This window comes from Lepidochelys kempii, chromosome 8 (assembly GCF_965140265.1).
Source record: "Lepidochelys kempii isolate rLepKem1 chromosome 8, rLepKem1.hap2, whole genome shotgun sequence".
Classification (NCBI taxonomy): Eukaryota; Metazoa; Chordata; order Testudines; family Cheloniidae; genus Lepidochelys; species Lepidochelys kempii.
Window position 1 is genome coordinate 54,463,662 of NC_133263.1, and position 72,089 is coordinate 54,535,750.

At 45.5% G+C, this 72,089-nt stretch overlaps 1 protein-coding gene across 4 annotated transcripts; it reads right to left on the minus strand.

Moving 5' to 3' along the window:
- Positions 1–15,530: 15,530 nt before the first annotated feature.
- RGS8 (regulator of G protein signaling 8) lies at positions 15,531–51,408 on the minus strand. 4 transcript variants are annotated; one of them, XM_073356605.1, is made up of 7 exons: positions 51,090–51,179; positions 44,059–44,160; positions 42,783–42,841; positions 38,395–38,496; positions 37,573–37,637; positions 25,476–25,642; positions 15,531–23,171 (listed from the first exon to the last, which is right to left on the minus strand). In XM_073356605.1, exons 2-7 carry the CDS (start codon positions 44,134–44,136, stop codon positions 22,989–22,991), a joined length of 654 nt encoding a protein of 217 aa, XP_073212706.1. In that variant the 5' UTR covers positions 44,137–44,160; positions 51,090–51,179; the 3' UTR covers positions 15,531–22,988. The 4 variants fall into 4 exon arrangements, with proteins under 4 accessions (XP_073212706.1, XP_073212705.1, XP_073212704.1 ...); XM_073356604.1 differs by lacking the exon at positions 44,059–44,160 and having other exon boundaries at positions 37,573–37,634; positions 51,090–51,408; XM_073356603.1 differs by lacking the exon at positions 44,059–44,160 and having other exon boundaries at positions 51,090–51,406.
- Between the last annotated feature and the right edge of the window lie 20,681 nt (positions 51,409–72,089).

Sequence of the window (72,089 nt, forward strand, 5' to 3'; positions counted from 1 at the left end):
TCACAAAGTCAATTTTTCTACATATGAATTGTCCATAGACAGACTGATTTTTAGAAGTTTGTTCACTATTCACAATTGTTTGAGAAGCAGATTGGGCAAACACATTTCAGACTGTTAGTTACAAGTATCCTGTGACTGTTCCTTGCTCATTCTCTGAGCTGAGTGATTGGTCACCGAAATTACATAGGGCCTGATTTTCATAACTTGTGAACACACATATCTCCCTTTGGGTTCAACAGAATTTTAAGTGCTAAGCCTTCCTAAAAATGAGGCCCGTAGCATTTTTCATCTCCCCGATTGGATGCCTATAACTTTTATATTTTCCAGTATGAATACATGAACATTTGCTGAACAAAACCTTGCTCAATTTAGTGTTCACAGATAGCAAATAAGAAGGGCTTGCAAATACTGTTGAATCAAACTCACCAGTTTTATGTACACAAAAGTTTGTGGATACTTGTACAGTATGTTTCCAGCTTCAGCTGTATGTGTGTGTGCATATAGAATCCGAGGAGACTAGGTTTGTGTGTTGCTTTTGTAAGAGTATCAGTTACTGTATTTTAGTGGATCAGTACGTGTGTGTGTGTGAGAGAGAGAGCAAGCAGGTGTGTCCATATGGGTGGATCCTTATATCCCTGTGTGTTATGAAAAGAACCTGTTTGTCTGTTGCTTAAGGTTTTTCTGTGTTTGTGTGAATTGTGCCTCTCTGTGTATCTCAGTGGCTTTGCGTATTAACTGTAGACACTGCCCTGCATAACTGCAGAGACCCTTGAGGAGCTCATATCATAGAATCATAGAAGATTAGGGTTGGAAGAGACCTCAGGAGGTCATCTAGTCCAGTCCCCTGTTCAAAGCAGGACCAACACCAACTAAATCATCCCAGCCAGGGCTTTGTCAAGCCAGGCCTTAAAAACCTCTAAGGATGGAGATTCCACCACCTTCCTAGGTAACCCATTCCAGTGCTTCACCACTCTCCTAGTGAAATAGCATTTCCTAATAGCCAACCTAGACCTCCCACACTGCAACTTGAGACCATTGCTTCTTGTTCTGTCATCTGCCACCACTGAGAACATCCTAGCTCCATCCTCTTTGGAGCCCCCCTTCAGGTAGTTGAAGGCTGCTATCAAATCCCCCCTCACTCTTCTCTTCTGTAGACTAAATAACCCCAGTTCCCTCAGCCTCTCCTTGTAAGTCTTGTGCCCCAGCCCCCTAGTCATTTTTGTTGCCCTCTGCTGGACTCTCTCCAATTTGTCCGCATCCCTTCTGGAGTGGGGGGACCAAAACTGGACACAATACTCCAGGTATGGACTCACCAGTCCTGAATAGAGGGGAATAATCACGTCCCTCGATCTGCTGGCAATGCTCCTACTAATACAGCTCAATATGCCGTTGGCCTTCTCGGCAACAAGGGCACACTGCTAACTCATATCCAGCTTCTCATCCACTGAACTCCCCAGGTCCTTTCCTGCAGAACTGCTGCTTAGCCAGTCGGTCCCCAGCCTGTAGCGGTGCATGGGATTCTTCCTTCCTAAGTGCAGGACTCTGCACTTGTCCTTGTTGAACCTCATCAGATTTCTTTTGGCCCAATCCTCCAATTTGTCTAGGTCAGTCTGGATCCTATCCCTATCCTCCAGCATATCTACCTCTCCCCTCAGCTTAGAGTCATCTGCAAACTTGCTGAGGGTGCAATTCATCCCATCATCCAGATCATTAATAAAGATGTTGAACAAAACCGGCCCCAGGACTGACCTCTGGGGCACTCCGCTTGATACCAGCTGCCAACTAGACATTGAACCATTGATCACTACCCATTGAGCCCGACAATCATATTTAGAATGCTTTCCCCAATTTTAAACTGGAAGGATGTAAACTTATGTGAGTTTAGCCAGGTATGGTGTGTGTGAGATCGCGTGATTGGGAGTGGAGGAGTGGCTGGGCGGAAGGCAGGGGAGGGGAACAACCATGCCTGTGTTCCTATCTACAGGTTTGTTGCATGCTCATTTAATACCCTCTGCAAACTGTCCTTTATGTTTTAAGAAGTCCTTAAGAGGTTTCAGTATTCCAACTAAACCACCTGAGCCTGGGAGGCTGAGTATTTATCACCGCTATACAGAGCTAAGGTGTGAGGTCACACATGGCTTTTCTGCTGCAGTCAGTAGTCCATTATGACAGTTAATGTGCTCCTTTTCTTTTTGCAAATACAGACTAACATGGCTGCTACTCTGAAACCTGTCATTTATGTGCTAGGAGCCCCAGAGGCTGCTATTGAAACAACCACTTCAATACAACTGCACTAAACCGATATAATATTGTACTTATGTAACGGGAGAGGGAAGGAGAGGTGTGTTTCTCTACTCCCCACTGCACCCTGCTTGTCTCTGTTTGTATTCTGCAATCTCCTTGGCAGAGGAAGGGGGGGGTGTCTCTCCATTAATATTAATTGTAGGGGTGGGGTGGGTGGCTTGCCTTGTTAGCAATGACACCAAGTAGCGATCTCCAGAAATCAATGTCACCTCCTCCCCCACAGGCTCTTTCTGTTTGTGCTGAGTGTTTATTATCTCTCAAAAAGAAAAGGAGGACTTGTGGCACCTTAGAGACTAGCCAATTTATTTGAGCGTAAGCTTTCATGAGCTACAGCTCACTTCATCGGATGCATTCAGTGGAAAATACAGTGGGGAGATTTATATACATAGAGAACATGAAACAATGGGTGTTACCATACACACTGTAACAAGAGTGATCACTTAAGGTGAGCTATTAATTGTATCCAGTTTGCAAATTAATTCCAATTCAGCTGAATTGGAATTAATTTGCAAACTGGATACAATTAATTTAGGCTTGAATAGAGACTGGGAGTGGATGGGTCATTACATAAAGTAAAACTATTTCCCCATGTTTATTCCCCCCTTCCACCCCCCACTGTTCCTCAGATGTTCTTGTCAACTGCTGGAAATGGCCCACCTTGATTATCACGACAAAAGGTTTCTGCCTACCCCCCCACCCCTTGCTCTCCTGCTGGTAATAGCTCACCTTAAGTGATCACTCTCGTTACAGTGTGTATGGTAACACCCATTGTTTCATGTTCTCTATGTATATAAATCTCCCCGCTGTATTTTCCACTGAATGCATCCGATGAAGTGAGCTGTAGCTCACGAAAGCTTATGCTCAAATACATTTGTTAGTCTCTAAGGTGCCACAAGTACTCCTTTTCTTTTTGCAGATATAGACTAACACAGCTGCTACTCTGAAACCTGTTATCTCTCAGACAGGAGACAAGGAAATTTCCAAAACTACACTGTGTCATTGAGTGCAGCAGCCAGCCCTGCCCCTGGTGCAAGGGTTGTGGACAGTGAATGAGGGAAGGGGTCAGTGGTGAGCAGTACCAGATGGGAATTTCCACAAAAAGTTGTCACTCTGGCTCACGGAAAGCCGCATGACAGAGACAATCCGTCCCCCACATCTTTCCAAGGGTTTAATACACAAAGACTGGAATGGGAGTGGTGTCTCCCCAAGTTTTGTCACAGGTCCTCTGCCATCTGTACCTACAAACACAGATTAAGCTCATGAGAGAAAAACAATTGACAGGGAAGTGTAAACCATGCTGGATTTGTGGATGTGTGCTACCATTTCATTTAGCCTTGTCAACTATGTCCCACTCCACCACTCAGTTGTGGGTCTGCCCTTTAACGTTAGGAACTCCCCCCCAACACAACCCTTCTCAGAACACAAATTTTAGGGTTGTGGCAGGGGCAAATCAGAACTGCCCATTATGCCCTTAATTCACCCCATCCTCCTACTTCCATCAAGGAGAGCATCTTCCTGAGAAGGCCCTGCTTTGCCAACATACTGAGATCCATGCCTATTGCATGCTGTAAACAGAGCTACCCACTTTATACCTGCAGGAAAGCTAGCCTGCTGTACGTGAATTAGTGTTCATGAATTCTAATAATATAAGGGTTAATTGTCTGCATAAATTATGGAAACACTACTCTGTGAACTTTTCCAGAAACAGACAGGAGTGGAGGAGCTTCATCATTGCCCTAACCTCCAGAGGCATAATAGGAACATTATGATGATGACTCTGTGAAATTGCAAAGGCACAAATGGGGAAGGTCTATGTAGCGTTGCAAATCTGCCCTTAAGTTGAAGAGCACTGATCAGTCCTAGGACAGGGTAGAGAGGGCCAGTTCCTGCCCTCTGCTATGCTGATTTGCTGATGTGGAAAGAGGGGATAGGGAGCCTTCCTGATCCTAAACCCCTGCCAAGTAGGAGATAAGTACGATTCCATTCTAGTGTTCAAGGCTCACATGCATTTCAATACACATGCTGCAGGTTGTGGTATGTTTGCTGATATTACACAGTGAATGCAGGTTAAGGCATGTTTGCAGAGAGATGTCCTGACTCTCCACCGTATTGGCCTATTTGTAGACAGTTGCCCCTCTGTGAAGTTAGTGCCAAGTGGGCATTAAACCTGGTGCCTGGATAAAGTTTGTGTGAGTTGCAAATCTTGCTCCTGTGGGAATTCTGCATCACACAGAATTCATGGCCCTCGCAGATTTCTTTGCTTACCCACAGAAAAGTGACTTCTGACTGGGAAGCAAAGGGAAGCCACAAGAGCAGTCATGCACCCACTCCCCGGCAGTGCAGACAAGTCAGTTTGGACACTCAAAGCAGCTGGTAGAGACATAAATAACTTCCTGGGGGTGGGGCCTGGGTAGTCATGTGTATGAGAGAGAGCGAGAGAGAGAGAGACCCTGTCCCTCTCGCTCACTATTGCAGCATGCTCGGTGTGGAGGGGCAGGGCTTTGGGGTATTTCTGAAGAGGTAGGCGTGGGGCAGGTTCTGTTCCCTCAGGCAGAGGAGAATGTAGCAGCCTTCCTGCTTAGTGAATTGTTCCCATTGTTCTTAGTGAATTTCCTCCAGCATATAAAACAGGTGTAAAAATTTTAAGGCTCCTTTACATTGTCAGAGTGGTTTAAGGGAGCCTTATTGTAAAGGACAGTATGGCCTTATAAATGCTTATGATGTTTTAGTGATTAGATCTGGTCTAAATTTTTGGACTGAAAAAATTTCCTATCAATATGTGCTCCATGAACTGTTTGATACTGACCTTTTTGGAGATGCTCAGTAGCCAGCGTAAATTGTGAGTTTGAGTCCCCAGCCCTCACTAGCTCTTCAGTTGCCTATGATGTAACAGTGAGCATATGGCTACATATATTTGTTGACTAATAATTAGAAGTAAAGGGTGACTGGGCAACAAAATGGCAGATGAAGTTTAATGTTGATAAATGCAAAGTACTGCACATTGGAAAGCATAATCCCAACTATATATATAAAATGATGGGGTCTAAATTAGCTGTTACCACTCAAGAAAGAGATCTTGGAGTCATTGTGGATAATTCTCTGAAAACATCCACTCAATGTGCAGCGGCAGTCAAAAAAGCAAACAGAATGCTGGGAATAATTAAGAAAGGGAGAGATAATAGGACAGAAGATATCATGTTGCCTTTATAAAAATCCATGGTACACCCACATCTTGAATATTGATGTATCTCAAAAAAGATATATTGGAATTGGAAAAGGTTCAGAAAAGGGCAACAAAAATGATTAGGGGTATCTAATGGCTTCCGTATGAGGAGAGATTAATAAGACTGGGACTTTTCAGCTTGGAAAAGAGACAGCTAAGGGGAGATATGATAGAGGTCTATAAAATCATGACTGGTGTAGAGAAAGTAGATAAGGAAGTGTTGTTTACTACTTCTCATAACACAAGAACTAGGGGTCTTCAAATGAAATTAATAGGCAGCAAGTTTAAAACAAATAAAAGGAAGTATTTCTTCACACAACGCATAGTCAATCTGTGGAAGGATGTTGTGAACGCCAAGACCATAACAGGGTTACAAAAAGAACTAGATAAATTCATGGAGGATAGGTCCATCAATGGCTATTGGCCAGAATGAGCAGGAACGGTGTCCCTAGCCTCTGTTTGTCAGGAGCTGGGAATGAGCTATGGGGATGGATCACTTGATCATTACCTGTTCTGTTCATTCCCTCAAGGGCACCTGGCACTGGCCACTGTTGGAAGACAGGATACTGGGCTAGATGGACCTTTGGTCTGACCTAGTAGGGCCATTCTTATGTTCTTATGTCAAAACTAGCTACATTACTATTAGACAGAGGGGGTTCGGTGATTTCCTCCAGTGCTCCCCACTCCCATTCTCCATCCATGGTATTGTAATTTAAATAAATTACCAAAATAATTGAAACTAGCTAGATTATATTGCATTTTTTTGACAAATAATATGCAGAATTTTGCAGAATTCTAAAATATTGTGCTCAGAATTTTTAATTTTTGGCACAGAATTCCCCTAGGAGTAAAAGCTATTATAGAGGAATCCTATCCAGTCATATCTATGAGAGCCATGCTCCATGTCTGCCCCTCTGCTGATGTCCCCTTGTGAGACACATCTCTTTTCTTGCTACTTTCTCTGTACTGCCTTTTTTGTACAAGATGATTGCCTGGCATGTAGCTAATGGAAATTGCAATCTCTCAGCAGTAGCTGTGGGTTGGATTAATCAATGTATTCCCCAGTAGATTAGGAAACAATGAATGGGACCCAGATTTTTGTAGAACACCTTTTCCACCAAAACAGTTTCTACAAGCTGTCTGACCCATGTTCATCTTAGCGTTGTTAGTTTCATTTTCCAGCTCAGAATTATTTGTCTTCTAACTGCTGTAGGATCGGTGTTTCTATCTATCAAGTGCAAAGTCTTGGATGTGCAAAAGAAAGAGGGCTGAGTTTTGAAATGTGGGCATGAATAGAAGGTAGAAATCCCAAGTTCGGGCTTTTAAATCAGCACTTGGCAATATAAATTTTTATTTAACACATCTACCATAAGTGCCAATCTGAGCATCAAAATATGGAATCTGGGTATTCTATCAAAGTGTCTAGACAACGCAAACACTTAACCTGTATTACAGTAGATATATGTTTAGCAACCCACTGCCCAAAATTTAGCTAATAAAAGGCATCTCTAATGCTTCCTTACTTATAGAGCCTGTAAATCTGCAGATATCTGCTTTATATCCATGGACCATGTTTGCGGGTCACAGATCGGATGCAGATACAGATTTTGTATCCACGCAGGGCTCTACTTACTTGTACCTTACATCTGACAATAAGCAGAAACTTCGCTTAAAGCATGCAACCCTGTGCAGTGTGAGATATTTTAGGTGCAGCGATCTATGATACAAAGCCATTTGTTTAGCATTGTGTGACAATCTTTTAGTTGTATTACATATGTGTACACACACTTTTTTGCCAATTTAAATCTAATTTAGGGACAGGTTTATTGTTTAATTTAGCTAGCAGGTCTATCACAGCTCTATTCTTAAATGCACACGTTATCAATAGTGGATTTGGAACACAAAGTTTATTCTGCATTGTAATTTCTCCGGATAAATTCCTTTCTTGTAACTCTGCCTTGCCTTTGTTAGTGTAAAACTCATCACTCAGCTGCAGGCACTGGAATAACTCCACATTGTGTATCCCAAAGAGGATGTTTAATCCTGAACTCTTTTAATGTTTCATTTCCACACTTTCTCTGTTTTTGAGCTGTGGCTGAAAACAGAACTACAGAGAGGCGTTGTTCTTATGATATTTCCTGACCATCTGGAAGTGGGAGGTATGGAAAATTTTATGAGCATGCACCTTTTATTCTTCACAATTGAGCCGGAAGAAGTTTGGATTATTCAGATACAGGTTAAATAAGTATCTTCTGTAGTTTAAGAACCACATCCTCAGTTTATGTAGATCAGCATAGCTCCATTAACTTCACACTAGCTAAGGATCTGGCCCTATGTGCTAGAACTAAAAAGCTGAACTAAACACACAATGTATATATGAGGAGAAACTGACGACAGGATGTATGTGTGTGCGTGATTTAAAAAAAATCAGCAGAGTGATCAAGTGGGGAAGCATACGGTAGAGTTTATTAGTGTCATGATTTTTTGTTTAGAATCTTTTTTTGAAAGATCTTTCATGTCTGTGATGCTGCATTGTGGGGAAGACTAGGGTTTATGGAGTTGATTTTCAAAACTACCTAAGTGATGTAGGAGCACAAGTCCCATTGACTTTCAGTAGGACATATGCTCCTAAATCCCTCAGGTGCTTGTGGTAATTCCCCCCCTAGGACTTTTTGCAGAAGTGTCTTTTCAGGAGGACTTAAAGGAAGGAGTTGAGTCATGGTGAAGTGGGACAGGGAATGGGCCCCAGGCATAGGGGACTGCATGGAAGAAAGCTCAGGGATGAGAGTGGGAGACGGATGCAAAAGGGATGTGTAGCGGGGTGGACACCCACTCGGGCCCAGAAGGGTTTAAGATAGCCCTGGGAGAGGGCTGGGGCAGGAGAAGAGTTGGGCTGATTGGCAGAGCAGCTGCAGCTGGGGGCCATGCCCCAAACAGACCCGGTAGGCCTTATAAAAGCCAGGGAAGCCAGGAGCAGAAGAGTACTCTCTCTCTCGTTCTGAGAGGGAGGGACGTAAGCAGAGTATCCAGATTGGTACAGGGCTGGGGAGCTCCAGCCAGAAAAGCCCTAGGCTGCAGCGTAACATTAGGCCCAACAGGTACTGGGGTTGCAGGGGACAGCCCAAGGTTAGACAGAGGCAGCAGGTCCCAAGCCAACCTTGCCTGTGATGAGTGGCTCATACTGCAGTCTGCCCCAGGGTGTGGGGGCTAGCTGGTGACTGGCAGGAGCCTATGACTGAGGCAAGGTAGGGATAGTGGGTGGAGGGCTCCCCTGGGAGAGACCCAGAACTGTGGGGTACTGCCAGGGAGCAGCACCCAGTGAAAGGGGCACTGGGGTCCTGGGAGGGACATAGGAGCAAGCAGCAAGGTGAGACGCTGGCCTGAAGAGGGCGCTCCAGAGGCTGGAAAGCTAATTCCCCGAGATGACCAGCAGGAGGCGCCGCCTGTGAGTCTGCACCCCGTGACAGGATGGTTGATCATGCAGTGCGGGTGGAATGCAGGAGCTGAGAGGGAAATGGAAATAGATGAGAATGGAAAGGCAAGTAAGAGCCAAGTTGTGAGGACAAGGAGCTTAAATGTATTGTGAATGGTGAGGGGAAACCCCTTAGATGCACCCACTGCCGTTTATAACAGTTTTCACTCTGCAATGAACAGGCAGATTCATTCATGGGGAAGCCAAACACTCACTTCTGAAGCCATGAGCTCTGCTGATTTCCATTGATTATCAATAATAAGCATGAATGTAATGTCCTGTCTTTGTATGGCGCTTTACAGAGATTAAAACAGGCATGGCTCTGTCCCAAAGAGCTGTCAGTATAAAATCGGAGAAACACTGAAATCAAAGATAACAGACAGTGGATGGCAGAAGGGAAGGAAGAGAGTTGAAAGAAATCATTTTCATGTGTGTTATAATATAAACGACTTACAATTTTTGGTCACTTTTAAATGCAGATTGAGGTAAGACAAATGGTAGGTATAGATCACTCAGGAAAGGGAGCCAACCTTGGAAAGCCTGGTGAAAGCAGAGGGTTTGAGGAGGGATTTGAAACAGCAGCGAGTGAGGATGTTTGGCACCTAGAGCTGCACTGGGATCCCGGGTACAGGAATATCGTGAGGGAAGATATGAAGGTGAGAGAGGGAGGAGGTGGTAAGGGAGGAACAGGCCACTACCACAGGCAGTTAGATTCTCACATGTCTACATTTTCCTGCCCTTGGCACACCTGAATTTGAGCAGGTAGCCTGGACACCTTTGATATTTTCTGCCATGTCTGTCTTCACCCAGACGTTCTGCCTTTCAGCCGTGGAGTGTTTGGCAGTGTGTCTCTCATTGGCCATCCGTTCACTGACTTTCGATTGCTATGGAGACTAACAAGTGCTGCTTCTAAGTGGGCACAGCCAGGGCATTGTTTCTGTCACTGGGACCTTGCAGGATGCCGTGACCCTGTAAGATACAGCAACAGGATGCTGTGTCTTAAAGGACAAAACCACTCATGTTTTTGTAAGTTGTTCCTATCCTTCTGCTCCCAAATTCATTTCATTTGGCAGTTGCTGGCATGTCATTTTAACACACCCGGGAAGCCATTGGGCAGCAGTGATCCTGGAGCTACTGCTCTCTGTTGGCACACTGCTGCCCAATAGCAGAAACCACAGGGCACATGGGTGGCTGGAGCATGTCCCTGTGGCACAATGCTCTAATGTAGCAGCAGCTTGCAGGAACTGCATCTTGGCTGCACAGAGCAAGCAGTATCTCCTAGGAGATCTCAAGATCTGAGTCCTGGAGGCAGTGTTGGGGGCCAGCTGGAGCTGTTAAGAGTGGATTTCTGGCATAGTGCCCAGAGCAAGAGGCATTCAGTCCTGGCAGAGTTCTTAGAGGCAGCAGGTGCAAACAGGAGCCAAGTCCCAACAGAGTGCTCAGAGGGGCAAAATGTTCACAGGGGCTCAGATGTGACTTTTTTTTTTCACCTCCTGCTTTAATTTAGAGCATTTTATTTTTCACTAGAAAAGGACAAGCCAAAGTAAGTAACCAGCCCATCACTAATTGAATAGATCCGCTTAGTCCCATTCTGCAGGACTCATATTATATTAGTCTGACCTCCACTCATCCTTTCCCAAGCTCTGATTGCCTCTGGAAGCCTTTGAATCCTGAAATTTAGGTATGTTTTTAATACAGTTTTGAGCCCTGCTCCTACACACGTGAATGGACTGCTCTTGTTATGTGACAGCCACTGTGTAGGTTCCTCTGCCTAGCCTGGAGAATGGCCACCTTATGGGTCATTTAATTGATTCAAAACAAAAGAGCACGCTGTAGTTGCATGAACCAGAAATGGAAACGGCTGCTCTGGAAATTTGTAGCAGTGCAGAAGGAGATTATTTAAATAAAAAATTAGAATTACAAATGAGCTTTTCAAAGGACTGCTGTTATCTGCCCTGCTTGCTCTCTCTTTATAGAGTATCTGAGCGTATATCTACATAGAGAGAGCTGATGGCAGGTTTTTAAATCTTCTCACTTCATTCCAGGCAACTGCAATCACTCTACAGCACACAGTGAAGACTATGGCTAAATATCTTATCTCAGAAAAGAGACAGCAATATTAAAGGTCAAATTCTGCACTTGAATGCACACACTTTGGAGGGAGGAATTCAGTTCAGAGACTGATCTAGAGACATGAGTCAGGAAACCAGGGAAAAAACTAAGAAGGGAGGAGGGCAGGGCATTAGGAAAGGAATATGAGAATGGGAATGAACAGTGGATAGAGCAGTTTCCTTGTAATGATTCCAGATGAAAACAGTTCAGCCTTATTAAAAAAATAACACCCTGTGGGAGCTGAATAATAAGGAAGACTGTCCCCTGGGGAAGGTGAAGGGCTCTGTGAACAAAGTCAGATTGGGTGGGATTGCAGGCCACCAGGAGGAGAACAATGCTGGGAAGCACTAGACTGGGTATCAGCAAAACCAAAGGGTATCCACTGGGAGCTGAAGACTGGATGTCAAATCAGAGGCTATTTAGTGTCTCAGGGCCTGGCAGGTACTCTTCCTTCTCCCTCCCACTGTCCCTAATGGCCCCAGATGGTTCTTTCCTTGGCCCCCTTCTCTCCTGTGTTTATACCCTTTCTCTGGATCATGCCATGGCTCTCTTACTATCTTGATGCTAATAATTTGCAAGTGTACCTGTCCACCACTCATTTGCTTCTACCCATCCAATCCTGCATCTCAGCCTAGCTCTCTTATGCCTTCTCGCCTCACGTTTAACATGACAAAACCAAATTCCTTATATTCCCTCCGAAACAGTCTCCCCATCCTCCATTTGTTGTCACCACCATCCACCCCATCACTCAGGCCCATAGTCCAGGGGTCATCCTTAACTCCTTCCCTCTCTCTGGCCGCACACATTCAACCCTAATGCTGCTGCTGCTTCCAAAATATTTCCAGGTTCCATCTGTTCCGTTCCACCCGTACAGTTAACTCTCTCATTTAGGCCCTTGTAATCTCCTGTCTGGATTGTTATTACCTCTGCCTCTTTGACACCCAAGTTGCCCACCTCCAGTTCACCCAAAATGCTGTCTCCCCCCACCCCCACAATATCAGTCCCTTCTTTGAATCCCTCCATTGACACCCCCATCCTATATCATGTCTGCTCTTTGCAACTCTGCCCCTCTGTATTATCCATCTAGCTCTGCTAATGACAATTGCCTTGTTTGCCCATTTGCCTACTGCTCCCACCAGCCTCTCTGTAATTTCTTCTGTGCCACCTTGCATGCATAAAACACCTTCCCTGAGTTGGTCTGTAAGGCCACTATCCTCTACCCATTCAAGTGGAGGACTCCTGCATGTACCGAGACACACACAAGAAGCTGGCTGGTTATGACTAGCTGGTGGTGCTTGGAGAGAAACAAAAGAATTCACTATGCTATTCAAACATTACATTACCCTGGCTAATTCCCACCTTGACCACTCCCATATTGCACCCCATCCCTTTGTGTGCTTGCCTACCCATTTTTTATCATAGAAGCTCTCCAGGGCAGGGAACAATTAGCATTCTCAATGTGTTAGGCATTTACAAAACACAAAAGAAAGTGATCAAAAACAAATAGTACATTATCATTGTACTTGTATCAGTAGCATAGGGGAGATGCATAAGATCCTTCTGCATAGGGAGAAGCATGGTCACGTGAAACACTGATGACCCAGACATGCTGCCTCCAACACAGCCATTTCATTCCATACCTAGCTGAATTAATGGGCCAGTAAAGGTAATTTGCTCTCTGAACACATCACTGCTTCTGACTGCTCTCTGAAAAACAGGCTGCTTACGTAACATGTCCTGCAGGAGAACACCTGTAAAGAAAACTTTATATCTGGCTCAGCAAGCAGATATCCCACAGCCACTCTCCTGTTGTAGCAAACCCTTGATAACTACTTTCTGAGTGTAGTCTTTCAACCAGTTTTGCCACAACCTTCTAGTAATTTCATCTAGACCACATTTCCCTAGTTATGTAGGACTGTGTCAAAATATTTACTCAATCAAGATACACAGGTGCCAACTCCGTGGGTGCTCGGGGCTGGAGCATCCATTGTGAAAAAATGGTGGGTGCTGAGCACCCACAGGCAGCCCCCTATCAACTCCTCCCCTATCTCCCAGTGTTTGCTGCCTGCTGGCAGGCCCCGCTAATCAGCGATTTCTCCTCCCTCCCTCCCTGCCCAAGCCTCCCACCTGCTATGATCAGCTATTTCACGGCATGCAGAAGGCTTGGGGAGGAAGGGGGAGGAGTGAGGGCACAGCCCAGTGAGGGGAGAGGGTGGAATGGGGTGGGCATGGAGTGGGGGTGGGCAGAGGCAGGGCCTTGGAGGAAGGGGTGGAGTGGGGGCAGGGCCTGGGGCACATTAGAAAGTGGTGGTCGAGGCCCCCCCCTCCTGGCACATTAGAAAGTCGGTGCCTGTGTAAAGATACATCATGTCTACAGCTTCCCCCCATCCACTAGGCCAGAAATCCTGTAAGAGAAGGAAATGCAGTTGGTTTGGCATGATTTGTTCTGGACTCATCCATGTTGGCTATTACTTATACCCAATTAAATAGCCAGTTGTTCCGTTTGTCGGAACTAAGTTTCTTCTCAAAAGGCAAAGGGAGGAAATCTGTCATCACTTTGTGTGTGATTCCCCCCCACTCTTGAAGCATTCGGTCTCCCCTGCACTGCTGCTTTCCTTCAGTCTTCTGCTGACACATTGTACTGACTGCATTATTCTATTAGAGTAACTTCCCTTGCTCTGCTAGATTCATCTGGCAGAAGTGGCTTCCTCTGCACCTGTAATGTGTACAACAGGTAGGGGAAGGGAGACCCACTGCTGGTTCCAGTTGCAGTTGTGCTCCGCAAAGCTTAATGTCTTGGCTGACATTTCCTCCATAAGTAGTATGTCTGCTCTGCAGGAGCTAGGCTAAAGCAGAATATGCATCTTTTTAGTCTACACCCTGACTAATCCATTTGCAGATACAAGCAATAGCTGACATTTTGGGAATCCTTTGCATTATTCTTATAAAAGAGAGGTCATGCCCCCACAATATTTTTTTGCCTTAGACACTAGGCAGACTCTCTGAAGCTGATGACAATAGTAGATTTAGGTGTGCTGTCTCCTTCTTCAGCTCTGAACATGGACAGCAGTTCCTCAGGGGAACCTGAGGGACCATCCTTTGCTTTCCTTACATTCCCTCTGCTGCCAGCATCCTTGTCCCTCTCCTCCACCACTCTTCTTCCAACACAACTAGACCTAGGTTGCTGCATCACAAGGCAGGACTGTACAGAAGACCAACTGCTACCATGGGATCACTGAAAATCTCTGGGCCAGTCAAATCAATTCACAGGATGAGAATAGCTGGCAGAGGGGGAGGGAGATTCCGAGCAGATAGATAAAGCAGTGAAAGATCTTTTCTCCTCCTGAATGTGAGTAAAGAAAGAAGGAAACCCGCAGGCACAGAGGAAATAGTTTTCAGTTTGTGTTTATTACATCCTCACAGTATTTGCTACAGTAAAGGTGAATGACAGTATTCCATTTTACATTGTAATGACATAAATCAGTGACAAAGACATCAGCCAAATATCTCTCATGAATTGGGTCTAAGTGACTCTTTCAAACAAGAGCTGCTAATGTAGAGGGAACTCCAGATGGAAACCCTAACCACTGCCTTCATCTTAAACTTCCATGGCAAATAGGAAGATCTACAGAGATCAGCTTCTAGGTCCTGTCCAAACTGCAGTTGAAGCTCTGCTAACAACAACTCTGGTGTGCAGATACCATGGTGATGGTCATGGCATGAAAACCATAGAATAGACAGTATCTTAAAGAAGCTGGGCTCCAAGTCAAGCTGTCCTGTGATTCAATTTGCAATTCACTCCTCCCTAAGCTAAGGCTCTCATGAGTCCTTCTGAACCACACAAAGTTCCTGGAAGCATGTGTGGTTAGGAGGACACCTTAACTTGCATTCTGCTCAGGCCTGGTACCAAATTACCCAGCCTAGTAATACCAGCTGGTACTGAAAGTTCCCTCTCCCCATTCAGTGTTTTCACTGGCATCCTTATTTCTGATCCTTTTAATGAAGGATGCAGATTCAAGGTGGTATTGGTGGCTTTGACACAAGGAAAAATGGAAACCCAGGTTCCTGTTCTGATTGTAAAGAAAGGAAGAGAAACAATATAAGGGAGATGAGACACTTGGCTCACAGTTCTTAAAGAAGCCAGTTCCATCCCATGGATTACTCATTGCCTGCTCTCATTGCTGGAAATCCCACTGAGACCCATTCTGTTGCATAAGTAAATATAAAATCACACGTCCTTCTCCCCTCCCCCATCCCTTTTTAACTGGCAGGTGTAGACATGAGCAGAGCAATATACAGAGATACTCCTCATACTGCAATGTGGTTGGCTCTGCACTCTACAGCAGTGGTTCTCAAACTAGGGCCGCCACTTTTTCAGGGAAAGCCCCTGGCAGGCCAGGCCGGTTTGTTTATCTGCAGAGTCCGCAGGTTCAGCTGATCGCGGCTCCCACTGGCCGCTCCAGGCCAACGGAGGCTGCGGGAAGCGGTGCGGGCTGAGGGATGTGCTGGCCGCCCTTCCTGCAGCCCCGTTGGCCTGGAGCGGCAAACCACGGCCAGTGGGAGCCGCGATCGGCCGAACCTGCAGACACGGCAGGTAAACAAACCAGCCCGGCCCGCCAGGGGCTTTCCCTGAACAAGTGGCTGCCCTAGTTTGAGAACCACTGCTCTACAGGATGTGAAAGCAGAGCTGATCCTGATCTGCAGTGGTTTAGATTCAGCCTGTGGGCCCAGCAGCGTGAAAGGGTGAAGAGTACTGGGATACATACAGATACAAGAGCAGACCATTGAGTCAATAGCAGCTCCACCACTCTAGCTTAGCAAATTGTACTGTGAATACCAGAGAGGAAAATAAGCTGGGAATTGGACCACAGCCCATCTGGGTCAGTTAACTGGTCAGCTGGGCTTCAAACCCGACAGAAAAGGACTGAAAGTGTGAAGCAGTGACCGGAGACAAGAGCCTAACACCAGAGCCAAGACCTCCACAACACCCTTGGCTTGTGGATTCTCCCAAGAGCCTCAGACAGCCAGTCTCTCCTTACGTGCCTTTCTGCACAAATGGTTCATTTTTTAGTGATTAGAGACTCCGCCTCACAGTTCCCTTCCTTCCCTGCCCCCTTACCCTTCCACATACATGCCCTGGAGCGTCAACTGAGTTTATTACACAGCCTTGAATTAGAGGTACAGCTTTTTAATAAAGCCAAGGGGCGGTGCAGAGCAAAAATAACCCACCATGACTAAGCAAATATAAGAGACATCTGTATATGAACACAACCTTGTGGAAATTGGGACGCTAAAAGGAAGCACAGCAGTAATCCCAACAAAACAGCTATTGACTCCTAATCTAATAGTAGAACCAGAGTAACGACAGCACCAGCCCCCCCCCCCCCACTTTGTCACACCCTGCCAGCAAACGTGGCATGTGAAGCTTTAAAGATGGAGAAAAGGGGACACAAAGTTAGGAACAAGCCAAAAGCTTCAGAATGCCCAACAAATGTGTGTGAGGGGGAAATCATTTCTGACGTAGCAGCAAACAGACCTTGGTTTCAGTTCCATGAGCTTTGACTTGTGTGTCAGAGCAAGTGCTGTATTAAGACATAAGATGACTACAGCAGCTCCAGCACAAGAGGTGAATGGAATGCAGCCAGGATGTGTGAAGCTGACAGGTAAGAGATGACAGGCAATTGGTGTGTAGGGACAGGTGACAGCTACACAGCAGAGTGTGTAGTGACAGTCAGAGGTATGCTGGAATGATATGAAAAGACAGCAGACAGGTATCTGGGGAAAATGAGAGGCATCATGAATAGGTATGTGACAACAGAAGACAAGTCTGTAGGGACGGGTATGTGAGGATAAATGAGAACCATGAAATAATAGGTATGCAGTGATGGCTAAGAGGTTGGTGAGAAGAGGGGAAAGGTATCCATGGACAAGAGGTATGCAGGGACAGCTTTGTGAGGATATTGAACGTGTGTGCAGAGATAAAATGAGAAGCAATAAGTACATAGGGACAGGTATGGGGAATGTGAGGGTAGGTTTATAGGGACAAGTGAGAGGCCTACAGGGAGAGGAGACAGATATGCACTGACAGGTGAGAGGCACTCAGGGACTGGCATGAGGTATGCTTTGATATTGCTCTGTATGCTGTAAACATTTCAGTTTTGTTTCTATATCAATGAACATTCAGTTCAGTTTGATATATGTGCTGTTACGGGTCGTTGGAAGCACAGCAGAACTTTACATTTCCCATTACTCGCCAATCTTACATACGCCGCAAAGAAACGCTAACAGCTCATTTTATATCACTTATGTGTTATCCTAGTCTAATGTTTACAGTCTAAATCACAGTAAAGATCCTCTACTGGAAAACATTAAATTTATATATAAAGCACATACACATTCGCTCCTACATGCACTCACTCACACATATATTCCTTCAATACTCAGGCATAGTCTATACCTAAAACTTAGGTCAATCTAGCCACATTGGTCAGGGCTTGTGAAAATTTTTGCACCCATAATTAGGGTGACCTACCCCTGTACAGATGCAGTCAAAGGAAGGATTCTTCCATCAGCCTAGCTTCCTGCCTCTCAGAGAGGTGGATTACCTACACTGATGGAAAAACCCATTCTGGTGATGTAGCGCCATAGTGTAGATGCTTCCTACCGTGCACAGCTGCAGTGCCATAGACTAGGCTGTAGTGTAGACATACCCCAAGATGATCAAGACCTGGACCTTCATACTTCCCAGTGTGGAAGGCATGGACTCATCAGTGCACTCATGTTTACATTTAAAGGGACATAGACAGCTTCAAATCTGGTTAAGCGGGGGAAAAGGTTAAAAGCAGTTTCAATGTCTACCCCGGCCTCTGTGTCCCTCTGAAATTTGGTAACTTTAAAATTGCATTTTCCTATTTTTAAAAGTATTTGCTCTTCCCTCTTGTCAGAGATCTTCACAAATTGACAAGCTGTTCAGGGGAAATATGCAAAGTGTTGTCAAATGCAGAGGTAGAAAGAAACAATTTTTTCTCCCACCCCTTTCGATTATAGCACCCTTCGTTATAACAATACTGGGTCCAGAATTTTCAGAGGGAAGTGTGATAAGTTGTTGATGCCCCTTTAACATAAAATAAGAGTTGAAGTAAAGGCAGGGTATTTATCTTTGAGGATTTATCCTTCTAGACTAGCGTAGTATTTGCAATGGCTGATGCTAAATCACTATTTTCTTCACGAGCTCCTGATTTTAAAGGAGGCGATTACATAACTTTCCTATTTTCATTCAATTCAAGCTGTCATTTGGCATAAAAAACAGCAAATTATGCTAATTTCTTGTGTTTAAAAAAAAAGGCTTTAAATCATTAGGTTGCTTTCTATCTGGCCTTACTGCCATGAATAGTAGTGGAGCTCAAGACAGCAATGTTGGTGAGAACCACACTGAGCATGCATCAGGAAGTCCTGCAGATATTTTAGCATGGGGATGGGCACTGATCTGGCCAGCTGCCCAGTCTGTTCCAAAACCTGCAATAGTGTCAAATTTTCCATAGCTTCACCCCAATCATCTTGTCTGGATGAAGCGATAGAAGCAAAGGAGTGGGAGCATACAGCTTACATCAGGTAAAATCACTCAGCCTGGGGAGGTCTTTGTAAATGGACAGTCAACTGTCTCACCCCCTCTAGTTGGTGGGAGAAACCTCCCTTCTCCTCCCCATCCCATATACTTTCCATCCAGCCCTCAGCTGTCTAGCTATACTTGCCCTTCATTCCCAGTCATGCAGAAACTCTCACTTCACTCCTTTTTTTATGCCAACTGGCTGACTCGACCTGTGCAATATTTTCTCACAATACTTCTATAGCAGGCTGAGCTCTCTGCTGAATAGGTTGGCCTCCCAAAGGGCTGGGAAGTACTAGCAGATACTGAGGATACCATCTGCTGAAGTATCCCCGGAGTGTTTAATGTGCTGTGGATGGAGCCTTTTTGGGTGCCTTATAAACAAGAAGTAAAAATGACCAACTTTCTTCTCTTTAAAAAGCACTGACTACGCATCCCCCACTAGCACTTTCACTTACATTCTGGTCTAGATGATACTTAATCCTGCTTCAGTGCAGGGGACTGGACTAGATTTATTAATGTTCCTTCCAGTCCTACATTCTGTTTCAATGATTCTTCACTTGGAAAAAAGGACAGAGTTGTGTATATATGCACCCTTTGCATTCACAGCCACAATATGTGGATTAATATAAAAGATAAGATATACATAGCCCTCCCCTGCCTTCACAATCTCAGCACTTTCAGTGTTGTCACTTATGGTGTCTGTCCCAGACCATAGTGTCATAAAAGACAGCTAAGACCTTTCAACCAGTACCTGAAAGGCACCATATAGGTATGCCTATCCTGTCAGATTGAGGAGTGTGCTCACCAGTTCAAAAGCTGTAGAATCACTGGTTTCATGCACCAGTTCACGTTCATGCAAGGAGTCACCTAGACACTTCTGCATTAAGGAGCAAATTCTGTGCATCCAGCTCCCATTGACTGCAACTTAACACAACAGGAGCTTCCCACATCTAAAGACAGCATAGCCCTAAATGAGGGTGCCACAGTTTGTGTCACAGGGAGAAGAGTTCACCGCAATTCCTCAGTAGCTCTCTCTTGGTGTCTGCCTCCACTTGCACAGAAAACACATTCAGAATGTTCCATGAACCCTGTGGAGTGATGTGAGTAAATTTTTTTCCCCAGCGTCTCTCAGTGATCTCCCCCACCGTCCCCCCTTGCACTTTTATCTTACACCTGCAGCACAATGGGGATGTATATGTGGTTTAATTCTGTTTAGTAGGACAAAAATATAGCCCAGGAATAATCAAAGAATAATTTCAGTCTTTGATTCCTTCTAGTGCCTTGCACAAGGTTCCTGAGATAGTTACCTCTGCAATCTTGTTTGCTAGGTTGACAAAATGTATAGACTAAGGGAATTCATGATAGATTCTAGAGCAGTGGTTCTTAACCTTTACTGCAGCCTGCACCCTTTTGGTTCTCAAAATACGTTCTTGCACCCCTTATCAAAATTCATTGAAGTAGGTCAGTTCTTTAAACCTAGATATATTTTTATTTGTATATTACAGTAATCGTTAAAATGTATAATATTAATAAATACATAGGTTTGATAAAATATAGTTGTACTTATGTGCCTGTGACTAATTTGTGTTTTCAGTGATTTACCTTCTAAAAAAAATCTGGCATGTCTCTCACCCCCAGAAAGGGCATCTCGCACCTCCAGGGGGTGCGTGCACCCCAGGTTAAGAACCACTGTTCTAGAGGTACTTTTAAAGAAAATAGATAGAGGGGCTGTACTATAGGGCCTGCCTTTGGGTGCAGATGTAACCCACACACCTCCTGGGTGTGGTGTTGTGTTCCATCTAGTGGCACCTAGTGAGACCACTAGGGATAGAGAGAGATAAAATGAGCCTGCTCTATAGGCTTAGCTAACAGCTTTTAGCTCATGTGGTAGAGGCTCATGCACTAAGCTCCAGAGGCCCCAGCTTTGATCCCACCCGCTGACAACCGGGATCTGTCAGCGTTACACAGGCTGAGTTCCACACACCTTGCAAACCTGTGTTCCAGTCCCTGCCATTTATTTTACAATCCAGTTGTAAAGGACATCGGTAAACAATGGTTCTCAGATCATAGGTCTCAATGCCCTTTCTGATGGTCCCTCTAATAGAATGAAAATTGACCCATGAGAGGGTCTCTCTCTTACAAAGTGGTCTGCAAAATGAAAAGTAGAGAATCACTTACAGCACAAACAGTGCTGTCAAATGCTGTAAGGTAATCTTTCCTTAGAAAACACATTTTCCCTATACAGCATATACGCTCTGGTGCCTAAGAACTCTGACCTGCTGCACATGACTCTGAAATGAGACAACCATGCTCCCTACCCTCATTGTGATTCCAGAACCACAAATACCCAGTCACCTGGAGCCCAAGTGTCACCACCATGCAAAACTTTGGTTACTGGTCAATGGCAATGGCATATGAGTGAACTCCTGTTCAGTAAAGCTAAGCCCCTCCACACCTAATCATGCATCAGCTCTCTCTCTCCTCTCCCCTTCCCATTCAGCCCGAGTGTCAATTCCATCCAGTGCTCACATTATAGAGATAGGACTGGGAAGACATTTATTGAATAAAAACAGCAATGCACTAACAAAACCGTTCATCCTAACGAGAGAAACCTCATAATGACTACAGAACAGAGGCTATACATCCAGCAGCTTCCCCGGCACAGCATCCCTCCAAACAGAGCTTGAAAGCTGTGTCCTACCTAATGCATGGATGTGCAATACCTTTTGAGACCCATGCAGCTTTTCCCTACTTTGCTGTGTGTAGCTTTAGACTCCAGGCCATCCTGTTTACTCAATTTTGAATCAAATTTTTAATCCAAACTTTTTTGGATAGCAAACCCACAAACCACCCTAAACATAGAAATTGGAGCCTACTGTAAATTTATTTATGCATAACTTGGTGGTTGTGTGACACAGTTGATGTCTGTGCATAATCTTTCCTTAAGCTATGCAACAAAAATATGGAAAATACAACAGCAAATAAGTGTCTTATATACTGCTTCAAAACTGGACTCATCCAGTGCATGACATGTTTCCACTGCCTTGTCTGTTTTCACAGTAGGGACCACGTCTCCATATTTATCTGTACAGCACTGAACACACAGTTAGCAATCAATAAATAAAAGCAATCTATGGACAATAAATACAAATAACTTCAGTATCAATGTTATCAGATGCTGCATGAGGTCAGGACAGAGGCTGTTTTTAAGTGTTGTGTGTGGTGTGCTACGTTGCACACAAATCCCTTTACAATTACCTCTCCCAGTCATGCCCAATCATGCAATGCATGAAACGTGTGTTCTCACATAACAGGCAGCTCCTACGTTCCCCTTTCTTGTTAGGGATTAGCATGATGGAACATCACATGTTGCCTCCCAACACTACAAAGCTCTTCTGGGGCAAGAAGTATCTTTTTGTTATGGTTTTGGTATAGAGCCTAGCACAGTGGGGCCCTGCAACGTGCCTGGGGCTCCTATCTGCTCCCACAAAACAAATCAATCAAATAATAATTATAATTTGTACTAGAACCATTTCTAGTAAGGGCTTTTGGTTTGGCCTCCTGGGGAGGAAACTTTGGCTCCTTGACAATGCATGTGAAAATAACATTCAGCTTCCCTCCCCTAAAGAGAAGGACTTTAGGGTTGGGGGGCATCATCAGATAGGGAGGGGGTGCAGCAAGATCATGGCTGACATCACAGTGTGAGCAACAAAAATGGAAGAAAGAGCTGACTCAGTTGATCAATTCTACCCGGGGAGACAGCTCAAGGCCTGTAGCTTTTGGAACCCCATGGTCTCTAGCTTGGAGTTCCAGCTGCCCACGCCCTCACATGATCGACAGCACTGCTTTGGATTGTGCTCAGTTACATGACTGCCCTTAGTGTCCCCTCCAAATATGTGAGATAGGTGAGCGTGGGGAAGAGGTCTGGAGGGATGGAAGTTCATATTGGCATTATTTACGAACTAACCAGTGTAGTAAGTTTTGGGAAACCTGCTTTCTTGATAGATGACCCAGTGCACCACAGAGGACATATTTATGATCCTGAATAGGCCAGAATCTGCTAGGTGCTACCACTAGCCAAACACACGCACAGACTCTACAAAGAGTCCTAGTACTGCGTTTGGGTCACACTCTGAAATGGGCTCCCCCTTTCTCTCTCCCCTTCCTCCTTTACCACCGCTTTTTTTAAACACCAATGAAGTTTCACATTTGGAAATGGTTTTGGCTGCCATGGGAAGCTTATGGTTTCTGAGGGTCCCATCCCTGCTCTAGCTGAGCTTCCTCTGGGTTTGGGTCAGCAGGTCTGTGTAAATTTTGGATCTCAGGAACCTGGGGTAAGAGTCTTTCTCCATGAGGCTGCGCACTTTCCCCTGGGCCTGGTCAAAGCAAGATAGTGAGGGCTCCTGCACATTATTTCTTGTCACCTCTCGTGTCTGGAAGTCTATGTTCACCTAGGGAAAGAGACAACAAGAAGAATTATATAGAGTAACTCTGCTTTATATAGTTAAGAGTGTATGTTTGTCACAGCCACGACTAATAACACAACAACATAACCTTTTGGGGTGGGAGAGGGAGGGATTCATAATAAGTCACTGCACAAATTTTCTAATTTAGGTGGCTTAAGTTAAGCACTTCAATCCATATTAATTTCAATATTAGCTGTGTGTGCTTAGCACCTCTGAAAACCAGACCATTTTTATGTAGGTGCCTAGGTGTGAATTTAGGTGCTTAACTTTAGGCACCTACTGCAAGTCTGAAAATGTTGACTCAGAGTCTTTGTCACCCCAGCTATCCCATCACTCATCAAGACTCCTATGAATTTTTACAAATTTGGCTCTCTATACATTTAGTGTGTAGAATAATGAATTGTTAGCAATTTTAAACTGTTACTAAAATCTTATTAAATAGCTTTAAGTTATTTTTGTTTTACAATAAACTGTTTGAATTTTCTCATAATTTCCCATGACAACTACTTACTAAAAAATATTGTGCCTCGACTTTTCCATTTTAAACCCCCTAAACGCATAATTTTAGCATTTTTGCTGTGACAAATCTATGAATTTTCCCAGATTTTTGCCCTGACAAACAGCCAGGCTTAACTGTGGTTGTCATGAGAAAGATGGCTGCAAAGCAATTCCTGTGTGAGAGAGTTTGCAATTATTAATCTTTTGAATAGGGAGGCTTCTGTGGTACACAAATATAGTGCAGTCAAGAAAGGAAACCTTTATCTGTGCCTCCCCTCAGATGGTTACAGCATTAGTTGGCTGTGCATCATGCTGGTGGGTCATTTAAAATTTTGATACACCAAAGGTCATGACTGTGCGATCTGATTTTAGGAAAGACCAAACCCTTTAGATATCATAGGGATCGACACCTCCTAATCTAACCTAAACCCAAGTGTCTAATCCCAGCTGGAATGCATTCAGTGCCACAGGATGCTGGATCACCTCCCACTCCAGTTGACATAATCAGAAAGACTGCCATTGACTCCTGTGGGAATTCAATTTGGCCCTGTAGTCAGCCAAATCTCAGCTTGGGCTTGAGCCAAAGTACCTTTGAGTCTCTTGCCCCTGGGTCCCCACCAGGAGCCCCGACTCCTGGGCAATCTTATTGTTCCCAGCAGAAGCTCAGCTCACTCCCAGGGTCTTTTCAGCATCCAATTTATAGTCTCCTTGACTCTAGCCCCTGGGTGCACTTCCCAGGACTTATCACAGTTCATGGCCTTTTGCTTATACCAAGATTGTAGTGTCTATCTGCCTCAAATGGGGTGGGGCTTGAAGGAAAATGTTAGCAGCTGCCTAAGGCTCAATTTCCCTTGTTGCTGGAGCTCACTAGCATGCCCTAGAAGCTTCCTTGTTCCTGGAAAAACTCCCCCCTTGGCCAGGATCACCCTTTTAAGCCCCACTTCTACAGGCGTAGCATGTTCTGCTGGTGCACCTAATTGACAGTCCCTGATTGCAGGAATGCTCGTTAGCCTTTCCACCAGGGGGATGGGCATGTGCCCCATCAGAGGCCCCAGATTACCAATATTAGCAAGTCACAAGTTGTGGGTAAAGTCTGAGGTTTTCCCCGCTGGAAGCCCTCTTGGAAATCGGGTACACATTCACTAGAGGAATCTGTAAGCAGGCCCTCTCTGAATAAGCAATATGACATCACAATGCAGGATATAACATCATAAACTGTGACTATGTTAAAGGAGAATTCACAAGTCCAAACTCTAAATTGTGGCTACACTTTCTATTCAGCACAGTGTGCTATTGCTCGTAACTTTCAGCAATTATAACAATGCTGAATAATACAGATTCAGAGGGGTGTAGGGCCTAGATTGCCACATACTCCCTAACTCTTGGAGATTCAACAGGTTAGAGCAGTTGCTGGGAGTGTTGTTGAAGGCAGTTTTGGGGACCTATAAGGCAATAATTTTGATACTTGTGAAAGAATGAAGGAGTGATGTCTCTATCTGTTGATTTGCAGAGGTTCCCCACTGGACGCTTTGGGATGCAGGCTGCAGTAACTCAAATATCCAGACACACTGGCCAACAGTAGCCAGTGAAATCATTGATCGGCTCATTACCTCTGCAGTGGTCCCCTGAAGAGTACAAAATCCCAGCACTGGGGATATGAGTCACTGGTAATGGAGAGAGATGTGGCAAACATGATGTACCCAACCCTCCTTTCCTTCCCCTTGCCAAGTGAGTTTCCCTGCAATACCTGTCTCTCAGATTAATCCCACCAGAGTGTGTATGCCTACCAACCTCTCGAGGAGCTTGCACATCAATGAATTCTTCAAAGATCCTGTGGGCTTTGGATGCCAGTTTGGTTGTCGACCGGGTCTTTTTGAACTCCTCACAGGCCAGCCAGAACTCCAGATTCTCCTCGCTGAACTCTGTCTTCAGGAAGGCGCGGAATGTAGCCACCCCATCTACAAGGGGGAAACATTGGATTTATGGAAAAAGGGAAGCAACTTCAGACCAGGTAAGACCTCTTTACTGTATATCCCACTATTCACTATTCCCAACAAATACAATCCCTATTTGTTTCAAAATCTCTGCCATTGGCACAAAGAGACTTAACTGTTGATCATGTGTTTTTTCTACAGCAAGCTCAATTACTGTCCTCCACAGGTTACACAGTTACATGAGGTTCCCATGTGGTTAAAGGAACCCCCTCCTGTGCTGTTTTTTAATCAGTATTTTGCTAGGAATGTAGGCAGAATTTCAAAGGGAAAATTTCAGTGGGATTTGAGAGCCTAACTCCTATAGGGTACTTTGAAATTCCTAGGCTCAAGTTATACATTCTGCTTGCCATACAATTGTTAATGCCTCACTTTGTAAAATACAGTTGTCACTCGGTAAAAAGTTTATAAAATATATCATTTGTGAACTTGTCTCCTTTTACATCTAGGCTTTTCATTACTTTGATTTATTACCTTGACACGTTTTTAACTCTTATTTGTACATAGGAAGTATCTTAGAATTTCTAACCATAACAACTACAATAAAAAGAAAAAGGAAGGAACACTGAGGGGTTACCACCTCTCTCTAGCTAGGTGGTCAAAGTGCTCTTATCTCTTTTAGTGTTTAGCAATTGTGAGACTTAGATAACGTTTCTGGCTAGCTCAGGTTACAAGTTATGATTATGAAAATTTGGCTAGGAAATTGGAGCGTTCTGATTTCTGTGCCTAGGTATATTTATAAAAAGGGGCACATGTAGACACAGCCACTGCATTTATTTTCTCTGCATGTGGGATCCAACCAATTCGGGTCTGGAACAAGCAGAATTGAAATCAATGAGCGTTCCACTCACTTATGGCAGAGCTGAATTTTACCCTTTCAGAACTTTCCTGTAAGGTAGGGCCATATAAGAATTTTTATGACAGGAATCCTTCTTGACCAACATTACCACATTCCAAGTTTGTGTCTAAAAACATTTGTGGGATGGGACAGGGAATGCAGTCAGTGAGGGGAAAGAAGTGGTCTTGGGGAAACTGACGGAACGTCCCTCCTACTCTCCCTGCCCTGAGTTTGGGAGCTAAGCTCCCCTAGAGCTCCCCTTCCTCCTGCCTCTTCCTGGGCTGATGAAATAAGAACTTCTCAGGCACAATAATCTAAAGTGGGAGCAGCAGGAGGGGCTGGTGCTTGGCTGGGGATATGATGGGGTTCTAATCCTTCCTGCACCAGTACCAGACGGGAGCTTCCTTTCTGACTCTTTTCTTTCCCAGAAAGATCAATCCCCTGCCCTTCCTCCCCACTTCCAATGGGCAGAGATGAAAAGTGACAGTCTGCTGCCTCCAGCTCCCCCCTCCCCCCCCATGGCAGGGGAAAAAGAGAAACCCTGCCCCCGGCCTCCCCTCCCCTAGCCAGAATCCAGGAGACACTGGGGTTGCCATCTCTGAGATGCAGAACCCCACCCCCACATCAGCCCGTAAGGGAGCCCTCCTGCTGCCCCCTATCCAGAAGCCCCTGCCTCAACCACTCCACTCCTGGCAAGACTCGGGTCTCAGGTGTTTTTGTGACAACTTGCATTTGGCACGGGCAGAAGACAGGCTATTGGGCTAGATGGACCAATGGTCTGACCCAATATGGCCGTTCTTATGTTCTGTCCCCCTTCCCAGACCCCAGTGTTGGGAGGAGCCACTGCGGTTTCAGCAGCTTGAAGACGTGGCACACACCCAGATGGCAGCCGCTCTCCCAGCCATGTGGCATGCATCGTAGTTACAAAATCACTGTGTGGACATGCATGTGCACAGCTTTCAGGGAAGGTTGGTCCCAAGTGGGGGAAAAAACCCCACACGTTAAATCTTTTCACTGGCAAGGCAGTACAAAAACTGTCCAGGCTGGTTAAAAACCAGCCAGCTGACAACCATTGCCGCCACTGGGACACAGAATGGTTCCGTCAGCTCCCTCTCCCCTCTTGAATGTCTCATCTAAGTGCCTTATGCCTTCCAGTAACCTCGCATGCATTCCCCACAAGCAACTGAGAATGGTTTTATGGGAGCTGGGGTGAAAGTGCCTCTTCCTGCTTGCTTTTAAATAGCTAATGTGAGATTATGGACAGAAAGGGGACACAGGGATGAGATGCTCAGCTACAGCTGTATCACATCAACTCTTTGGAGTATCATTTTTTAGTCTTCTTACTGCCTAAAGAGAGGGGGAAATGTGGTCTCAGCAAGGTGCTGTGCCAGCTGCAAAACAAGGGCTTTTGTTGTGCTCACAGCAGTGCTGCTGAAACTGAATGTTGTGATTTGGATACAATGGACTCTACAGCTCCAGGTGCCTGAGGGAGACATTAGCCCCTCTCCAAGCCAACTGTGCAGGGACATGCCAGAGATATGGCCGGGGCAGGAGGTGTATCAGGAACGCACTGCACTCAGGCTGTTGTGAGCTGCTCGATGGCTTCATAACATGATGTTGTAGGCATCTTGAGATAGAGATGCTGCTGAGGCTGCTCTAGCTTACACCAATGCTTGCTCCACTCCCCGGCTGACCCCAAAATGCTGGAGGCAAGAAGGTGGCACACAACGTGTGCCCTCTTCAAAATCTAGTACCCAGTGTCTTTCCTGGGGAGGTAGGGTCTCAGTGGGAAGGTGAAAACTCAGGAACAGATTAGGGAATCTATTCGGCAGTATGGGATAGCAGAGAGTTTGGAGGAAACAGACGTTTGAAGGGAAAAAAACAGCAGATCCTGGTGCCATAAGGCTCTTTGTATGTAGCTGGTTCCTGTAATGTTTGCCCTTAAACATTCCATAGTTGGTTAGTGGATACTTTGCTGAAGCTTTTTACAACGACGATAAAGAGCTTTGCAATATGCTTCTAGACACCCTGCCCCTCTTTTCTGGTCTTGATTCTCTCTCTGCTTTTTGACATCCTTAGCATTGACACAGGGGTCACTCTCCAAAAACAGAAGCCTTGCCAGGGGACGTGATGAACAGAGCATAATGTCTGGTAAAAGGAAAGGCTTTCTCATGATTGATGCAGCATGAAAGACCTTTGCTTCAACCCTGCTCCAGAGAGCTGCCTGGGGCAGCAGCTGGAACCAGAGGGTCTCTGCACAGTTCTCTCCTCTTGCTCTGACTTTAGTCAGTGGCGTTTCATTTCTAAATAAATATAGAAAGGGGTTGGATATGAGTAGTGGACATTTTTCTCTTCCTGTTTGTACTCTGTCTCCTTCCCTTCTATTTCCTCTCCCCCCATTTTCTCTCCTCTCCATAAACTTCCTCGCCCTCCCTCTCCTGCAGGTCTCTTGCTAACCCCCTTTTTTCATTCTGTCCCTGTTATTTTCTCCCACCCTCTTCACTTTCCTTCTTTTCACCCTCTCTCCCCGTCTTTCCTTCTGCTCTCCTCCCCGCACTCCCTCTCTCTTCTGTCTATTCCTTCTTCTCTCTTTGTTGCCATCCTCTCTGTTTCTCATGGCCTTATGCAGGAGAGACTTCAAACCAAGGGGCCCCCTTGCTGTATGAAGTCCCACTGCTAACTTGCACTCACTCATAAGAGCTGATCCCCCTCCTGACTTCCCACAGGCTTCTGCCTCCCCCATGCATGAGCTCTCTATATGTGGAGAAAGCCCTTCTTTTTAGATCAGTCAGCTAGGATCATTCTGAGTTGTTTGGGAGGCTGGAGGTGATGGAGGAGGGATCATCAGAGGACTTTCTTGGGAGGGACTTCAAAACCTAGGGCAGCCCTGCTCCATCTCCCTTTTTCCTTCCGCTTCTGGCTGATTTCCACCACTTACATTCTCTCACTGTGTGGCCGATATAAGGTATGCCTCTGTCACTCTCCCCATGGGTACTCAGAGTTGTGAGGCACCTCACCACCACCTGCCCTTAGCGTGAAGCCGTGTTGTCTGATAACTCAGCTCTTTGGCCAGAGGCTGTTGGTTTCATAGACAAGCACCAACTTCTAGGTCTCTAGCATCCCCCTCTGCAGTATCTAGCTCCTATCATTGGGCGCACTCAGAAACCGCCAGGTGAGCTGTCCCTAACGGGACAGAGTACACACAGCTTGGCTGGAACCACTCAGGATCAAATTCTTTAGGACAGCTCAGCCCTGTGACACATACCTTTATTTACAAAGATTTAGATGAAGATCAAGTGAGCAAGGATAATAAAAAAGGCTTACGTATAAAACATGCTTCTTAGAGTCTAAGCTTAACTCGAACTGGCTAAAATCCTTGTCTAAGCAATTTCTCACCTAAGGCCTCCCAGCATCACTAGCCCAATATGGCCAGGATCCAAATTTTATGGATACAAGAAGTGCGGTCCTTTTAGCTCCTCAGTGAAGGATAAGAAAGGCATCCTTTCCCCCTCCTCTTTTAGGCCAGCCAATCTTTGAAGTGCACTCCCATACAAGCCTCTTCTCCCCTGTTGCTAGTTTGTGTTCCCCCTGTTTGTTTCATATCTCCACCATCAACGTGTCTTTCCTGTTGATTTCACATGCGAATATGGTTTCCATTGTTTTGGCTTAATTTACATGTGACAGAGGGATGTACATATTCTCTCCTGTCTGGAAAAAAAACTATTTGTCAACTCGTCCTGGTTACATAATTTAACACCTACTTTAGTAGGTACACGTAACTCCTTGCACAGTGACCATACATACATCTCTTAATGCTTATGATGACCACTATGATATAAGCTTTCACTGGATACCTCACACAACAGTCTTTATCGATAAAAACCATGGCAGCAATTTTGTTCCATGTAGTGAGTGTGTCAGACATGATAGGAGTTGCTGAACACTGAACCCTTTGCCAGTTGGCATTGAGGGGTTGTGAGGGCACAGCCTGTGAGAGTGAACAACAGATTACTGTGCACTGTAAGACAGCTTCCATACTGTAATGCTGCCCTGCAGCTTAGGGTAGGAAGGGAAGAAGGGAATTGGAGAAGAGCACTAGAACTAACAGAAGTGCCAGGGTGGATTTAGGTCTATAGAATGTTGTTCCCTGAGTCGGACCTTGGCCTCCATGCTGAGTTTAAGACCTGCACACTCATGAAGAGAATCATGGAAGCGTTACTTACCAAAGGAGGTCAATATCTTTGTTTCAAAGCACTTCTCACCCAAATGAGGGGACTCTGGCAGCACAGTATCCCCAGGACTATGTCAGGTTCAGTACTGACTTGAACAGAAAACCATCATCTACTGAGTCACCTACTGAAGTATCAATTAAAGAAGCACGGAAGCTAGGAAGTGTGATATATAAACTACATATCAAAGATAAAGTGAAGAAAAAAGAACAGCACTGGGAGTCTTCAGATGGCACAGCACAGTGCATCCTTAGAATATACAGACCACCATCTCCAAGGACATGGCACTTTAAGAAGGTATAGGTGTACTTATTTAGGGGCATGATCCTTTAAAATAGTTCTAGTATACTTATTCAGGCATCTGACTCCAAAAAGCTTTGGGTGTAGGGATTACCTGAAACCAAATGGGGAAGCGATTACTGTTGGAGCAGACCTAATGAAGACACTGCAAAGAATTCCTCTAATGGGGGAGAGCATCAAAGCCCATAAGAGGACCAGATCTGGAAGGAATTTGCAAGTCTGTGAGAGCAAAGCAGGGCTGTCCTTAGGCATAACCAGCATATGCGGCTGCGTAGGGCACCCAGAAATTTGGAGCACCACTGTGACCATAGGTACCGACTTCTCATCTTGCCAGGGGGTACTCGACACCACCCTTCTGCTCCAGGCCCCACCCCCACCCCACCTTGTCCCCTGAGTGTGCCCCGTCCCCACTCCCCCCCATCCCTCCCGGAGCTTGAACGCCATAAATCAGCTGTTCGCGGCACTCAGGAAGCACTGGGAGGGAGGGGGAGAAGTTGGTAAGCAGGGGGCCGCTGGCACGCAAGAGGCATGGCAGGGGGAAGGAGGGGAGCTTGGTGCTGGTGGGTGCTCTGCACCCACTAAATTTTCTCCGTGGGAGCTCCAGCCCCGGAGCACCCACACACGGAGTCCGCACCTATGACGGGGACAGCAGGTAAGAGCGGGTCGATCCCCCCACATCCAGCATGCGCTGCAGCCTCCTTCCTAGGCAGAAGGCAGGGGCTGGATTCATAGAGCCAAATGCACCAGCATTGGGGCACCAGTTGCACTGAGATGGGGCAGTATAGGGGCACCAGTATTCACAGAGCCAAATGCGCTAGCGTAGGGGCACCAGTTGTGCCAGCATAGGGGCACCAGTTTAATAATACTGTGTAGGGCCCCATAAATCCTACGAATGACCCAGGAGCAGAGCAGCGAAAGGCTAGTCCATTCTCCTTTCACTCTTACTCTGTGAACACAAGCCAGGTCCCAAAGTCATTACTTGGGTTTTACTCACGTCTCATTCGGCCATGATTCCCATTGACTTCAGTGGGAGTTTAGCCTCAGCCTCACTAAGGACTTCAGTTTATGTCCCTGTGTACCTGCTCCACCTTCATGCTGATCCCTAGAGCTGTAAGGCGCACCGCGGATCTTGGGGAGGGATTGTGCTAAGTATACTTATTTCCCAGACAATTATCTTTTTCCGAGATCCTCCTGGGGTGCTAAGGCTCCCCCTGTGCTCCCAACACAGGGATGTGCCTAAAAGTATAATCTAACCTATGAAACTATAATCTAGCCCTGTATGCTTTAAGTAATTATCATATTTGGCACTTATGTCACTGATTTACAGTGCTGTACAAACATTAATGCATCCCCACAGTTCATCTGTGAACTAGATAAGTATTATTACTGTCCTTGTGTAGATGGGGGCAGTAAAGCAGGCACGTTCATAAATTTTCCCAAGGTCAGTAACAGAGCTGTAGTTAGAACTCAAAGAGTTCCTCACAACCAACGTTGTGTTCATTCCCTTAGAACGTGGAGAGTAGATTGACTAGAGCAATAAGGGTTGAAAGGAAGGAGCTCTGCAGGCTAGTGAATGATGAGTGGCAACTAAGGAAGGCCTCAACATCTTGAGAAGATCCAAGACTAAAGGCTTAAATCATTCAGGCAGACAGCCTAATCGCCAGGAGTCTAGCCAATGCTGGAACGCGAAGATTAATGATTATTTATGTAATGTTTGTATTTCATGCCATAGATGTGATTGGCACTTAACCTAGGAAACAAAGGCATAGGTTGAGATTTTTAAAGATATTCAGGTGTTTCTGCACTTAGCACTGCAATGCCTATGTTTCATTTTTCAAAAGGAATTTAGACACTTAGGGGTCTAAATACTGCCCTGTTGACGCTGAATGAGGTGAGGGTACAGGAACATTTCTTATCCTAGTAATTGCTTTGATGAATTTTAGACTCATGTCAGTAGCACAAAGCAGGTACAGTGCTGTCCTAGCTCAAAAAGAGCCAGAAGGAGATGGGAATCTATGGGAAGAAGGGCAAAGAGTGATCAAGAAAAGGCAGAAAAAGGATAATATGTCAGAAGAGCACAGAGATCACACAGTACGGAGGAGGGAAAAATAACTGTCACAAAACTAAAAAGGAAACATACATGAAGGTTTTTCCATGTCTCTTTGTTGAAAACAGATTGAGGGTTTAAGGACAGTTTGTCCTGGTGGATATTGGACAAATGACAAGCCACGTGTCCAGCCCCGTGAGAGATACAGAACAAGATGCGCCATTGCTTGCATCTCCGCTGGCATACTGTCAAAAGGAATCTCCATCTGGCTGGCCAGACCATGTCTCCTGGGCATGAGATACAGAGAGAGGCTACTCTTCTGTCACTTACTGAACACACACTCTCCAGGCCAGACCAAGCTCCCGTCTCATGGGAGTCATCATTAACCTTAATGGCATGAACTGGGAAAAAAATGTCCAAAAACAGCACATTAAAGTCACTTCCTGGTAAATGTACTAAAAGCACGTCGCATTGACTACAGAATCCCCTTCCTATGCTACCGAACTTCCCTGAGGTTTTCTCCTCACTACTTGCTTTTAGAAAATGAAAATTTGACATTATTGTGCACTATGCAGAGCTCTCTGTCCTGTCCCTGGCAAACAAGGAGTTAATAGCAACTCAGGTGCTCCAGGGCAGAGCCATAGGAGCAGTTGCTCCTGGCTTGAGAAGGTAGAGACTGCCTGGGAGAAGGTTGTTCCCTGGGCCAGTGCAGCCCCAAGCCAAGGGAATATTTGTGTATTATGTTTTGAGGTTTTTCTGTGATGGGAAGAGAGAGCACTTGCTGCAAAAGGGGAGCTGGCTGGCTAATCCTGTGCTTCTGAACTGCTCTGCATCTCCAGCAGGTAGATACGCCGCATTAAGTTGTTTACCTGAAAGTATCAACAGAATTAAGACTTCAGCCACTCTTAACCGGTTGGCAGCAGTTCCTTTAAAACAGTGTTAGAATGATGGAGGTGGAGTCACGTGCTAAATCCCCAGACTAATGCTAAAGACAGATGCCTGCTGCAGAGCTGTGTATGATTAGAAGCACATGAGTTGTGCTGCCTCCCTTGTTCCTGATCACGTTCCAGTGTCAATGCTGATGTCTTTTTATATGATCTGCAGACTAGACAGTTGGAATCATTCCATTTCCTTTATCCAGTAGGGCATTGCCCATCCTGGGAGACCCTAGAGACATGGAACTAATTCACTGGTGACCTATGACCCCTTTGTAACAGCATAGCTGGCCTAAAAGGGCTTCCGAGCAGCCAGAAGCTCTCTTCCCTGCCAGGAATACCCCTGGTGCAGTTGAACTCCCCAACAAGCACAGAGGTGACCCCACTGGTTCTACAGCCCCATGACCCCACAAGAGCCCCCGATGCAGGAATACAGGGCAGGTGGGGGTATGGCTCAGTGTTTCAATGCTGTGGCTTTTCCTAAGATGCTGCAAGTCCCATAGGGGCCATGGCGGCCAGGACAGAAGGTAAGGGCTGCCCTAACCTGCACTGGAGGGCTGCATGGCAGCAACCCCAGGATAGGAAAAGCACAAGCCAACTTCCCCTCAGTCCCTCAGCTAGCCTCCATGCTGGTGCAAAGATGAATCACGTCCAGAATGAGAACGCTGCATATTATTTAAGAAAATAACATGATCCCTGGTCAAGATTGCGATCAGAGAGCCCCCAAAGAGAGGGGTTCTGAGTAGAGATTGTTGGGGAGGGGTAGGAGAGAGCGAGCGCAATGGATCTCCTTAAGTTCTGGTATCATTCTGGAACCAGATTTTATTGGAAACATAGCACCTTTTAACTAAGGTCCTAGACTCCACTCAAGAGACCCTCTCCTGAAAGTATTATGTAGAGATTAAATGTTACTATAAAGTTCACTAAAGCAATTCAAGCAGCAGCCTCTCATACTTCAGTTGCTATTTTACAAAGGTAAATGAGCTGATATTACGCATAGAGACTGCATGATGCTCTGTTAGAGGCCTTTTTGGAATGTCTCCACCTGCAGCCTCTTTGTAGTCTCATTGTATGTGGCAACAAGAGGTTCAGAAGTTCCAAAAAAGAATACTGACTCTCTAGGTACAGTGTCGACCTCCTTACCTTGGCAATACTCATTGAATTGTTATGAGGGTCTCAAGATTGTATCATTTTAGTAACATTTAATTCCTCCCTTTGATCTGAAAAATACCTCTCTGCTTCCTTCCAGTATATCCCTGGAGGGACAGCTTGGAGTTGGCTCCCCTCTGTCATTCAATTCCTGAGCACTGTCTATGCCATAACACGCCATTACATCAAGGAATTGTTTGGTCTGAAGAGGCCCAAAACCTCATTCCAGGTTTAACTTTGACTGTGGCAGGTGAAAACTGTGAGTCAACAACGTTATTCCAAGTGAATTAGCAAACCATAACTAATTCTTAACCCCTCTGAAATTTACCCAGGAGTTTCCATTCCAGAACAGACCAGTGGTCTATCTAGTGAAGCAATGATCTATGCCAGATGCTTCAGAGATAATGTGATACCTGCATAACACTATAAAGCAAAGAGAAAATTTATTTCTGAGCCCAGCTGGTGATCATATGCCCCAGAGCATGAGCTGATATTACGCTAGCAAACACTGTTCACACGGGCAGTCATAAGGAAATTTGATATAGTTCTCTCCTTTTTTGCCACTAGCTGTAGGCGCTTAGCTGAAAATGTTCACTAGGGACAGTCACACAGAAATGCTAGAGTAGACACAAGACTTCTTTATCTCTCTGACCTTAAGACAATGTTTGTTCATGCGTGCTACTTAATGGGGGGGGGGGGGGAATGCAGATAACTCATGCTTTGTTCTGCTTCCACAATGAATCTTAGGCAGTTCCATTGCCTTTTAATGTAATGTAGTTATGAAAATGAAAATACCTACTATGGTTACCACAAGATAATCCCTTTCACTCAAAGGTCTGTGGGCCAAGCACTGCTCTTGTTTACATTGGTATAATTCTAGAGTAACGCAGTTGACGTCAATGGAGTTACTTCAAATTTGTATCAGTTTAACTGAGAGCAGGTTTTGACCCTCACATTTGCAATTCCAGAGGCTTCTGGTACAAAACAGAATGTAGAGTATTCCATGGTAAGGGGGGTTATTAAATTACTGATATTTCACTGTTCACTGGGTAACTCTACAGGGCCATTATTAGAAACTCCGCTTTTGTCATCACACACCATATAGTTACCACAATGACTTCCTATTCTAGATATGGGAGAAAGCTGGTGTCTCAGCAAGCCCTGTGCGGTAGCTGCTAAAAATGCTGACATTTTTATGGTACCCACTGTATGATGTTCTAAGGCTGGAGCCACATCAACCAGCTAAAAGGGAAACTATTTCTATAATTTCATCACATATAATCTTATCTACTTAGCTTTTGTAACAGAAGCATACTCTTGTATACTACATGCCTTACCTTTCTTAATGTCCTAACTTATGCTCAGGGGTAACATAGGACTATGACAATATTAGAGCTGGGCAAAAAAAAAATTGGATATTGACAAAAGTTTTCCATGATATTTTGGGTTTTGACCAAAAAAGAGGTTTTAAAAAGTTGAATATTTTCCCCTAGCTGCAAAAATGATATGCTCAGTGAATTATTGTTGGTGAAATAATACAGCATCTTTTCATCCATGGATCTCAAAGCAGTTTACAGTCATCAATTAATTCCCAACCAAAAACACTGGGGTTTCAATGGGGTTCAGGGGGGGAAAAAAAAGGTCAGTCTAAACACTTAAGGAGTCCAGCCCGTTCCCTCCTGAAAATATAAGCCTTCACCACACACTCTCACCCCTCTTAGTTTACACTGCTCACACAATCTCAGTTTGCCCCCTTGTTTCATGCTGTAATGAAAAAATGCTATTGGATATACACCGCTAATTTGTTAAAGGTGTAGAAAAGATTGTGAAAGGAGGCAGTCCCAGGTTCCGTTCCACGATATCAGAATTCCATAGCTTCCCAGCAGGATGCGTTGGTGGAGCAGAATAATATTTTTATAAACAGAATTGGAATGATTGATCAGTTTAGTGGTATGAAGTGTGATGATTACATCGTTCAGTATGGTTTGTGTTTGTAGAACATTCACACTTGTATGTTTAACTATAGGTTATACCATGTAACAACTAAAATATGTCATTTTTGTAATGAGCAAAGCTATATGCTGGAATGTTCAAAGTCACATAGGGGAATTGAATGCCCACTGGATTTCCCATTAACATTAATGGGAACTGGGCAGCCAGATCCCCCAGGCGGGTTTGAAAATTTCAGCCACAGTGTATGTTAGTGTTATAGTACACACTCCCTCCCAGCATGTTCTTGTGATATTGCCCTGATTCCTTAATTATGGATGGTTAAGATAGACAGACAGTTATGCAGAGATCCACTGAGGGTCCTTGTGCCATCTAATACGATTCTTCACATTTGAACTACAGTAAATATTTGTGAAAGAGGATGGAGGTAGAATGTAGCTTCTACTCACATTTATGGGACAAGAGACTGTCAAACGAATCTGCCCATCTTGTGGCTTCTTCTGTTGATAATCTTCTAAAAGAAAGGAAATGACAATCACAAATAGTCTATTACAGATAGCCTTCTGGTGCAACTTGCCCGGGAAGGGCTGGACAAGACACCAGATGTTTTAGACCAGGACTTTGTATCAACCAAAGTAGAGGCAATCACTGAGGAATTAATCCCAAGTTTTACACAAGTCCTAGTACATGCTGATACAGGACTCTTTGGAGGTGTGGAGGTCTAGTTGTTTTAGCTAAACCTTAACGCAAGCTGGATGCATTCAATAAAGCTGTTTGTTCTTGACTTTAATCATGAAACTTAGCAGATCAGTTAAATGCCTCCAGTGTTGTAGAGCATAATAGGGCTATGGATTGAAGATGCTGATCACCTGTTATGCAGAGGTGACTGCTCATATTTAGACTAGTAATAACAATGGGCCAAATTCTGTCCTCAGATAAATGCACACAACTCCCATTTGTATCAGGGGGGTGGTATGCATGTTCTATCTGAGAATTTGCTCCAATTTATCCATGATGCAAGTATTTTCTAACAGAGCTGGTGCTGTTTCAAATTCCGTGGGTTTCTGTCTTCCTTTTGGGAAAAGCAGATCTCCAAAGATTTGGGGATTTTTCATTGCTTGCTCTCAAAAGATTAAATTAATTATTTTTCAGGAATGTTCAGTGCTAAAACCAATTCCAGTTGCAGGGATTGGGGTTCAAAGCTTACAAAGTACAATGAAAGGAAGGAAATACAAATAGAAAGGGAAGGAGAATGGTGCATCTGTACTCACTTCAAAGCCCGGTTGGGCTTATCTGGAAGAATGGCTGTGAAATCATTACATGAGTCTGATTTGTGAGACAGGCAGCCCAGGCGAGTTCTCATCCCTCTGTTCCTGTAATCAGTACGGGATAGGGGTGCAGGCAGGGGAGAACCAGAGACGGTGACAATTACAAGACTAGCCAGAGTTGTACAATGCAAGATCTCAGTGACTTTTTATCTAATGAGGCCCCCAAGCAAGGGTTCTGAGGGTTTAGCCAAACATCTTCAATGAAGGCTGAGAGATAGCTAGGATGGTTTTTTGTTTGGGCAGATAGGACTAAAACAGTGGTTCTCAAACTTTTGTACTGGTGACCCCTTTCACATAGCAAGCCTCTGAGTGCAACTCCCCTTATAAATTAAAAACACTTTTAAATATATTTAACACCATTATAAATGCTGGAGGCAAAGAGGGGTCCGGGGTGGAGGCTGACAGCTCACAACCCCCCGCCATGTAATAACCCTGGAACCCCCTGAGGGGTCCCATCCCCCAGTTTGGGAACCCCTGGACTAAAATATCAGAACAGAGTCTCCAGTAATTAAAGCCCTTGCTTTGTAGCTCACAAGTCAGTAAGTCAGAATGGTGAATCAGTGTGAAAGGCCACAGGCTTGGAATGGTTTCTTGTGGCGCTCTTCTCTGGATGATAGAAGGGGGAACTAGGCAGCTGTGCCAGAAATCAGTCACCACTTTTCACCAGTGCAAGGATGGTACAAATACTATGAGCACTTGCAGTTAGGGGGGCATAAAGGATTAGAGGGAGCAGGTGGGCGCTGCAAATGACCCTCTAATACAGAATCATAAAGGCCTGGCAGGATTCTGGATGGGATCTGTAAATTCAGAGTGACAAGGACTAGTGGACTAGAGATAAATTTCATCCACTATAGATTTATCTGTGCAAGGATTTACTCTATCATTTGCTCTCTAAAACATGTTCCACAGATTTCACCCTTTCCCACCTCGTAACCATTCCCACCCCTCCAGTGGGGTGGGAGACACGTGCACAACACCCAATTATTACATAACAATCTCACTGGGAAAACTTGGGTGGAGAGGCATCAAACAGGAAGGTGAGAGCAATTGCCACTGTACAGGAACAGTCCTATTTTGGCACTGTCCCCTCTCAAACAAATAAATATTGGTTAATAGTTTTACAACATGGTTTGAAAGAGCAAGAAATGCATAATCCATTACTCCTCTCTCCAACCCGAAAAGCATCTCGGCTAATGGATTCTCCCAACACTAAATGAGAGCACCTTCTCCTGCGGATGAGAATTGGAGAATTCAATAATTCAGCCCACGCTCTTCCGATACTGGACCCAACCCTGACCTGGAAAGACCCTCTTCTTTTAACTCTTCTGCAAAACAGATTGATAAAGCTTTCCATGACTGCAGAGGGAAGCATAACATTCTTCCATTCCATATATAATATTTTTTCCGAACACATTGGTGCTAGTCCCTGAGCCAGTTTGCATTGTGCCCACTTTTTTTCCTTCTTTATCACTCTCAGATAGTTCCTATTATGCATGTTTTAATATAATTTTAGAGCAAATTAAATATTAATTGAATGCAATGATTGTCTCCCTGGCACAATATGGACAGCTTGTAGCATTAACTATGGCAAAATATTGAGATCCTTAGTTACAGGCATTGGTGGACGACATCAAAACATGGACATGTGACCAAAGATCTCAGGACAAAATTCCACAAGGACTCTAAACGTTGATGCAGAAACATTCCCTGTAAAATGCTATCTCTCAACTATGCTGAGGACTCCGATGCTGTTGCGTCTAATCTATGAGCTTTTTAATGCTTTTTCCACCAGTCACCCCCAACCTTCATCCTTCCTGCAATGCCTGTTCCAGCAGACTCTGTGAAAGGCTCATGAATTGCTCAGCAGAGGTGCGACACACATTACCGCAATGCTGGTTAAATTTCTCTGATGTCTGAGATCAAGGGACTGCAGCAGGGAATAACAGTACAAGAAAGACAGAGATGCTGCTGCACAAGGAGGATCTCATTTTTGACGGAATATTGAGCCTAAGGTTTTGACTTCCAAGGAAGGACGCGGAAGGGGAAGAAGGAAATGGAATCCATGGGAAATGGAGAAGCAAGGGAAGGTCAGGAGGGGAAGAGGTACATTGGAATGAGCTTAAAGGCTTATCAGACAAGGGAGAGGGTTACAGGGTGGGAAGGGGTGAAGAATGGATCCTTTCTTTTCAGTTACCTCCATGGAATCAGTAAGGCATCCATGCAGGCATCCAGTTACAGTTAACCCTTTAATTGGCCGGCTTGTAGGGCGGCCAGTGCTGTTTGCAGGAGATAAGACTGCGGGGAGGAGGGATTTACTGTTTCATGTCCTGTCCCTTAAAATCAAAGAATCCTCTGTAAAAGGAGGGACAGCTGTTCTCAACCCATTTAATTCTCTTGCCTCCTAGAAGGGAATGTTGGATTTTCAGTGAAAACCATTCAGAGTTGAAGGTTGGTCATAGCAGGAAATTTAATCCTCTCCTTTAATCCCCAGAACCAAGGTTCTAGTCCAGCTTCAGGTCTAAGTGAAATGAGTTTGGTGGTGTCAGCTCACCGCTGAATGGCAGGAGTTGACATAACAGTACGTTTCATTCAACACAATTGGCAGTCTTTGCTCAATGGGCTCAGCTCAGGACTGAGCTGGCTAAGACCAAACTACTTCTTGCCCCTGTCATCCCTCTAGGTCATGGTTGATGTTACTGACCAGGCATCCTGGAAAAGCTGGCACTGCAACTAACCTGTAAATAAAATAACACAAGGACTTCACCCTTCTGTAGGGGCTGATCCTTTAACCACTACAGGCTCGAACATTCACACACAATATAAAAGCTAATTCCTGATGCATCTAATCATTTGGACTCTTGGAGCCTGTGCAGTCTGTGAATGGCTGAGGAGAAGGAGAAAAGAGCAGAGGAAATGGACAACCTTTGGCACAGGGCCAGCTTGTTCCTCTGCCTTGTCACTGAATCTCATTCCAGGGAGGAAGGCCAGGTTCCACCAGGAAGGAAGCTGATGGGACACATAATGGATAAATGCTGTCTCCCTGGTGCACACAGTATAGTTGCTTCCTAGTGACCATGAGAGAGGAGAAATACCTGATAACCTCCCTATCTTCTTACCCAAAGAAGGCACCCAAGCAGAAGACAAAAGAGCAGAAGAGAGAGGAGATTGTCTGGGGAGGAGTGGGGTGCCCACCTTCTTCGGGCCTGAAGAATTCCCAAGGCTACTGCTGCCAAATGCAGCATCCATTTTAAGACCTGATTACGTTAAAAATGCACAAAGCTTCTTCCCCACTAAACTAATGGAGAAGGGATTGCATTACATGCCAGTGAGTGCATTTCCTTAATCCCCACTCTGACCGTCTGCCTTCCATTGTGTTTTAGCTGAAACCAATCCCTATAATTCCCTAAGCCCCTTTGAATTTCCTTATTAACACAACCTCACTCGGATGTGAAACCAAAGCATGTGAACCCCGCGATTCCAGTAGCCAGGATTTTTCTTCCCCATTGCCAGGCTGGCATTGGTCATTGAGGGCAGAGCTGGGCAGCTGCTGGTGCTCCTCTCCCACACAACCCCACACGTTCATGCACTTGAGTTCTACCACGAAAATGCTCTGCACTCTTCTGGGCTCCTGATTTATGACAGTTCCACCCCATCCTCACTGTCCCTCGCCATCATCCATAATGTTCCCTTCCCTCTACCACAGCCACCTTTCCTGCTGATGCCACAGCTGACCACTGGAGAACTTCTCTCTGACCAATGTATTTCTCTCTTCATTGCTGGAATGATGACCCAAGATAGCTAATGAGGGCAAACCTGAGGCTCTGGTGATCTCTCTTTTCCCCAGTCTTTTAAACCTACCAGTAATTCTCTCTGCTGCAGGTACAGCCAATTGTTTACACCTTAATAAATCCAATATGTGACTCTGTGAAACTGGTCCCAGTAGGAATCCATCCATGGATCTTACTCCCACCACACACCCCATCTCTTTTCCCACCCTATAATAGAACTCCAGTGCAGAGAGGAATTGCCAGCATCTTCCAGTGCATGTTTTGAGGATGCTATTTGGGGGCAGAGGAGGGGGAGTTTGTTTTGATCATGGCACCCAACTTCAGCAAGATGACATTGTAGAGTCACCACAGGACAAGAAAAATGAAGCCATCCCAGGGGAGAAAACTAATAATGCTGAGGTTTAAAAAGGAAGAGCAGAGATTTCCAAAGAGACTGCAAGAGATTAAGAACATCCATCAATATATGTAGAAAGCCAGATGAATTGAACATGGATAAGGCATTCCAGACAGACAGACAGACAGAGACAGAGAAAAGATACTCACTGCCTTTGACCTGTCCTCACGACCTGTGGTTCTTTGCCAATTGTGTGATCGGAGAGGCTCTACGGAGAGAATAGAGCAGTCTTTTAAGAGGCAGAAAGTCACACTCAGACACACCTCCCCATCCCCACTTTCTCCGAGCAGCAGCACAGCTGAAAGCAGCTCTCCTATCTGTGTCACATCCAGTAAACACTAAAGCAGCCTAACCCAGCAGACTGAGGCTTGGCTACACTAATACTGCAGAGCCGGCTCACACATCTCATTGGTGGGATTTCAGAATAGCCCACCTGATCAGAACACTTTGTTGCATCCTTCATCCTCCTCCTCCTCATTAACCTGAACACAAATCCCTTAGCTTCTATTACATTAAAATAATCCACCGCTTGGCATATTCTGTATATGAGAAAGGTTCACAGGGAGAATTCAGATGGGATTCCCCTGCAAACATTCTCTGTTGTTGTTACCCTGATTAAATTGGAATAAAGCATCAACCTGCATTGTCGTAAAAAAACCCTCCTCTGAGGTTGGGACAGGTTATTGTTTTCAGATCATAGGTCACAGAGCTCTTTCCACAGACAGCTGCTGACAGAAAAGGTACTGGAGAGTGTAATTAAAGAGTCCTGTTGTCATCAAAACCAAATCAAATCTATTAAAAAGCAAGGAAGGCTCCTTATTGGATGTAATGTGATAAATGCAGAGCTAGTAAAAAATCCCCCCCTGGCAGGTTACAGATGTGAATTTCCTTTCCATCCCATGAAGACCTGCTATTATCTCACATTCTCTCATACCACTTCTCACCTGACTTTTACTAACAACCCAAATTCCCTGCCCTCCCACACAGAGCCACCAGTGTCTCACTTTCTGTTTTCTCGTCTCTTCCTCTATTACAGATCCAAATTCCCCTCTCTCGTCATATACAGACTGATGAACTCTTCCATCCTTGTGCCCTCAGGCCTGAACTGGCAGAGGGGATAGACAAGGGGAGACGTTTTCAAAAGCAACTAAGTGACTTGAAAGTCAGTGGCGCGTGTCCTCCTAAGTCACTTTTTAAAATCGTACGTTGGGTGACTTAACAGGTCTTTTTGCCTCTCTAACTTCTGTGAGGCTGTGATGACCTGTTCTTATCCCACTTCCTTCTCTACCACATGCCAACCCTTTAATACAGATCCTAACCAATATTCTCAGAAAAGCTGCAAAATGTCTCCCTTGGCCACAAAAACATACAATTACTACTCTTTCCCGTCATTGTCTGGAACCGGTATTCTGTCGAAAGCCTCACCTGCCCCTCTTTCTTTAGTAAAGACTTCTGGCTTTTGTGTTCTTTGTAGCCCCAGCTTGAAGCATATCCTGAGACCATATGTGATTATATGGGCAGAATCTACTGAGAAAAGATTTATGATGGATATAAAAATTATTTAAGCAAATATAAGAGCCATTCTAGCTTTTCATCTTGGAATTATTCCTTTATAACCTGGAGTTCTCAGGGAAGTGATTTATCTATTCTCAGCTCAGTACACAATACTCCAGGCTGTGATGATGCTGATTGATCAGGCCTCAGTTTCACCAGGAACCAGGAACTGAACCAACGTGGTGGCTGATATAAGACGTTTGTCATCCAGTGTGAGAGGCTGAGGCTCATAGTGTGCAAATGGTGTTGATAAGGTGGGTGAATTTGTTCAAACTAAATGACAACCAGCATGAGCCTTTGCCCAAATCCAAACCAAATTCAAAACAACGTTGCAGACAGCTCAGTGAACATTTAGCTTGTCATTTTCACTATTCTGTGCTTCTTCCTACTTCTGTCTGGGCTATTGCAATACAATGAGGTGTTATTTTTGCAATGACAAAAAAGCCAAATGTTGAGGGCTCTTCAACACAACTTCTAGACCAACAAAAAAACCCATTTTTGAAAGTCCAGCTCCAGCATCCAGACTTTTTGACTTTACTTTGATCTGAATCAAACAAAATCTCTGAGCCACCTGTCCTGGATGTATAATGAATCTGGAGATTATGGTGTGAGTCTTCCCTCTGTTACATCAGATTTTACATCATGTGAACTCCATTGACGTCAACAGTGTAACAGAGTAGAGAATCAAGCCTGTAATTTGCCTTATTGATTCTCCAGGTTAGTGTTGTTAATGCAAAAGTGGGTTATTGGGCAGCCCCAGAATAACCGTGGAGACTGATACTTCTCTCCATTACTTTCCTGGTCAGGATTGAGTTAATCAGGAACAAACTATGTGCACTGGGTTGATAGATGCGGCTTGGCAAATGTAATTAAATTGAAGATAAAGAGAATTATATTTTGCAGTGTAATATTTTAGAAAGCCTCTGTGAGGTAGGAGAAGGGTTTATAGCAAATTCCTTCTACAATGGCCCTTGTGTTTTTGTTTTAGCAGATGTACTATGCTGGCTTCTATTTAAAAGCTTTTAATAAAACAGCCATTTAAATATTAAATTTGAATACCATCCAACATTTTAAATCTCTTTAAGAAATCTTTTACAGCAATTTCCTCATGGCCTAATAGCAAATACACAAAACATAAATGTGTGGTATTGAGATGAGGTTATCAGGGAGACTCTATGGACACAAGGAATCACTGGACAGGACAGAAGGTCATTTACTGGCTCAACAATCTAATCTCTACCATCAAGCTCTTTCCTTCAGGTCCCTCTGCACCTTCTGTAAACTCAAATGTCTCCCTTCCTCCTTTATGTCGCTAATGTTTTGCCCATGGCAAGCTGACAACATCCCCCAAATTTATGATATGAACTTACAACTGGTTGTCACCCCCTCGGCATGCCTTTGGCTTGCCCCACTATGTGAAAACTCTTCTAGAACAACTATGTCCATTGCGTCTCCTGTTGTCCCAGACTATGGCTTGAGCCACTGAGCTGCCAAGTGAAAGTGAATGGTCACCGTCGTGAGGAAATGTGCTTCCTAGAGAACAGCAGCCTTTGTTTCTGAAACTGCTACCTGGCCCAGGATTGCAGCTTTGATGGTCTTGTAGTCAGTGGCAGCAGCCTCTCTCAGGGCCTGATATGTAACTTGTGCTTCTCCCACATTCCTCCTTCCACTGAGTAAGGACAGAGTAGTACTCTGCTCAGAGGTATCGCAGAAGTCCTAAAGGATATCATCTGATCCAATCATAGACAGGGAAGAGATGGCATTCACTGGCATTTTGGAGGGTGTTCCTGAGTTAATGAACTTCTTTACTTGGGCTACAGGTCTATACCTGTTTGACTCAAATAATCTCTTGTACCTAGTCATTTAAACAGGCTTTTTTCCCCCTTCCAGTTTGGAAGTATGTGTGCATGTGATTTTTGTTGTTGTTGTTTTGGGGGCAGGGGGTTGTTTGCTTAAGGGTCCATATGCCTTTGTTTATCTCTGTTATGGTATGGTTAACTAGCCTCCCTGTTGATTCTAAAGATTTTAAATTCCTCACCTCACTGCTGATTTTAAGGTCTTCTCGGTTAGCTTGCTTATGTTATTGAAATCTCCCTTTCTAAAGTATAGTGTCACCATGCTACATTTTTGTGCAATCCCTCCTCTGAGGATGTTAAACTTAATGAGACTGTAGGCATTATTACCTAGTGAATAGTTACTTCTGTGTCCCCTGCATTGTTTAGGAATAAGTGGCAAGTAACCTTTCCTATTGTGTACTCTACAACTAGCTGTTCCAAGAAGCACTTTTTCAAGATGCCAAGAAATTGCTTCCCTAAACCTTGTTCCACGGTGACATCTGACCAACTTCTGTCCAAATAGCTGAAGTCACCCATGATTAAATTTTAATTAGTCTTTGTTGCCTCTTTGATCTCTGTGGGAAGAGGTCAGAAGAGCCTGAGGGCTTGCCCTGGAGGACTAGCTTGCATTGATTGTTGTATCGCAGCACTGCCCTGCTGTCACACTGGGGCTAGCTGCACACTATTCAGCCTAACTAGATGAGGCTGCATTTGTGGGTCCTATTCTGACTTCTGCCATGAGTAATATACGACTGAGAGCTTTGTGCTTGGATGGAGAGCAGGTTAAAAGGAACAAATAGTTTTGACCTGGAGCTAAAGCTCTGGAACAGACAAACCCTGAGGAAGTCTAAATTGGTGTAATTTAGTAGTTGAATAGTAGACGTGATAAGTTACATCAGTTTAGATTCTCTTAGAAACTCTTATTTTGACTCATCTCTGAATTTGGGCCACTGTTTGGATATGTTTGCTTTGACTTTTTTCCTTTTCTCTGCCTCTCCTGTTTATTTTGCTTTCCCTTCTTCATCTCTCTTTCCTTCTGTCTCTAACCTTTTCTTCTTCCTTTTTTCTCTATTCCCATCGTTCCCTCACTGTTATACCTCCTTGCCACTCTCTTCTCACTCAGTGCCTTGCCATTTTCAGCTTTGTATCACTATCCTAAAACCATCTGAATTGGCCACAGGGGGATTCTCCCACTGTAGTGGGGACCTTGGGTGGTGCAGAGATGCCATAATGGCTCCTATGGCACCCCACCTCCCTCATGAGGCTGTTCAAACATACCCAGAAACCAAATTGGCACCTGGGTGGGCCCAGGATCAAGGGACTGCAAACATAGTTTAGTGCACTCTTTAATCCCTCTTCTGGAGTGGTGCTGAGCTCTTCTCAGCCACGGTTCACAATTAGGGCCTAAGGAACATCTCTAGTGTTAAACATTAGAATCACTCTCCGTGTCTGATGTCTAATACGAGAAGTCCTCCTAGAGATCTCTGTTTGGACAGTGCCATGTTGTTTTGGGGTTGGGGTGAAGCAGATTGGGATTGCAGCAAAGGTCACACTCTTGCAGCCTGAAATTAACCCTCCAGTTGACAGAACAGTGAATTAAAACACTAAATAAAAAGGTGATTTATAATATGTGAGAAGGGCCCTGTGAGAAATCCACCAAGTGGGATCTATATTGGTACTATTTTTGACTGGCATGCATAGCCAAAGTTTGGGGCCCTGTAGCCTGTTTTCACTAGGAGGAGAAATTGATGATAGCACCAGGTATTTTCTTTAGTGCAATTTTGTTTATTTACAAAGATTGTACATAAAGTCCTGTTTCCCTGAACACAGCAGGAATCAAACAGCAGAAGAGTTTCTTTGCTTGCTGTTCCAAACCTGCCTATTCCAGCAGCACTCTGCACCCCAAAAAAGCCTTGTCTCTTAACTTTCTCATATGGCCACATTACCAGTGCTTTTGTTACTGTCTGCTTAGCTTTTTGGCCACTTCTGTCTCTCCTTGCTCCTGCTCTCACACACCGACAGAAACCATTGCGCCAGTCCAAGCCCTAGCCCCTGCATTTAAAAACCCCTTGGGCCATGTGGTTCTGCTTCTCCTTAAGTTTTCCTGTGTGCCTGTATTCTGGGTACTACTTCTGTTTTTTCAAATACTTCTTTACTTTTAATCTGAATGAAAGGTAGCACTTTCACCCAATCCATAACAACAAGATTTAACCCAGCTCACAACAATACAAACGGGTCAGAAAACATCTGAGGCTCTAGTTTAAAGCTTTGTAAATGCTTCTACTCCCTTTAGACCTAGGAGAGAGTGTGAAGTGCAGGTATTGGGCTGGGGAAGGCAGGACAGACTTTGGGACTGCATACTGGGTAGAGGTAGGTAGGAAAGCACCAGGGCTCATCCTGTGCTGGGAAGGGAGGTAGGAGAGCACAGGGCTACAGAATTCCTTGAAAATTAAAGACCATATTAAAAATACAAATATGAGATACATAAAATATGATCCATAGGTTTGTCTTTCTGTGTTCAGTTTGAGAGTGCCAGCTATTTAAATTCTTCCCCTGTGTCAATGACAAAAGCATCTCCTGGACTGTCTCTGGCATCATGCTGTGATTGATGTAGCAGAACAAATCTCTCTAACTGCTAGTTGGCTTCTGACCACAGCCTGTGTGCTCAGGATTCAGTCTCACTGATTCCTCCAGGCAGGCAGAATGAAAAATCAACAGCGAGGCAGCAAGTAAGGCTCCCTGAGTGGTAACGGCATTTGCATTGGAATGGAGCAGCTGAGATTCCCCTTAAATGTGATGTCTGTACGTACACACACGAGTGTGTGCACGTGCGTGTGCATTTTGGAGATGATGCTGGCATGTGTGGAGCAGAGATGCTGAAAATATTTATCCTGACATAGGTCTGTTCAGTGTCATCTTGGAGTCCTCCCCAGCTTTCAGCCTCACTGATGCTGCTGATGTCAATATGGCAGTATCTAAACTGCAACTGGCATGAACCCCTGTAAAATGGGGTTTATCGTGGAAACTCTGACAGACTCTTGCTGGAAATGTACAAGTTATAACAAGTTATAAGTACAAATTATATTTGGTAGAGCCTGCTAGATGAGGGAGCAGAAGCAAAAACTGCTACACACTTTTACATGCGCTTTGACATCAGATACACATCAGACAGTGGGGTTTGCTGGATGCTGCAGTTAACTTGATACTTCCAGACAATTCAGGGAGACCCTGACTGACCTAGAGTTTCCAATAGAAGGGTATAATTACACTGAACACCGTATAAACTAGCAAGGTCACCAAATACCCAACTTCAGGCTGACACCTGGAGGTTGCAGTTGCATCCCATTACAGGCCCAAGCGATGTGCAATTAGAAATCCATTTAATAGGGATGGCAGCTATGTCCGCATGCTCTTATCAGACCCGTCACCCACAGGACACACAAGCCCCATCTATAGAGTGGTTAGGGCTGTTGACCACTCTTCAGAGGTGCAAGCTGGCACAGCAGACACAGCTCTCAATCCAGCAAAGGACTTAAGCACATGCTTAACTTCAATGGGCAACTCCCATTATTCAGTTTAAGCACATACTTAAGTGCTTTGCTGGATCAGGATCTTAATGTGCCATCTTTCATCTGCAGAGATCACTGTTCAAACCTGGAATAGGACATAAATGAAATGCGCTAGATGGGCTCACCCTGTTCTCCAGGAGATCTTTTTCCTCCCCCAAAAAAACCAGAAACCACTATTTAGCTCAATTCTCTGCTCAGGAGGCTGGAGTGGAATAGCAGGAGTATCACAGATCTGGACTGAGGTACACTGGCAGAGCTGTGATTTGCAGGATTTGCATGCATTATTCCAGCCCTAATGATTAAACACCCACAGCGTTGTGTAGAAAGCTTTCAAAGTAACTGTCCAGGCTAGTCCCACTGACTATTATCCAGCATTATTAGTTTCTGTGTAGGAGAAGCCTTGAGGTGGAAAAAGAAGCATGCTACAGAGCGGTGGCATGGTGCAGTGAGGGAGGGGTGTGGGGTTTCAGTACCAGAACAGCAGGATTCACATTGGTCAGAACTGAGGTGCATTAGTAGAGCTGTGTGGGCGCCTGCCACTAGAATAACAAGATTAATATGGGTCAGGAGTGAGGTGAATCGGTGGGAAGCCATATTGAGAAGCTTGTGTAGACTTCAGTGCTACTGGCCCCTCTTATTTCATGACCACTCTAATTTACCAAATTTCACCCCCAAGCACCAAACATAAAACAAAAATATGGAAATTGTTACGACAGAGTAGTAGTTATCCAACAGCCAGTATGGTGGGTTGAGACAACCCTCTTGGACTAGATCTCGCCTGCTCCCCCACAACTCTCCTACCATCTGCATGTTTACACTACATCGAGCACTTGGCATAGTTCTGTCACCTCCGACACTCTCCTTTCACTCAAATTAGTTTTATTTTTAATTAACTGAGCAGTGGTGTTAATCACGGGTGTTAGTCACAATGGCATGAATAAATTGGAAGCCGAGTATTTAAAAGAAAATATGATCCATCCTTGTAAAGAAAAAAAATATGAATGAAACTAAAAATATAGTGAAGACCTTGTAACTATAGCTACCAGGATAAATTATTGTTATTCTAGAAGTGTAAAAAGACCACAGCTAATCCACTTGAAACAGATATCTAGAACCAGAGTCCAAGCTTCTAGTACGGGCCCTGGCAAGGCTTGGGGAGGCATGAAATGGGGGGAATCGGAGGAAATACACAGCTCTTGCTGCAATTGCTAATTGGAAACAGTGTCTAGACTTTTTAGGCCATTCATAAGAGGCCCCAGAAAGATTAACATACCAACAGAAGCGGTACGGTGACATTAATTGTGGTGACAGTCAATGCGGCTCTCTCCCCCACCCCTTTGCAGGCCCATTGTTCACCACAGGAATTGGTGCTAGAATAAAGAAAAAGTCAACACCAAGGAGATTACATCTGAGCTGAGAACTAAGAGGCCTGTAGCCCTGTTACACAGAGGCCTTTCCCAGAAGCTTCCCTACATAATAACGAACTCCTAGGTCTTACCTGTCTTGTAGCTGTCAGCATGGTGGTGGCTATGTAGTTTTGGCAGGTGCTTGATGGGCATGGCTTGTCGAGGCTCTGAATGACAGGGTCTGCAGCCTCCTGGTACATCGGGGAGCGTGAAGAGTAGCCAGCCTGACCACAGTTATCTCTAGAATAACTGCAGCACCGTGCTACTCTCCTAGCTTCCTAGCGCTGCATCTCATGAAAAGAACAAGAGCTGGTGGAAGGAGGAGGGGGTTACGAAGGAGAGAGAAGGGGGAGAAGAGAGAGAGAGAGAGAGAGGACGCTCTCGCAGATGCATACACACACAGTGGATAGAGACACACAGAGACTTGTGCAGGATGGCACAGCCTGTCTAGCTCTCATTATTCCAGTGCACTGGCTGCTGCCTAAGGCTCACTCCCCAGAATTCACTTGTTTCTGCATACGGTGGTGGGAAAGGGGAGGGGAGAATGATTCCCAGGCGGTCACTGGAGGATGGGAAGAAAGGAGGGTTAGGACTTACCTGGTTTTTGGCTTATTAACTTGGGAAGGAAAGGGCTATGCTAGAGGTGAGAAATAGAGACTGTTGTTATAGGAAACAGTGGGTGGTTGTGCTCATACTTCTAGATTCTGTTTGCTTTATCTCCAGGAGAACGTGAAAGCCTGAGCACAGCTGAAGAACGGGGGATGGGTTAGGGCTACCCTGGCTCCAGAGCCACCAAAGATATGGGCACCCAGAGACAACCAGGATAGTGTGCTGTGCACACCTGCTGAACCAGGGTCATATAGCTCTCAGCTGCTGCCTATGGTCCCTTTTGCCTGGGTCATGCCATAATGGGACCAAAGGGATTGAGTGGAGCACCCTGGAGCAGGATGTATTTCCTCCCCTTCAGCTGCTGCAGCAGACAACAGCAAACAGCTGTGTGTGATGCCATCTGTCTGGCCATAGGCTCGATGCTCCTCCAACAATGGTCCCCGAATCCCAGGGATCCTGCCATAATCCTCCCCAGGGAAAGGCACAGACTGCCCCTCTCTTTGTGTTTAGGGTGGGATTTTCAAAGTCCCATTACAAGTAAGTGGGTCTTGTGCTCCTATCTCATTTAGGCACTTCTGAAAATCCCACCTTTATTCCTCTTTATTCAGCTCTAACGGTGCACTGCCTGGATGGGCTGGATCTAGCTTTGGACAGTTGGTTTACTCATGAGGATAAAAAGAAATGGGTGAGATGGTTAGGTGTATCACATACTCCCCCGGCAGGGTCCCTCACCCTGTTAGCCACCTGCGCCAAGCTGCCAGGTTGTGCCCTAAATTTTCATAGAGGCGCTTGCGGGTTTAGTATTCTGGCTGCCATTAATAAAATCAGTGGTGTGGTGCAATAAAAAACTCAGTGCAAGCTTTGAAAAGTCTCCCGTGTGTCAGTCAATGCACAATCCACCTGTTACACTGAGAGTACACACCACTTCCAGTGCCATTTATATACATATTCATTCATATGTCTTTGTGACCTGACTAAGGTCACACAGCAGTCTATAGCAGAGCAAATAGGTCTCTCAGCCCTCCTGGGTCACAGTCAAATGCCTTAACCACAAGACTATCATTGTGCTTCATGGCCTAGTTATTCAGCCACAGGAACATGGCTTCATTATGGGTCACTCTGTATGGGAGACATCAGTCTGTATTTCAGTCACAGCAGGCAAACAACACTGGAACAATAATTAATGATTTAAGACAAAACTGGACAGCTCCTGACCCCTGATCTGCTGCTGGGGAGGGCCCTACCTGCAGCAGAAGCAATGTGGATCTGCTGCCCACAGGTGAAGATTTTGGGAATCCATCCAGGGCTCCACAGCGGGCTCCTTCCTCATTTCCAGGCAGCAGAATTTGGGGACAGGAGTGGGACAGGTGAGAAGCAGGGCCAGAGACTGGATTCAATATGTGGGACATTCCTCCTGCATAGTGGGAGCACAGCAGCTTTGGGGCTACTGCAGCCATGGGGCTGCCGTAGCAGCTACAGAGTGTCTTCCCTGCCCCTTGATGACTGGGGGAGATGGTGGAGATCTCTCCTTTCCAGCCCCATGGAGCTTCCTGCACAAGCCCAGCTACTCAGGTGTGGTTCTGGGGGAAGGATTTGGCCCACTGGAAATAAAGGTGAACTAGTGGCAAGATGTCCATTAATGAATGGCAGTGAGAGGTTCAGTACAGCCCCATCCCAGGATGTCAGAGAGAGACTTGGGTAGGACTAGAGAAATGAGGAGGCAGCCACAGAATATGAAAGAAGACACTCTAGGGGTTAGAGTTGTGAAGTCAGACCCCTTCCTGCAAGAGACAGAGGGAGCTCTGCGGGAAGGACTGCCACCTGAAATACAAAAACCCAGGACCTTTAAGAGGAGGAGCCAGAGTCAGTGGCGTGGTCATTGTACAATTGTGGGGAGTAGGGATGGGAGGGTGAATCAAGGCCTAGTTGGTAAATATGAAGCGGGGGCCTTTCCTGTGTGGTCTCTGCTCTCTCAGTAAGGCAGGCTCCTTCCCCCCCCATTGGCCTGGCCTAGCCTGTTCTCAAGTTGAAGGTGCTGTGGTCGCACTATGGGGGTGGGCAGAGCAAGGGCAACTGGGCACAGAGGAGCAGGGTGGTGGGGCCAGGCGAGCTGAGGAAAGGCAGCTGTACTGCATGGCTGCCGGACTGGGCACAATGTGAGCCTTCCCCTTTCAGGCTGAGCTCCTACCACTCCTCTCCTTCATGCAGAGTTTTGATCAAATTTGCGTTGAGTGGTGTATTGTTACGCAAGTGACAAAACCCAGGACTTTTAATGTCTTTGGGAGACTTACAGATTTCCTGGAACAGCTACCTCCAAAAAGGGACGATCCTGGGAAAACCTGGGCAGATGGCTATCCTATAAGAATGGCCCTACTGGGTCAGACCAATGGTCCAGCTAGCGCAGTATCCTGTTTTTCGACAGTGGCCAATGCCAGGTGCTTCAGAGGGAATGAACAGAACAGGGCAATTTTGAATGATCCATCCCCTGTTGCCCAGATCAAGCCCCTTGCCACCTAACTGGGAGAGGCAAGAAATATGAAGACAGCCCCCTCTGTAAGAACCAACACTCTGGGGGAGGTATGGAAATGAGTCCAGCCTGAACAAGACAGTCGGGCTCAGAATGGACTAGAGATACTTTGTAGAAAGTAGCTCCTCCCAGAAGTGGAATGGGGATAAATATTAGGATTGTGCGAAAGGTTTGCCCAAAACTGACTCAAAATCAGGGTTTGGTTCCTAATTTGATCTTGGTTCCTCAGCCATAAATATTACTAGACTGGGGCAAAGGTCACACAATACCCCAAGTTGCAGAAGCTGAACCACCATGTAAACGCAAATGGGTCAGTCATTTCCCACCCTGTGAATAGACCTTACCTGAAACTGGAAACCAGGTGTCAGGTACCATAGTCATGAGCGGTCCACAAAAATCACACACACAGAGGTGGAAAGAATTTCTGGGATTTTAGATTATAAGCAATTTGAGGTAGAGACTGCCTTTTTCTTTGTTTTAAAAAGTCTAGCTGATTAGGGTCCCAATCCCAGTTGGGGCCTGTAGGTTCTGTAGTAATACAAATAATCCATAATAATGCTGTGTGAGATTTCTCCCCAGAGCTCTAAGGTTTTAAGCAACATTCACTATCCACATTTTCTCCAGGTATTTCAGCACTTTCTCCCATTGCTCGTTACACTGAGTTTCTTTTGAAAGAGACCACTCACAGCTGTCCCCTTTCTGGAGTGCATGGCCGTCTGCTCTGTGTCCCAAGCCATGTACCCATTCACCCATTCCATGGAGCATATAACCAACCATAGGTCCATCTGCCTCCTCTCAGAGCATGGTTTCAAGATCAGTTTTTGGCGCTCAGTAGAACAGAGGAGATGGGGGTGGATGGTTCATCTCTGAAGAGGTTCACACCATGGTGCACAGAATTTTACAGGCTGGAACAGTATTGGGGCCACTCACAGGACAGACATAGCCCCATCTGTCAGTCACTAACTGTGAATGCTTTATATTTGCAGGAACAGAACAGTTCCTTCCGTGTGAGCCAAGGTTCCAGCTGTGTGTGAGAAATCAGACAGTTTGTTTTATGTGTGTGTGAAAGCTAAACTTAGAGAGCAAGATGTTAATTCAGGGGGGGAAAATAGGCCATATTTATGTAACTGTGAAAAGTCACAGCAAAGGATACAGCTCTGATGAGAGAGAAATATGTGCACTTTTATTCACTCTGCTTTGTTAAAAGATCCAATAACTGCACATTCATCACCCTGTGCCATACAGAACTGGCTCTGAGGCGCTCTGAGGATAGAGGCCTTCTGTGTTAGTGTCTCCAGGGCCTTTATTTTCTCTGGGATTATAGTAACTGAAATGTGGAAGCCTGGCTGAATGAATATTACCAGTCTTTGTATTTAGGAGTAGAGCTTTAAATTCCGCAGGAGTATATACTAGTGGAATAAAGGGTGAATACATTCAAGGCCATGCAGAATGGCTTTGCTGTTGGGGCCTTTGTCTGCTGACAAAGACATCTTCAGCAGTAGGTGTTGCATACATAAAACATGTAAATCCCTTGTGTGTAAACAAAAGCAAAGTCTTCATTCAAAGTAAAACACCTGGGCAGTGTCCTTACAGGGATTAGCAGCTTCCCTGACTTCATAGTTCTCTACTTTGGATTCTCACCTCTGAAAGTTCTCACAATTGCCTTGTTCCCTGAAAGGAGATTCAGCTGCACTGATCTCCACCTAAACAGGACAATTATTCCCTCCCACTTGAATTGGGTCACTGATCTGTCAATACGCAGACTTGGAGTGTAAACCGCGGTCAGTGACTCGGGATAGGTCGATACACACAGTACTAGCAGTGCAGCTGTACTGCTGTAAGTGCAACGCCGCAGCGCATTTGGTGAAGACACTCTGTGCCAGTGGCGAGCACCACCTCTTCGCTTCATCCACCAGTGGCTGATTTTCGGTGCCTGTCTTGAGACAGCTTGGGCTGGTTTTTCAGAAATACCAAGCACCCCGACTCCAACTGGTGTCAATGGGAGTTGCAGGCCAGCTACAGCACTGAACCAAGGCTACAGTTGTACCCACAAGAGCAACAGCGGCTGTATACATAAGGGACAAGCATCCACACTTTCAGAAGTGGCTACTGATTTTCAGTGCCCAGCCTGAGACGCCTTGGACCTGATTTTCAGAGGTGCTGAGCAACCACAGATCCAGCTGAAGCAGATGTGCGTGCTGAGCTCCTCTGAAAATCAGGTCCAAGGTTTTTCAAGAGGGATGCCCAAGAAATGGGCAGGCCCCTGATTACTGGCCACTTTTGTAAATGTTTGCACTAGTGTTGCATTTCTTGCCAGCCCAGTCCAGAAAGGCATTGCCAGGTCTTCACTCACATGGTAACTTTTTGTGGTTGAAAGTCCAAAAAGGAGTTTGAGTGGGTCAAGGGAGAGGTGGGGAGCAGTGCTGAGGCATGGGGCAAATCAGACAGTCCTGGGACTACAACCATTCTGCAATTAAGTGTTTATTTCATGCAAGAGATGTCACAAATCATACAAAAGTAAATACACCTTTGAAACTCACTGAAAATCTTATACCATAAAATAAATAATTCTCCTCAGGAAAAGTAGCCTTTGGGAAAGACCTCTCTTGCCAAAACCCCTTCTAACCAAAGCTATGGCTACATTTGCAGATGTAGAGTGCCAGGAGTTAAACCAGCCCTCGGAGACAGCAGCAGGGAAAGCGCTGCCGTGTGTTCACACTGTCAGCTGCAAGCGCAGTGGCATGGCCACATTTGCTGCACTTGCAGTGGTATTCAGAGCGGTGCATTATGGGCAGCTATCCCACAGAGCACCTCTTCCCATCCTGGCGCTGAGGCTTGTGGGAAGGGGGGTGTATGTGGGGCATCCTGGATCCTGTCCCAATGCCCCATGATGCATTGCTTTGTATCCCAGCAATACCTGTGTTTCTGTCCACATTTGGTGCCATCTTTCAAGGTTTTCTGTACTGCGGGCTCTGTCTTCCCTTTCGGTCTGCAGGAATGGATCCCAAACTGCTGAGGAATATGCTGATGGGTCTCGCCAGCACACCACGAATTGCACTTTAACTACTCCTTAAACTACAAACTGATAGTGAGGAGTCTGACGATGATGTCAAAACGCATACGACTCGAGATTGCTTGTGGCATTCATGAACATGCTCACCACTGTGGAATGCCGCTTTTGGGCTCGGAAAACAAACACTGAGTGGTGGGATCACATCGTCATGCAAGTCTGGGAGGACAAGCAGTGGCTGCAGAACTTTTGGATGAGAAAAGCCACATTCATGGGACTCAGAGTAGCAGCCGTGTTAGTCTGTATCCGTAAGAAATTCCACTGTATGCATCCGATGAAGTGAGCTGTAGCTCACGAAAGCTTATGCTCTAATAAATTTGTTTGTCTTTAAGGTGCCACAAGTACTCCTTTTCTTTATTCATGGGACGGTGTGATGAGCTCACCCCCACCCTGCGGCACAAGGACACGAGATTGAGAGCTGTCCTGCCGGTGGAGAAGTGCAGGTGATTGCAATCTGGAAGCTGGCAACTCGAAACAGCTATCGATCGGTCACTAACCAGTTTGGAGTGGGAAAGTCGACTGTTGGAATCGTGTTAATGCAAGTGTGCAGGGCCATTAATCTCATCCTGCTCAGAAGAACTGTGACTTTGGGCAATGTGCATGACATTGTGGATGGCTCTGAGCAAATGGGTTTCCCTAACAGCAGGGGGTGATACGTGGGACGCATATTCCAATTCTGGCACCAGACCACCTAGCCACAGAGTACATTGATCACAAGGGGTATTTCTCGATGGTTCTCCAGGCGCTTGTGGATCACCGTGGGCGTTTCACGGACATTACGCAGGCTCGTCTGGAAAGGTGCATGACGCACGCATCTTTTGGAACACAGGTCTGTTCAGGAAGCTGCAAGCCGGGACTTTCTTCCAGGACCAGAAGATCACCATAGGGGAAGTCGAAATGCCCATTGTGATCCTTGGAGACCTCGCATACCCTTTAATGCCATGGCTCATGAAAAGCGGTTCAACAACAGGCTGAGTCGGTGCAGAATGACTGTTGAGTGTACTTTTGGCTGTTTAAAGGGCCGCTGGTGCTGTCTGTATGGGAAGCTGGACCTGGTTGATGACAACATCTCTACAGTTATAGCCGCGTGCTGTACCCTCCATAACATTTGTGAAGGGAAGGGTGAAAGCTTTACTTAGGCATGGGCCGCTGAGGTTGAACACCTGGAGGCTGAATTTGAACAGCCAGAGACCAGGGCTATTAGAGGGGTCCAACATGGGGCCATAAGGATTAGGGATGCCTTGAGGGAGCAATTCGATGTTGAAAGCCACCAGTAATGTTTGGTGCCCTGCACGGGAGTGAAGTGCAGTGGTTCCAATGCTAGTAGACATCTGTGTTTGCTACGTATGATGCACTGACTAGCAGTGCCTGTTGCTTTCCTGGGCTACAGTATCTTTTACTTAATGCAATAAAGAATGTTTCCAAAACCAAAAAATTAATTTATTAAAAAGAAATACAACTGCTAGAGAAACACAAATGGCATGACATATCTGTGCTGTATGGGAGGAGGGAAGGGAGCGGGGTGGGGAACGGAACAATCACAGATTTGCGTATGTCCTGGTATCATACTCAGCCTTCCTGTCTGAAGTGCCGTGCAATGAGTGCTGCACTTCAGGCTAGCTAAAATACATAGTGATGGAGGTTGAGTACAGTGGGTAAGGATCGTAGTTTTCAGGGCTGGCCGGTGAAGCTAAAGGTGTTGGAGGCAGCTGGTGGTGATAAGAAACCGGATGCCGGGGAAACTGGATTGGCGGTGGATGGGGGTGCAAGGGAAAGAGTTTTGGGACAAGGGCTGCGGGGGGGGCACAGATCTGCTCCATATGCAGTGCTATGAGTCCCTGCATCGAGTGCACTTGGCACTCCACAATGCTTAGGAGCCACTCCGTGCTTTGGTGCCGGCGATCTGCATTCTCCTGGTGGACCCTCCTTTCCATCTCCAGCCACTCCTATACTTTTTTATTTTCAGTAAGGGACTGCTGCATGACTTCATGCAGAAGGTCCTCCTTGCTTCTTTGTGGCCACTTCCTGAGTCTTTGCAGCCTTTCGGCCATTGATAACAAGGATGGCTGGGATCTCCAGGTTGCATCTGTAAAGACAAAATGCAACATTTAACAGAGGCAGCATTGTTCACACTAGACAGAGCAATGATTTGGCCAAACTTATAGACAAGCACGGTTCACACAATAGCACAAACTGCCTGTCCCAAGGTGAGCGCACATAACCCACAAGAGCCCTGAAGTGGTGAAATAAGCACAGGGGCAGGGGGGACTGATTGTTCCAGGGCTGTACTGTCCTCTGGGGTCCTGTGCCTTGCGAAGAGCCAACAGCTGCGGGGGTCCCTATATTCAACACTGTCCCCACATTTTCCACAGGATGGGTTCGTCCTGGAAGATATCTCGCTGTTGAGGGTGACCTGGGAAGCAAAGGAGGGTCTTCTGCAACAATACGGCTTCCGACCTGGCCCTTATGTGGCTTGCCTGTGTGCAGCAGTGATCCCCCCACCCCTCGCGGCACAGTGGCACGGACATGTTAGCCTTACTGGGACAAGGAGCACAGTAGCTCTTCCAAGGAACCTGCGCAAGCGGGTTGCCCAGCTTCTGCATGAGACCTTTGATGAGATCACTGAGGCCTATTACCACAATGTGAGAGAGCACATCAATGCCCTATTCCACATCTAGACATGCATGCAGCCCTAACCCTTCTTTCTGCAACCCTCCTCACCCCAACAGCCTGCACCCAACTCCCTTCTCAAAATAAAAGCCGCTTACCGGGCACCTCATCTGCTGTTTGTTCTTCCCCAAGCACCGTCCCCTGCAACTGGCTACCTTCCTCCTGGCTTGAGAACAGCTCCTGGCTGCATGCATCTAGGGATGCCATGCCATCCTCTGGCTCTGGGCACCCCTCCTCCTCAGCACTCTCACTCCTGCTTTCCTCCTCCTGCCTTGTTGCACTCTGGGCTGCCAAGGCCTCTGAAGTGTCCGTGGTGCTCTTCAGAGTGGAGGTGGGGTCACCCCCAAGTATCTCATCCAGCTCTTTGTAGAGCCAGCAGGTCGTGGGGGCAGCTCCGGAGTGGCGGTTTGCTTCCCATGCTTTGTGGTGGGTGTTCCACAGCTCCTTCACTTTAACCCTGCACTGATGTGCATCCCGGTCATGGCCCCTTTCTATCATGGCCCTTGATATCTGCCCGTAGGTATTGTAATTTCTACCGCTGGAGCATAGCTGGGACTGGACAGCTTCCTCCCCCCCGAACACTGATGAGGTCCAGCACCTTGCCATTGCTCCATACTGGGGATCGCCTGGCGCGTGGAGGCATGGTCACCTGTAAAGATTCGCTGAGAGCACTCCACACCTGGCTGAGCAAACAGGAAGGGGACTTTCAGAATTCCCAGAGAATTTAAAGGCGGGTCTGACAGTTGGTCAGCCCAACTAAGCCCATCACTAACCTCTCGCTGACTCTCTTATCTTGTGTGTTAGCATTCGCAGATACTGCCTGCCCCAATTGTCTGATTTCACCAGTGCAGCTCAGCTGCCTTTCTTCATACAGGCAGAGACAGGAATCGAAACTGGGAAATCTGGCTCACATCCCAGGGCCCCTACTCTAATCGTCAAACGACACTTCCTCAATGGAGAAAGAGGGTGCAAAGTGTGCTGGGAGGATCCCGCATCCCCCATTATAATGCTCAATTGTGACTTAACCTCCTGTCTCTCTCCACAGTGAGAACATCCCAGTAACCTCATGCTCTGGGGTCTAAATTGGCAGTTACCACTCAAGAAAGAGATCTTGGAGTCATTGTAGATAGTTCTCTGAAAACATCCACTCAATGTGCAGCAGCAGTCAAAAAAGGGAACAGAATGTTGGGCATCATTTAGAAAGGGATAGAGAATAAGACAGAAAATATCATATTGCCTCTATATAAATCCATGGTATGCCCACATATTGAATACTGCGTGCAGATATGGTTGCCCCATCTCTAAAAAGATATATTGGAATTGGAAAAGGTCCAGAAAAGGGCAACAAAAACGATTAGGGATATGGAATGACTGGGGGGGGATATGATAGAGGTCTATAAAAGCATGACTGGTGTAGAGAAAGTAAATAAGGAAGTGTTATTTACTCCTCATAACACAAGAACTAGGGGTCAACAAATGAAATTAATAGACAGCAGGTTTAAAACAAACAAAAGGAACTATTTTTTCACACAACGCACAGTCAACCTGTGGAACTCCTTGCCAGAAGATGTTGTGAAGGCCAAGTCTATAACAGGGTTCAAAAAGAACTAGATAAGTTCATGGAGGATAGGTCCATCAATGGCTATTAATCAGGATGGACAAGGATGGTGACCCTAGCCTCTGTTTGCCAGAAGCTGGGAATGGGCAACAGGAGATGGATCACTTGGTGACTACCTGTTCTGTTCATTCGCTCTGGGGCACCTGGCATTGGCCATTGTCAGTAGACAGGATACTGGGCTGGATGGACCTTTGGTCTGACCCAGTATGGCCGTTCTTATGTTCTGCCCATGTTCTTTTCAGGAGGCTTCCCTGTCTCCTCACTGCTCAACACCTGGGAGAGATGTCCTTGTCTCCCCTCACTCCTGACAGCATCCAGAAGGACATAAAGCAGGAGGAGGGGGTTACAAAGGTGTGAAACACACAAGCTCACAATAGCTGTGAGTAAGCACTGCTTTCAGCAAAACAGCCCCTGTCCATCCCCTGATGTTAGATAACGGCTTACATTCAAAGCTGAAACAGTCACTGGAGTCTGAGAATAAAACCCCAAGGCCTTCATTCATCTCTCCTGCTCTACTCATGAAATAAGGCCAGGTTAATTTTACCCAGTCATTCCATGCAGCCTCTCTGCACTACTGCTGGGCTGACTCATGCCAAGACAGACGCAGTGTATATTTTTCACTAGGGATGCACCTAACAGAAATCCCATCACTGGTAGCTGTTGAAGGACATAGTTCTGTATGAAGCAACTCAAGGACAATTCTCTGAAGAGGCTCATCTCAGTGGGGATGAGTGTCATGCCACAGCTGAGCCAGAAAAAGCTGGCAGTGGGAACAAGAAGGCTATTGCATGGATGTAAACAACCTTGTGTATGGGCGTATGAGAGAGGTTAGCTAGCACCTGCATGCAAAAGGGAGATTGCCACTCCATTCACTGAATGGAAACTTCCTGGGTGTATTTTTGAGGTGAAAATGCTACCCTAGGACAGTAGAAGTCAATTCAGGATTTTAGCAGAGAGTGACTGGCTAGTTAGCAGAGTGGATTTAGGAGGACAAGACAGTCTGTTTCTACCTTCCATTGTATATAAACCTTTCAGGCAACTACCATTGTCTGATTTGTAAAATACGTGTCTCCCTGCCCCCAGAGAAAATCCTCTTCACCTTTTCCCCTCTTTCCCCCCAACTTAAAGACCCCATGTCCTGTGTGACTGTCCTTCCAACAGATGGCTCCAGCTCCCTCTGGTGGTAGTGGTGGTGGTTCTCCTCCTCCTGAATGGGCTGGAAGTATTTCTAGAGTTCCCTTTCAACCCCTACTGACCAAGGAACAAAGTATTCCCTGCCAGGCACTCAAAATCTGATCTCACCCGCCATAATCCCTCGCAGTTTGTAAGGTGACTTGTGGGTTCTGCCTGTTCTCTGCTGAGTCCTGGATCCGTCCACCTTCAGTTTGTGCAGACTACGTAGGTTGATGGGGAAAACTAAAGGTGGTTTTGATTTCTGCAAACTCTTGGCTAAGTTTTGTTTTTACAAAATCTAAACAGTCTGTGGTTCAGATCCTGGCCCAAAATTGGGATGGAGGGAGAAAGGCGAGATAAATTTTCTATTAACTCTATGACAGCAACTTATGTTGCCACAAGACCGTCAGGCTTTACTTCTATTTTTGCAACCAATGCCAGGGTGAAAGCAGGAAACCAGGGATGCAGAACATCCATGCTCAGCCTGTTCTCTGATGCAGAAATGATCAGTAAACTCTCTTACCTTTAAAAGGAAATGATCTCTCTCTGCATTTTGCTCAGATGATGTTTAATTATTACACATCCCCTGCAGTTCAATGTAAGTAACGACAGAAGAACACTAAGCAACTCGGAAAAGGAAAAACAAATACTTCTTCAAAGGACACAATGAAAGATTGTGTGGGTGGCACAATATAAGGAATTAAAAAAAAAAAAAAAAAAAAAAAAAAGCCCAGTACTGAGCTCTTTGCAGTGACTCTTAGTGTCCCTGATTGAAAGATGGTCAAGAACACAAACTAATTTGCGTTCAAGGAAGCACCTTTGTCTGCCAATGGTGTAATCATTCAGAAAGGCAACTTAGAACTGTCCTACAGAAAGGGCCTAAATCAACCATTACTGCCATTTAACAGGAAACAAGTAACAATAATGGGCATAAGGAATCACTCAGCGTTGCACCTGTAGCGTGCACCAAAAAATTGTTGGGGAATCTGCACTGTGCATCAGGAGGCCATCAGCATTGCACCCATGCTACATGCCAAGAACTGCTGGCATCTGTGGTGTGTCAGGAACCTGTCAACATTTCACCTGCACTCTGTGCCAGGAGACTGCTGGCCCTACCCATGCACTGTCGGCCAGGAATGTGTTGGCATTGTACCAGTCTATCTAATTTCTTTTTTTGTACCAATTGCCATGGCGTCAAATACTAGAACAATAAGCTGTAGTGACATCTTGGTACAGGTATATTCTCTTTTGTTCTGGAGGTATTTAAGAGGGAGAGGGGGTTCACCAGACAGAATGTTGCTGGCTCTGTTGAGGAAAGACTTGAGTAAACAGGTGTATTTTCCATTGTACTCTATAGGAAGGAAAACATGAGATCACCTGATCTCCTATGGCAGAACATTCCATAGCTGCATACTCTTCATTAAGAGCACTTGGGCCAGATTCTGACCCCAGTTCCAGTGGCTGTGAAGGGCCTGGGGACCTGGCTTAAATAGCCTACTGGAGATTGTTCTAGGAGTGAGGAGAAAACCTTAAATGACATTGGACTGGCATACTGGGTCATATAAAGGGTGGGAGGAGATATAGACTGCCTTGTGCACTGGTCATCACCAGTTGCAGTAAATGGCCCCTTAGAGGCATTTCCTGAACTGATTCTTTGTGGTCACCATGTCCTTCAGGATTTTAGAACTAGTAGATCTCACCCTCTCAAACCTAATTTTTGTGAGTAGTTTGGAAGAGAAAAACAAGCTTTTCTTCTTTTTCAACTCCTAACTGGTATCTCGACTTTGAATGAATTTGTCACTGAACTGAACTAATTGAATAAGCTGAAATGAAGAAAATATTCTCTCTGCATCTGCAGAAGAGGCTACTGCTGTCCAAAGCTGGTTTAGCACTTCAGCAAACCCTTTTGGCAGATGCTTAGCCAAGTGACTTACACCAGCTGAATGGTTTGACTGCCTTTAAAATTTCAGCAGCAAACATGTACTGCTTGAATATTTATTATTTAATTTCAATGATTTTAAGAGATTATAGTACATTTAGGCCTTGATATAGGTTGTTATAGTTTCAATTTTAATTTTAAATAGGTTTATTATTAAAATGAAAAAATGTATTTAATTTAAATACAAAAAAATACAATTCACATTTTTAAAAACTGATTAAATTAAAAAAACTGATTTTCTTTTCTTCTTGATTTTTATACACTCTGGTAACAGCACTCTGCCCTTTCTCCTTGCGGCCTTCACTGGGTGCAGCTTGGTTAGGTCCGAGGACTGAACCAGTTGTGTCTAGTAGCTATGTCATCTCTGTTGATCACAATATCCTTAGAGAGGTGAGGAAGGAGGAAGAGGGCCTTTAGGTAGTTAACTGAGCCCTAGCCCATTAATGGCTTTGAAGATGAGAGCCAGGATCACTAATTAGATCTGATGGTATAGACTGTACAGCATATGTGGTGTTTTCTCATCTACCAGTTCACCTTAGGAGACAGGCCATTGTGATTTTACCTATGCTGTATGCCAGGATATAACCTGTTCATGTTGCCCCTGTGTTTTGGTAACCAAGGTGAAAGGAACTGAATGTCTGTGAGCACTGGATCTTATAAAGACAATCAAAGGTCTAAGGAAACATCTTTCAGTTCAGTCTGTCTCAAAGATCATCATGCCCTGTTTCAGCACACTACTCCAAGTGCACTCATTAGCACTTTTTATTGTGCATCTATTTATATCTTAAGAGCCCAGACTTTAGCACAATAGAATAACTAACTGTGATGCTGACAGACCAGCTCAGGCCAGGGACATAGACCAATTCACCTGTATGTTAATATCAAAGAAGTGTTAAGTGTATTGGTGTGCATTTAGACTAATTCACTTGTATGCTAATAGAAACCAAAGAAGTGTCAAAAGGTAATTTAGTGTAACCAGGCCAATTCACTTGTGTGTTAGTATAGTTCAAAGGAAATGTTAATGGTATTGTTTTCACTTATCTATAACCTGTTGGTTGCTACCCCATTACATTATCAAAAACAACAGGGAGTCCTTGTTGTACCTTAGAGACTAACTAATTGATTTGGGAATAAGCTTTCGTGGGCTAAAACCCATTTCATCAGATGTATGGAGTGGAACATACAGTAGAGAGGAATAAATACACAGCATATGAAAAGATGGGAGTTGCCTTACCAAGTGGGGAATCAGTGCTAACGAGTCAATTCAATTAAGGTGGAAGTGGGCTATTCTCAACAGTAGACAAGAAGGAGTGGAAATCACTTTTGTAGTGCTAATGAGGCCAATGTAATCAAGGTGGCCCATTTCAAATAGTTAACAAGAAGGTGTGAGTATCAGCAGGGGGAAATTAGTTTTTGTAGTGACCCATCCATTCCCAGTCTTTATTCAGGCCTAATTTGATGGTGTCCAGTTTGCAAATTAATTCCAGTTCTGCAGTTTCTCGTTGAAGTCTGTTTTTGAAGTTTTTTTGTTGAAGAATTGCCACTTTTAAGTCTGTTATTGAGTGACCAGGGAGATTGAAGTGTTCTCCTACTGGTTTTTGAATGTTATAATTCTTGATGTCAGATTTGTGTCCATTTATTCTTTTGCGTAGAGACTGTCCAGTTTGGCCAATGTACATGGCAGAGGGGCATTGCTGGCACATGATGGCATGTATCACATTGGTAGATGTGCAGGTGAACGAGCCCCGGATAGTGTGGCTGATATGATTAGGTCCTATGATGGTGTCCCTTGAATAGATATGCGGACAGAGTTGGCATCAGGGTTTGTTGCAGGGTTTGGTTTCTGGGTTAGTGTTTTTGTTGTGTGGTGTGTAGTTGCTGGTGAGTATTTGCTTCAGGTTAGGGGGCTGTCTGTAAGCAAGGACTGGCCTGTCTCCGAAGGTCTATGAGAGTGAGGGATCATCCTTCAGGATAGGTTGTAGATCCTTGATGATGCGCTGGAGAGGTTTTAGTTGGGGGCTGTAGGTGATGGCTAGTGGCATTCTGTTACTTTCTTTGTTGGGCCTGTCCTGTAGTAGGTGACTTCTGGATACCCTTCTGGCTCTGTCAGTCTGTTTCTTCAGTTCACCAGGTGGGCATTGTAGTTTTAAGAACACTTGATAGAGATCCTGTAGGTGTTGGTCTCTGTCTGAGGGATTGGAGCAAATGTGGTTGTATCTTAGAGCTTGGTTGTAGACAATGGATTGTGTGATGTGTCCTGGATGGAAGCTGGAGGCATGTAGGTAAGTATAGCGGTCAGTAGGTTTCCGGTATAGGGTGGTGTTTATGTGACCATCGCTTATTTGCACTGCAGTGTCTAGTAAGTAGATCTCTATGTAGAAGTCCAATCTGTTGTTTCGACCTTCAGGAGGAGTCCATGCAGAATCCTTCTTTTTGTAGCGTTGGTAGGAAGGTTTCTGTGGGTTAGTCTGCCATTCAGTGGTGTGTTGGAAATATTCCTTGAGTCGGAGACATAGAAAATAGGATTCTAGGTCACCGCAGAACTGTATCATGTTCGTGGGGGTGGTGGGGCAGAAGGAGAGGCCCTGAGATAGGACAGACTCTTTTGCTGGGCTAAGAGTATAGCTGGAAAGATTAACGATATTGTTGGGTGAGTTAAGGGAACCACTGTTGTGACCCCTTGTGGCATGTAGAGTTTAGATAGTTTAGTACCCTTTTACCACTGTAGAGAAGCAAAGTGTGTATTGTAAATGGCTTGTCTAGTTTTTGTAAAGTCCAGCCACAAGAAATTGTGTATGGAAGGTTGTTTTTTTATGAGAGTTTCCAGTTTTGAGAGCTCATTCTCGATCTTCCCCTGTTTGCTGTATAGGATGTTGATCAGGTGGTTCCGCAGTTTCTTTAAGAATGTGTGGCACAATCTCTCACCATAGTCTGTGTGGTATGTTGATTGTAATGGATTTTTTACCTTTAGTCCTTTTGATATGATGTCCATCTGTTTGCATTTGGAAAGGAAGATGATGTCTGTCTGTATCTGCATGAGTTTTTTCATGATGTTGATGGATTTCCACTTCATACGGCTAAATTCAGTGCCTTGCATGGTGACAGGTTTCAATTAAATAACCCTACATCCAGAACTAAGGGGCCGCCTAGGGCGCCAAGATTTGGGGGCACCAAAAAGCGGTGCCCCCCAAAAATTTTTTACACTGTTGCTTTGGGGCAGGTACCTGTCAGTCTCCAGCGCTTGGGCCGTGCCAGGGCCAGCAGCCTCTTCTTCACCTGGGAGTCTCCCCCGCTTGCCCAGGGGCCACTCCTCCTCTCAGGCTCCCCGGCCACTGCTGCCACAACCTCCTGGGAGGACGTGGGTGTGGGGCGCCGCCGCGGAGGAGACGCAAGGGGCCGGGCTCAGCTGGGCCCCTCACCTGCCAGCCGAGAGCAGCAGGAACAGGGCACTGCTTGGGGGGAGCCGGATGGCCCAAGCCCAGGGCGGCAGCAGCCTCCGCAGCAGCAGGGGCAGGCGGGGAGCGTAGGTGCACTGGGCTTGGGGCCACCTGGCTCCCCCCGAGCGGCGTCTGGTTCCTGCTACTCTCAGCCGGCAGGTTGTGGGGCCCCAGCCGAGCCCGGCCGCTTTCGTCTTCTCCATGGTGGCGCCCCCTGCCTATGTCCTCCTGGCGGTGGCAGCAACTGGGGAGCCTGAGAGGAGGAATGGCCCCCGGGGAAGCGGGGGAGACTCCAAGGTAAAGAGGCTGCTGGCCTTGGCATGGCCCGAGTGCTGGAGACTGACAGGTACCTGCCCCTGCCCCATCCCGGCACCGCCTGCCCCCCAGCCCAGTGAGTGTTACCTGTCCCACCAGCCTCAGTGCCCTGCCCAATACTGTCAGCCACCCCAAGATCACTGTGACACCACCGCCCCTTGGCAAAGGGCCCCTGATCTTCACAAACAGCTGTCACCGCAGGCCTGACAAACTCACTGCACCCCACACGTGTCTTACAGGGCACTTACCCACAAAGAGGAACGTGGAAGGGATCTACACAAGGCTGGTAACTTGTCAAGAGTGAGAATCTTTGTGAGATGTGTGCATGGGTAATACTGAAGGAATAATGTATTTACCTAAAAAGTCTGCTTTACAGACTTGGAGTGCAAATTAGTCACCAGGGGATAATGGCCCTTTGGGGCAAGGGGGATTTATCACCCTGCCTAACCTGGCTGGTGATGCAATGCAAGGCTCAGTTGTTTAGCTTTGCACAGTAGTAAGACTTTGAATGGGACACCATCAGAGGCAATAGCAAACAACTGAAATGCCTTAAAGGTAAAAAAAGAAGCATTACAACAGCCATTACCTGTTCTGACAGGCTGTTTATAGTTCTAAGTTTACTAGTTTTTGGAGATAGTAGGGGAGGGGGGCGCAAGGTGGAAGTTTTGCCTAGGGCGCAAAATATCCTTGCATCGACCCTGCGTACATCAAAGTGTGTGTTAGCATTACGATGAGAAGATGTTTTATGTGTGGACTTCATGAAAACTTCATGAAAACTAACAGATTGTTGTTTGCTGTTACATTACATTTAAGTTGTATATCCCTGTAACTAAGGCCTTGTCTACATGACACATTTCTGTCAACAAAAGTCAGCTTTCAACGACAAAACAGTGGAGGTGTACACACTGCAATGCTCCTCCCACTGATTTAACTCTTCTGCTATGCCGACATAATAAAACCACCTGGAGGAGAGGCATAGAGCTTCTTGCAACAAAGTTAGAGTGCCGCAATCTCAGTGTAGACACTGTGTTGCTTATGTCACCCTAATTGGCCTCCAGGAGGTGTCCCACAATGCCCACTGTGATCCCTCTGGTCACCACTTTGAACTCTGTTGTCTTGCAGTCAGGTACACAGGCATGTGCCCCTCACCCTTTAAAGCCCCGGGAATTCTTCCTGTTTGCTCGGCTTGGACAAAGCTCACACAGCATATTCCCAGCTGACCACGGCGGCTCCCCACAGCAAACGCACTCCCACCTGGAGTGCACTGGAGTTGTTGGATATGCCGAGTCTGTGGGGACAGGCGGCTGTGCAGTCGCAGCTCCGCTCCAGCCGTAGGAACTTTGATACCTATGGGCAGATTGCTCATGGCCTGGAGCTGAAGGGGTTATAGCGGGACATGCAGCTGTGCCAAGATCAAGGAGCTGAGGCAGGCATACCAGAAGGTAAGGGAGGCCAGTTGTCAGTGTGGTGCATTGCAAAATGCATGCCAGGACCCCCTCTCCACCACCAAGGCCCTGGTGGATACTTCAGGGGAGCTCGAGGCAGCAGCCAGCAGAGTGAACCCAGAGGACAGAGAGGTGGACAAGGAAATGGAGTCGGAGGAGGATGGGGGACAGGCGGCAGCATATATGGCGGCAGTTTACAGGCAAAACCTAGGAACAGGGCTTGAGATGATGATCCCAAATGAATAATCTGATGAGGCAGAGACTTACCACATACCGAATGCCCCTCTTCAGAGATGGATCAGGTGGCTGTTTGTATTAATAAAAAAATCCAGACCAACATCATGGGGGAGTTGTTCATATTAAAAACAGGCAGTGTTATCATTAATAAGGGTGAAAACAAATGCTTTACTTGTAGGGGAAAAGTTAGGGAAACCCAGTCGGACTTTTCCCGGGGATTTTCTAAAGCCTGAGGACTATATAACTTTCCCCCACCTCTCCTCTCTTGCTATTTTTTCTGTGATAAACACTAACACTATATTACAACATATTTGCCTCAGTCCAGACCTTCAAGACTGGCTTCCCCTTCACACACTAGGAATTTCACAAGTTAAGTGAGTGGCAACAATTGCAGATACTAATGTATGTGGGAACCCAGAGCTCAGCCCCAGAGATACCAGGGAAGGATGGCCTACAGTACAGGGTTGGGACTCAAGAGTCTTGTATTTGGTTCTTGGCTTTGCTGCTGATTTCCTATCCAATTTTTGGGCATGTTACTATGGCCAAAATTTTCAGCTGTGGCCTCTGATTTTGGGTGCCCAACTTCAGATGCGTGAGGCCTGATTTTCCGACGGTCCTGAGCACTTGCTCCCATTTGCTTCAGCATTGATTTCATTGGAAGTTGCGGAAGCTCCATATCTATGAAAATAGGGTGGAAGAAAATTGAGGTATCCAGAATCTTATGGCCATGTTTGAATATATGTGCCTTAACCTTTATGTGCCTCCGTTTCTTTGTCTCTATCTCACAGGGTTGTTATGAGGTTATTTTTATTAATATTTGTAAAGGGCTTTGAGAACATCAAATGCTAAGTGCTACAGAGTGCAAATTTTTCTTTTATTAGACAAGTATAGATTTATCAGAGAGACAGCATTACAGCAGATAGTCTTATAAATAATTTCTTGTTTTACAGTATGACCAGTAAAACCCCATGGAAATAAACATTTGAGAACAGTTTTCTATAAAATATACATCCAGAGGACTCTGTCCTGCAAACTGCTCAATACTGGGTGGACCCCTGCACTCATGCTGAGCTCCATACAGATGCAGGTGCCTGCCTGCATGGACCAGTTTTCAGAATCAGGCCCCAAAGACCCCAAACGTACAATTTTTGCAGTGCTTAGCCCTGAAGATCTCCCACTGTGGTTGGAAGCTCATCCGAACATCACGTGGCTTTTTGTGGGAGGAGGAGGAGAGGAGAGGCAGCTGCTTATATAATTCAGGGGAAACCTTATTTGAAATAGGGATTAAAAACAATTATTCCTCTTAAAAAAGAGGCATAGTTTGCCTCCAGTAAACAATGAGCAACAGAAAAAAAATAAACATCCCCCAACTGCAGACTGCAGACTGTAGTTATTAATAGAATCTGGTGAACCATTGATAACATTAGGAACATGTCTCTTGTTACTGGCTTTACATGGAGTTCGGTGCCCCCTGTTTAGTTTTATGGATGCATTTCCTTTCATTGTGGCCTTGCCTATTTTGCTTCCTTTTCACCTGTCCATGAATCACTGATCAAAGCAGCACAGGGAGCCATGTCCATGAGCTGGCTTTCAACTCAGTGCTATATACTGCTGGAAGTGCAGTTACCTGGCAACCGTAGCAATTGCTTTACTACAAATAAAAACCCATCCAACCCCTAAGGCCTATTAATAGAGGATCCAGGAGAGACTATCTGAAGGAAAATAGATTATAGATTCTTGTGGCCTTTCCTGGACCCCTCTAGAAATGATTTTACTCTTTTTCAAGTAAACACAGCTGTGTCTGTTGAGGAGCTTGATAAATGTGCCGTTTTCCAAGCAGGGCTTGTGGCATTGGAGTGCACTTAGAGGAGCACAGAGAGCTGATCTCTATGGCCTGACAATACAAAGCACATTGGAAGTGCCTGGAAGGGTGACAATGCTCACGAAGCACAAACAATGGGCACTGTGGAAAGCTAAGGTTTAAGGGTAGGACACCTTTAAATTTCTCTGTTTGGGTGCTGTAGTATCAGCTTTTATTTGTCCCAAGCGACT

Bases quoted from the DNA above. Each gene is read 5' to 3' on its own strand.
- RGS8 (XM_073356603.1), bottom strand. From the start codon at position 51,197: ATGTACCAGGAGGCTGCAGACCCTGTCATTCAGAGCCTCGACAAGCCA. The intron at 42,842-51,089 runs GTAAGACCTAGG...TTCTCTCCGTAG, and splicing joins TGCTGACAGCTACAAGACAG to AGCCTCTCCGATCACACAAT. The intron at 25,643-37,572 runs GTGAGTAGAAGC...TCCCCCTTGTAG, and splicing joins CAGTCTCTTGTCCCATAAAT to ATGGGGTGGCTACATTCCGC.